The sequence below is a fragment of the Cherax quadricarinatus genome, unplaced genomic scaffold (assembly GCF_038502225.1).
Source record: "Cherax quadricarinatus isolate ZL_2023a unplaced genomic scaffold, ASM3850222v1 Contig23, whole genome shotgun sequence".
Classification (NCBI taxonomy): Eukaryota; Metazoa; Arthropoda; class Malacostraca; order Decapoda; family Parastacidae; genus Cherax; species Cherax quadricarinatus.
Genome location: NW_027195049.1, coordinates 195645 through 259266, shown reverse-complemented (window position 1 = coordinate 259266; position 63622 = coordinate 195645). Strand labels below are relative to the sequence as shown.

At 41.0% G+C, this 63622-nt stretch overlaps 1 protein-coding gene across 2 annotated transcripts; it reads right to left on the bottom strand.

Annotated features, from left to right (window-relative positions):
* Window positions 1–8539: 8539 nt before the first annotated feature.
* atms (RNA polymerase II-associated factor 1-like protein antimeros) lies at window positions 8540–53509 on the bottom strand. Of its 2 annotated transcripts, XM_053799669.2 has the most exons (11): window positions 53228–53509; window positions 48485–48517; window positions 46210–46302; window positions 44056–44233; window positions 32543–32692; window positions 30398–30645; window positions 28960–29202; window positions 23833–24044; window positions 16745–17249; window positions 15716–15847; window positions 8540–10517 (listed from the first exon to the last, which is right to left on the bottom strand). In XM_053799669.2, exons 1-11 carry the CDS (start codon window positions 53293–53295, stop codon window positions 10340–10342), a joined length of 2040 nt encoding a protein of 679 aa, XP_053655644.2. In that variant the 5' UTR covers window positions 53296–53509; the 3' UTR covers window positions 8540–10339. The 2 variants fall into 2 exon arrangements, with proteins under 2 accessions (XP_053655644.2, XP_053655645.2); XM_053799670.2 differs by lacking the exon at window positions 48485–48517 and having other exon boundaries at window positions 53228–53504.
* Window positions 53510–63622: the final 10113 nt, after the last annotated feature.

Genomic DNA, 63622 nt, shown 5'->3' with positions numbered 1-63622 from the left:
AACTGTTCTTGTTCAACACTGTTCTTGTTTAGTCCAGTAACTGTTCTTGTTTAGTCCAGTAACTGTTCTTGTTTAGTCCAGTAACTGTTGTTGTTTAGTCCAGTAACTGTTCTTGTTAAGTCCAGTAACTGTTCTTGTTAAGTCCAGTAACTGTTCTTGTTTAGTCCAGTAACTGTTGTTGTTTAGTCCAGTAACTGTTCTTGTTAAGTCCAGTAACTGTTCTTGTTAAGTCCAGTAACTGTTCTTGTTTAGTCCAGTAACTGTTGTTGTTTAGTCCAGTAACTGTTGTTGTTTAGTCCAGTAACTGTTCTTGTTAAGTCCAGTAACTGTTCTTGTTTAGTCCAGTAACTGTTGTTGTTTAGTCCAGTAACTGTTGTTGTTTAGTCCAGTATCTGTTCTTGTTTAGTCCATTAACTGTTCTTGTTTAGTCCAGTAACTGTTGTTGTTTAGTCCAGTAACTGTTGTTGTTTAGTCCAGTAACTGTTCTTGTTTAGTCCAGTAACTGTTGTTGTTTAGTCCAGTAACTGTTGTTGTTTAGTCCAGTAACTGTTCTTGTTAAGTCCAGTAACTGTTGTTGTTTAGTCCAGTAACTGTTGTTGTTTAGTCCAGTAACTGTTGTTGTTTAGTCCAGTAACTGTTCTTTAGTCCAGTAACTGTTGTTGTTTAGTCCAGTAACTGTTCTTGTTTAGTCCAGTAACTGTTCTTGTTTAGTCCAGTAACTGTTGTTGTTTAGTCCAGTAACTGTTCTTGTTTAGTTCAGTAACTGTTCTTGTTTAGTCCAGTAACTGTTCTTGTTCAACACTGTTCTTGTTTAGTCCAGTAACTGTTCTTGTTTAGTCCAGTAACTGTTCTTGTTTAGTCCAGTAACTGTTCTTGTTTAGTCCAGTAACTGTTCTTGTTCAACACTGTTCTTGTTTAGTCCAGTAACTGTTCTTGTTCAGTCCAGTAACTGTTCTTGTTCAACACTGTTCTTGTTTAGTCCAGTAACTGTTCTTGTTCAGTCCAGTAACTGTTCTTGTTCAACACTGTTTTTGTTTAGTCCAGTAACTGTTCTTGTTTAGTCCAGTAACTGTTCTTGTTTAGTCCAGTAACTGTTCTTGTTCAACACTGTTCTTGTAAAACAGTCCTGTAGAACACAATCCTTGTAGAACACAGTCCTTGTAGAACACAGTCCTGTAGAACACAATCCTTGTAGAACACAGTCCTGTAGAACATAATCCTCGGAGAACACAGTCCTGTAGAACACAGTCCTAGTAGAACACAGTCCTGTAGAACATAATCCTAGTAGAACACAGTCCTGTAGAACACAGTCTTTGTAGAACACAGTCCTTGTAGAACACAGTCCTTGTAGAACACAGTCCTAGTAGAACATAATCCTAGAACACAGCCCTGTAGAACACAGCCCTTGTAGAACACAGTCCTTATAGAACACAGTCCTGTAGAACACAATCCTTGTAGAACACAGTCCTTGTAGAAGTCATGTAGAACACAATCCTTGTAGAACACAGTCCTGTTAGAACATAATCCTTAGAGAACACAATCCTAGTAGTAGAACACAGTCCTTGTAGAACACAGTCATGTAGAACACAATCCTTGTAGAACACAGTCCTTGTAGAACACAGTCCTGTAGAACACAATCCTTGTAGAACACAGTCCTGTTAGAACATAATCCTTAGAGAACACAATCCTAGTAGTAGAACACAGTCCTAGTAGAACACAATCCTTGTAGAACACAGTCCTAGTAGAACACAATCCTTGTAGAACACAGTCCTAGTAGAACAGTCCTAGTAGAACATAATCCTAGAACACAGCCCTGTAGAACACAGTCCTGTAGAACACAATCCTTGTAGAACACAGTCCTTGTAGAACAGTCATGTAGAACACAATCCTTGTAGAACACAGTCCTTGTAGAACAGTCATGTAGAACACAATCCTTGTAGAACACAGTCCTGTTAGAACATAATCCTTAAAGAACACAATCCTAGTAGTAGAACACAGTCCTAGTAGAACACATTTCTGTAGAACACAGTCCTAGCAGAACACAATCCTAACAGTAGAGCACAAGGGTGTGGTTGAACAAGACACACTAGTGTTCAACACACCAGTATTCAACGCACTAGTGTTCAGCGCCAGCATTATCACACCAAGTGTGACGACACAGGTAAATCTGATTAATCCTGACTGACAGGGGATCTTCTTGTCACCTTATCTTAACCTAATTAATTCTGTCAGCCTGTGAGAGAGCTATCCATTGTTATATCCTTTGAAGTTAACAAGCCTGCTGGGCCCTGTAGACTGGCAGCACCTTATATACCAGGAAATATGCACTATATTTCAGCATTTTGCTATCAGCAAAGGGGTTTCTGACTAGTAAGGATTATTATAATTACTGGGGTGCCTTCAGGGACCTCGGAGATCTTTATAAATACCGAGATGCCTGTAGGGATCTGAGATTTATACTATAATGATTTTAGAATGCTTCTAAAGCCTGTGATATATATTAGAATGTTTTCAGAATGCTTATAGGGCCAGGATATACTAGAATGCTTCTAGGACCTGGGATGTGAACTAGAATGCTTGCAGAATGCTTCTAGGGCTTGTGATAGGAATTATGTGGTATGCTAAGAGTATATTACACTATATTCAGTGTATGTCACACTCTCATATAGGCTGCCTCCCAATCAGTGAGCCAGGTGCTAAGGATTTAACAATGTACAGAGGCCCTGTCGTTATATCAGTACCTCGGTTCATTGGCTAATCACAGAGTTGTTTGGAAAGTGACACAATTTGGAGAGTGATGTAGTGGAAGCAGGATCCATACATAGCTTTAAAAAGAGGTATGATAAAATTCATGGAGCAGGGAGAGAGTGGACCTAGTAGCCACCAGTGAAGAAGCGGGGCCAGGAGTTGTGACTCGGCCCCCGGCAACCACAAATGAGGACAAGCCCGCCAGAGCTGTGAAGCGATGTGGTTCTTGTGACACCAGGTTTGGCAGACTTGTCTGGGCTGCTGGTCTCTCACGGTGTTTCATCTGATCTTGTTGCTTATTTGGTGAAGGAAATACAAGTTATAAATCCTCTTGTCTTTTGCTTGCTCTAATTTTGGTCATCACAGGTACACTACACCTGTAATTGTAATTGACTGCCTCTAGAATGCTTCTAGGGTCTGGGATATTAGCTAGAATGCTTCTAGGGTCTGGGATATTAGCTAGAATGCTTCTAGGGTCTGGGATATTAGCTAGAATGCTTCTAGGGTCTGGGATATTAGCTAGAATGCTTCTAGGGTCTGGGATATTAGCTAGAATGCTTCTAGGGTCTGGGATATTAGCTAGAATGCTTCTAGGGTCTGGGATATTAGCTAGAATGCTTCTAGGGTCTGGGATATTAGCTAGAATGCTTCTAGAGTCTGGGATATTAGCTAGAATGCTTCTAGGGTCTGGGATATTAGCTAGAATGCTTCTAGAGTCTGGGATATTAGCTAGAATGCTTCTAGGGTCTGGGATATTAGCTAGAATGCTTCTAGAGTCTGGGATATTAGCTAGAATGCTTCTAGAGTCTGGGATATTAGCTAGAATGCTTCTAGGGTCTGGGATATTAGCTAGAATGCTTCTAAGGTCTACACTGTAGTGTAGTACACTACAACACTCAGATACACTGTACACAGTGCAGTACACTACAACACTCAGATACACTGTACACAGTGCAGTACACTACAACACTCAGATACACTGTACACAGTGCAGTACACTACAACACTCAGATACACTGTACACAGTGCAGTACACTACAACACTCAGATACACTGTACACAGTGCAGTACACTACAACACTCAGATACACTGTACACAGTGCAGTACACTACAACACTCAGATACACTGTACACAGTGCAGTACACTACAACACTCAGATACACTGTACACAGTGCAGTACACTACAACACTCAGATACACTGTACATAGTGCAGTACACTACAACACTCAGATACACTGTACATAGTGCAGTACACTACAACACTCAGATACACTGTACATAGTGCAGTATACTACAACACTCAGATACACTGTACATAGTGCAGTACACTACAACATTCAGATACACTGTACATAGTGCAGTACACTACAACACTCAGATACACTGTACATAGTGCAGTACACTACAACACTCAGATACACTGTACATAGTGCAGTACACTACAACACTCACAAATTTATTTTTCCAGTGGTGTCCTTTTTGTATTCACAGTGACACATCACACTTTCCAGTGGGACCATTATACAAAACAGTTGTGTTCATAAGACACAGTGCTAACCAGAGAAAAATACATTTTCTTTTTCCGCAGTAAACCGGTCATTACCACTAAGGACGGGGCAACTGAAAAAGAAAAACGAAAGTCTCCCTTTATATATTTAGTACAGCCTCTCCTCACTTAACGACGGAGTTGTTTCTGAGACCACATCGTTAAACAAATTCGTCACTAAGTGAGGATCATACCATAATGGTAGTGAGTTTGTTTCAACCATCTTTGATATTGTTTTACTGTCACTTTTGCATCATTTATAACATTTCTGGTATGGTGGAACCTCGGTTTATGTGAGTAATCCGTTCGAAAAAGTCTGACTATAAACTGAATTTTACGAAAACTGAAGCAATATTTCCCATAAGAAACAATGTAAATCCAATTAATCAATTCCAGACACCGAGGTTCCACTGTATAGAGGAAATCAGCTCTAACATAAATTATTTAGGTAAAAACATTCGTCAAAGAGCCCTTCGTAAGATTGAGGCATCAGTAAACGAGTACATCGCTAAATTAGGAGAGGCTGTAATGTATACCGTAGGGGGTTACTAGCCCCTTGCTTCTGGCATTTTCGTCGCCTCTCACAACATGCACGACTTACCGAGGAAGAATTCTGCTTCACACGCACACATGGAGAAGACCAAAATATAGATTTTATAGATGGCATTTCCAAAGGCTTAGAAATTCCTTGGGTATCTAGTTAACTGTACAGTGGACCCCTGGCATACGATGGCATCAGCATACATTAAATCCGGCATACGATACATTTTAACGCAAAAATTTTGCCTCGCCACACGCAATTCGTCCAGGACGCGTCCCACGTGTGTCCTCAGCTGCCCCGTGTGTGCCAGTGTTTACAAGCCAGCCAGTGCGGTCGCATCCACGTGTACAATTGGTACATTTCATATTATCACAGCGTTTTTAGTGATTGTACCTGCAAAATAAGTCACCATGGGCCCCAAGAAAGCTTCTAGTGCCAACCGTGCGGTAAAAAAGGTGAAAATTACTATGGAAATGAAGAAAGAGATAATTGCTAAGTACGAAAGTGGAGTGCGTGTCTCAGAGCTGGCCAGGTTGTATACCAAACCCCAATCAACCATCGCTACTATTGTGGCCAACAAAACGGCAAAAGGTGCAAGTTTGTTTTCGAAACAGAGATCGCAAGTACTCAATGTTGAGAGACTGTTATTAGTGTGGATAAATGAAAAACAGATAGCAGGAGATACCATCTCTTAAGCGATCACATGTAAAAAGGGTGGGAAATACGTACTATTGTACCACGGTCAGCTGTTGCTGCAACACGGTCAGCTGCTGCTGCACCACGGTCAGCTGTTGCTGCACCATGGTCAGTTGTTGCTGCACCACAGTCAGCTGCTGCTACACCACCGTCATCTGTTGCTGCACCACGGTCAGCTGTTGCCACACCACCGTCATCTGTTGCTGCACCACAGTCAGCTGCTGCTACACCACCGTCATCTGTTGCTGCACCACGGTCAGCTGCTGCTGCACCAAAGTCAGCTGTTGCTGCACCACAGTCAGCTGCTGCTGCACCAAAGCCAGCTGCTGCTGCACCAAAGTCAGCTGTTGCTGCACCATGGTCAGCTGTTGCTGCACCACAGTCAGCTGTTGCTGCACCATGGTCAGCTGTTGCTGCACCACGGTCAGCTGTTGCTGCACCACAGTCAGCTGCTGCTACACCACCGTCATCTGTTGCTGCACCACGGTCAGCTGCTGCTGCACCATGCTCAGCTGTTGCTGCACCACGGTCAGCTATTGCTGCACCACGGTCAGCTGCTGCTGCACCAAAGTCAGCTGTTGCTGCACCACGGTCAGCTGTTGCTGCACCATGGTCAGCTGTTGCTGCACCATGGTCAGCTGTTGCTGCACCATGGTCAGCTGCTGCTGCACCATGGTCAGCTCTTGCTGCACCATGGTCAGCTGTTGCTGCACCACAGTCAGCTTCTGCTACACCACCATCATCTGTTGCTGCACCAAAGTCAGCTGTTGCTGCACCACGGTCAGCTGCTGCTGCACCAAAGCCAGCTGTTGCTGCACCATGGTCAGCTGTTGCTGCACCACAGTCAGCTGTTGCTGCACCACGGTCAGCTGTTGCTGCACCATGGTCAGCTGTTGCTGCACCACGGTTAGCTGTTGCTGCACCACAGTCAGCTGCTGCTACACCACTGTCATCTGTTGCTGCACCACGGTCAGCTGTTGCTGCACCAAAGTCAGCTGTTGCTGCACCACGGTCAGCTGCTGCTGCACCAAAGTCAGCTGTTGCTGCACCATGGTCAGCTGTTGCTGCACCATGGTCAGCTGTTGCTGCACCACGGTCAGCTGCTGCTGCACCACGGTCAGCTGTTGCTGCACCATGGTCAGTTGTTGCTGCACCACAGTCAGCTGCTGCTACACCACCGTCATCTGTTGCTGCACCACGGTCAGCTGTTGCCGCACCATCGTCATCTGTTGCTGCACCACAGTCAGCTGCTGCTACACCACCATCATCTGTTGCTGCACCACGGTCAGCTGTTGCCGCACCATCGTCATCTGTTGCTGCACCACAGTCAGCTGCTGCTACACCACCGTCATCTGTTGCTGCACCATGGTCAGCTGTTGCCGCACCATCGTCATCTGTTGCTGCACCACAGTCAGCTGCTGCTACACCACCATCATCTGTTGCTGCACCACAGTCAGCTGTTGCCGCACCACCGTCATCTGTTGCTGCACCACAGTCAGCTGCTGCTACACCACCGTCATCTGTTGCTGCACCACGGTCAGCTGCTGCTGCACCAAAGTCAGCTGTTGCTGCACCACAGTCAGCGGCTGCTGCACCAAAGCCAGCTGCTGCTGCACCAAAGCCAGCTGTTGCTGCACCACGGTCAGCTGATGCTGCACCACAGTCAGCTGTTGCTGCACCACAGTCAGCTGTTGCTACACCACAGTCAGCTGCTGCTACACCACCATCATCTGTTGCTGCACCACGGTCAGCTGCTGCTGTACCATGGTCAGCTGTTGCTGCACCACAGTCAGCTGTTGCTGCACCATGGTCAGCTGCTGTTGCACCAAAGTCAGCTGTTGCTGCACCACGGTCAGCTGTTGCTGCACCATGGTCAGCTGTTGCTGCACCATGGTCAGCTGCTGCTGCACCATGGTCAGCTGTTGCTGCACCAAAGTCAGCTGTTGCTGCACCACGGTCAGCTGCTGCTGCACCAAAGCCAGCTGTTGCTGCACCACGGTCAGCTGTTACTGCACCACAGTCAGCTGTTGCTGCACCATGGTCAGCTGTTGCTGCACCATGGTCAGCTGTTGCTGCACCACAGTCAGCTGCTGATACACCACTGTCATCTGTTGCTGCACCATGGTCAGCTGCTGCTGCACCAAAGTCAGCTGTTGCTGCACCACGGTCAGCTGTTGCTGCACCACAGTCAGCTGTTGCTGCACCATGGTCAGCTGTTGCTGCACCATGGTCAGCTGTTGCTGCACCACAGTCAGCTGCTGCTACACCACCGTCATCTGTTGCTGCACCACGGTCAGCTGCTGCTGCGCCATGGTCAGCTGTTGCTGCACCACAGTCAGCTGCTGCTGCACCATGGTCAGCTGTTGCTGCACCACGGTCAGCTGTTGCTGCACCACGGTCAGCTGTTGCTGCACCACGGTCAGCTGTTGCTGCACCATGGTCAGCTGTTGCTGCACCACAGTCAGCTGCTGCTACACCACCATCAGCTGTTGCTGCACCATGGTCAGCTGCTGCTGCACCAAAGTCAGCTGTTGCTGCAACACGGTCAGCTGTTGCTGCACCATGGTCAGCTGGTCCTAGTGGCATTAAAAGAAGAAGGGGGAGTAACCCCGGAAAAGGACGTGCTACCTAAAGTCCTAATGGAAGGGGATTCCCCTTCTAAACTTTAACAACTTCCTCACTCTCCCCTCCTCCCATCCCATCAATCATCACCAGATCTTCAATAAAGGTAAGTGTCAGTTTGTGTGTATTAAAATTAATATTTCATGTGGTAAAAATTTTTTTTTTTTCATACTTTGTGGTGTCTTGCACAGATTAATTTGATTTCCATTATTTCTTAAGGGGAAAATTAATTCGCCTTACGATAATTTCGACATATGATGAGCTCTCAGGAACGGATTAATATTGTATGCCGGGGGTCCACTGTATTAGCATTTGGCATGATGCAAGTTTCCCAGCTTAGTTATGGTAACAGAGCCCCAGTGATATTTTCAAAAGGAAAAAGGTTAAAGAAATATTAAATTTATTTTTAAAAGGTTAACCACAATTAAAATTCAAACATTTACTTTGTGTAATTTCTTGGCAACAAATTTATCCAAAACATCAGTAAATTGTAAGTTGTTGGGAACATCTCTGTAGGACCTCCAGCTGGTGGAGGTCCTCCAGCTGGTGGAGGCCCTCCAGCTGGTGGAGGCCCTCCAGCTGGTGGAGGTCCTCCAGCTGGTGGAGGTCCTCCAGCTGGTGGAGGTCCTCCAGCTGGTGGAGGCCCTCCAGCTGGTGGAGGCCCTCCAGCTGGCAGAGGCCTCTGGGTTGCAGGACCTGGAAGTCCTGCAGCGGGCAGAGGACCCTGGGCTGCAGTCCACAAAGCCCACGCCTTAATCCGGCCCTGAACTTAGGTTCTAAGTTGGGGGACCCAAACAACACATACTACACAGTCTTTTAAAATACTGAACTGAAGTGTTAAGTTGAACAGTACACACAATACGTGATTTCTTAAAATTGGAAAAACAGTGTAACGGTGTAAAGGAACTTCGCTGAATATTTTCACCTATGAAGAAGGTTTGTATACACAAAAAAGCCGCATGTGGGAGAAAGTTTATGACAATGTTTTGGTCGAACCTGGACCATTAACTAGCCACCCAAACACATGAAGGAAAGGGAGCCCGTATATATATACATGAGAGGAAGGCAGGAATGGACAAGTATATTTATACAGGTATAGTCATGTGAGTGGCTTGGTTAGTGAGGTCACTGTCTGGGGTGAAGGATGAGATAAGGCACTGCAGGATGAATGGTGACCTCCTACAGTGCCTGTATCACTGCATTGCACTGCAGGAAGTCTACTGTTCCTTCAGATGACAGTGACCTCCTGCAGTGCCTCTAGCCTATGCTCACCCACACACAGCTTTAAAAAGAGGTACGATAAAGCTCAAGGAGCAGGAAGAGAGTGAACCTCGCAGCAACCAGCAAAGAGGCGGGGCCAGGAACAGCAACTCGACCCCTGTTACCACAAAACAGGCAAGTACAGTGACCTCACTAACCCAGTCACTCACACAACTACACTTGTATACACTCATGTACATCCCTGTGAACTGAATGAAGCATCTCCATAGATTAAATATAACAACAAAATTCCTCTATATAACTGTCTGTCCCACATCAACTGGTTTAAGGTCAATCGTGTCCGCCTCTCAAAATTCATATGAAACAAAACTTCAGGTCACCAGTTTCAGTCCTCCTTTCTGTTATCAGAAATTACAGTCTTCCTAGTTAATATTTCTGAAATAATCTATACAATAATGTTACTACTCTGTGTCCGACGCAAGACTTGAGATATTTAATAAGATTCGATCAAGACAGAACAAGTCACATTGAACTCAGAAGCTGGAAATGGAACTTTGAAATGATTCAATTCGTCCTAACTTGTTATCACTTCTCTTGTAACTTCAGAATGATTCAAGATGGATTGAATATTGTATGAAGTATTTTTTTTTTTTTTTATTATCACACTGGCCGATTCCCACCAAGGCAGGGTGGCCCGAAAAAGAAAAACTTTCACCATCATTCACTCCATCACTGTCTTGCCAGAAGGGTGCTTTACACTACAGTTTTTAAACTGCAACATTAACACCCCTCCTTCAGAGTGCAGGCACTGTACTTCCCATCTCCAGGGAAGTGTCCTAACTAAATTAAAAGTTTCATCCATGGTATTGTGGTAGCAGTACTAAGTGTACAAGACACTAGTATAAGTCACTGTGACTTATACTGTCTTCATATAGTGGTACTGAATGTACAAGACACTAAGGCTAGTCAGAACCGGAGCTGGAGTCTGACGAATCGGAATCGGAACCCGAGTCCGAGGCGGAAGCCTTGCTGCGTGTGGGTGAGCCGCGGCGGCCTGGTGAACTGTTGACAGCAGGCGACCCGCTCCTACTTCTACCACTTGACCGTGCTGATCTGCTGGAAGCCGCTGATTTTGCAGACCTATTAAAGAAAAGTGATATATTTAGATAAAGATAAGATAAAGACAGTTTATTTCAGCATGATACAATGTTTGTACAAAGGTGAATAACATTTGGGTGTTCATGCAGAAAGACCCTTAATATGGAGAGCATTTTGGTCAAACTTAAGACTAACTTAAGATTAATAAGGCAGTGACAAAAGGTTTTATATATATATATAATTGTGTGATGATACATTTGCATGGGAGAAAAACCTCTTCAAAAATATTAGGAGCCTTTTTCAGTATCAAATTCCCCCCCCCCAAAAAAAAAATAATAATACAGTTGTATTAGCTAAACCCTGAGCAGAGAATCTTAAAAATTTTCCTGTTTTTCAAAATTTTGTGTTGATGAAGGATCTTGAGCGAATGGAAAAAAAAAAATCCTCATTTTCCCCCATTTCTGGACACTTCCGATTTTCAAAAATTTTATAATACATATTAAAACGTTGCACGTGCTGGTAAACACTCAGATGAGTCACAGGGATGTTAGGAAGTATTTCTTCAGTCACAGAGTTGTCAGGAAATGGAATAGTCTGGGGAGTGATGTAGTCAAGGCAGGATCTATACATAGCTTTAAGAAGAGGTATGATAAAGCTTATGGAGCAGGGAGAGAGTGACCTAGTAGCACCAGTGAAGAGGAGGGGCCAGGAGCTGTGACTCGACCCCTGCAACCACAAATAAATAAGTAGGTTAGCATAGGCACCACTGTGACCACAAATGCAAGTTTTTACAGACGAATCTCACACTAGCGTGGCCGTGACGAACTCTAGCTCAAGTCCCCTCAAGGCTGTCATCATGACTCATGAAATCATTATGATTTCGTGAGTCATGATGACAGCTTTGAAGGGACTTGAGCTAGAGTCTGTCACGGCCACACTAGCAGGAGATTCGTCTGTAAAAACTTGCATAGGTGAATACACAGTCAACCTGCAGATCAAGTCACAGAACCTCCCTACACAGAGGAAGGCTGCCATGATCCTACTGAAGGGCTCTTGGTCCAGGGAACTGGATCAAACCACTCCCTCACTCCCCAGGCCCCACACGACCCCCTGAGTGTATTCAGACTGTAAAGCACTAAATCCTCAAGGGTCACACAGCGCCTGGAAAACTGGGACATGATTAGATTTGATCCAAAGGCACGTATAACTCCAACTCCCTGGCCCAAGAGCCTTACATTAGCATCCCCTTCTATGTGTAAAGACCAAATGAGGTGGTAAGTACAGTGCCTGTACTCAGCTGGAGGAGTTTGGGATATTTGCTGTTTAGAGGAAGATGTAAAGTGTTGTATATGTGCGTGACTGGCAAGACTGTATGAATGATGGTTAAGGTGTTTCTTGTAATAAAGTTGGTAGAATTACCGACAATATGTAAAGTAAAAGGGCACAAGTGCAACTAATGTGACATTTTTTTGTGGCAACGTTTCGCTCTCCAGGAGCTTTATCAAGCCATTATGACTTGATAAAGCTCCTGGAGAGCGAAACGTTGCCACAATAAAATGTCACATTAGTTGGACTTGTGTCCTTTTACTTTATAAGTCACCTGACTTGGTGGAAGACAGCCGGCATGTTGAAATACTGTTGGTGCAACATAAACAATAAGACAAAACAAAAACAACTAACAATTTCCTGGAATCCCAGAGCCTGTTAGAAACTACTTAAGCAGTTCAGAGTAGAGTGGCACCTTGGGTTACGAACTTAATTCCTTCCAGAAGGCTGTTCAAGTGCCGATACCGAACAAATTTGTTCCCGTTTCAGATCCCCAAAAATACACTTACAAAAGCACTTACAAAAATACACTTATGTAATTGTTCGAGTTGGGAGGTGTTCGTGTGCCGAGGTACCACTGTACGCATTAATACATGTACACTTAAATTTGTACTATTTCCCCCCTCTCTTTTTTGTAATAATTCATTCTTATAACTGTACCACTCAATACGTATATCTAGTCTTAAGTAGACCGTAGACTGTAGATTTAGTCTACCTGAAATACACATGGATGTTAGTGGGTTTTATACCTAACAATATTTTAACATGTGTAGATTACATTTTTATATTGTACAAGGAAATACAATACTTGTTTGACTTAGTGAGGGAACCTTGAGACGTTATTATCTCTCCTTGTTTGACTTAGTGAGAAACCTTGAGACAGTTATTGTCTCTCCTTGTTTGACTTAGTGAGGGAACCTTGAGACGTTATTGTCTCTCCTTGTTTGTCTTAGTGAGGGAACCTTGAGATGTTATTGTCTCTCCTTGTTTGTCTTAGTGAGGGAACCTTGAGATGTTATTGTCTCTCCTTGTTTGTCTTAGTGAGGGAACCTTGAGATGTTATTGTCTCTCCTTGTTTGTCTTAGTGAGGGAACCTTGAGACGTTATTGTCTCTCCTTGTTTGACTTAGTGAGAAACCTTGAGACGTTATTGTCTCTCCTTGTTTGACTTAGTGAGGGAACCTTGAGACGTTATTGTCTCTCCTTGTTTGTCTTAGTGAGGGAACCTTGAGATGTTATTGTCTCTCCTTGTTTGTCTTAGTGAGGAAACCTTGAGACAGTTATTGTCTCTCCTTGTTTGACTTAGGGAACCTTGAGACAATTATTGTCTCTCCTTGTTTGTCTTAGTGAGGGAACCTTGAGATGTTATTGTCTCTCCTTGTTTGTCTTAGTGAGGGAACCTTGAGATGTTATTGTCTCTCCTTGTTTGTCTTAGTGAGGGAACCTTGAGACATTATTGTCTCTCCTTGTTTGACTTAGTGAGGGAACCTTGAGACAGTTATTGTCTCTCCTTGTTTGACTTAGTGTGGGAACCTTGAGACATTATTGTCTCTCCTTGTTTGTCTTAGTGAGGGAACCTTGAGACAGTTATTGTCACTCCTTGTTTGACTTAGTGAGGGAACCTTGAGGCAGTTATTGTCTCTCCTTGCTTGACTTAGTGAGGGAACCTTGAGACGTTATTGTCTCTCCTTGTTTGTCTTAGTGAGGGAACCTTGAGACGTTACTGTCTCTCCTTATTTGACTTAGTGAGGGGACCTTGAGACGTTATTGTCTCTCCTTGTTTGTCTTAGTGAGGGAACCTTGAGACAGTTATTGTCTCTCCTTGTTTGACTTAGTGAGGGAACCTTGAGATGTTATTGTCTCTCCTTGTTTGACTTAGTGAGAAACCTTGAGACGTTATTGTCTCTCCTTGTTTGACTTAGTGAGGGAACCTTGAGACAGTTATTGTCTCTCCTTGTTTGACTTAGTGAGAAACCTTGAGATGTTATTGTCTCTCCTTGTTTGACTTAGTGAGGGAACCTTGAGACATTATTGTCTCTCCTTGTTTGTCTTAGTGAGGGAACCTTGAGACATTATTGTCTCTCCTTGTTTGACTTAGTGAGAAACCTTGAGACGTTATTATCTCTTCTTGTTTGACTTAGTGAGGGAACCTTGAGATGTTATTGTCTCTCCTTGTTTGACTTAGTGAGGGAACCTTGAGACGTTATTGTCTCTCCTTGTTTGACTTAGTGAGGGAACCTTGAGACGTTATTGTCTCTCCTTGTTTGACTTAGTGAGGGAACCTTGAGACGTTATTGTCTCTCCTTGTTTGTCTTAGTGAGGGAACCTTGAGAAATTATTGTCTCTCCTTGTTTGACTTAGTGAGAAACCTTGAGACATTACTGTCTCTCCTTGTTTGACTTAGTGAGGGAACCTTGAGACAGTTATTGTCTCTCCTTGTTTGACTTAGTGAGAAACCTTGAGACGTTATTGTCTCTCCTTGTTTGACTTAGTGAGGGAACCTTGAGACGTTATTGTCTCTCCTTGTCTGACTTAGTGAGGGAACCTTGAGACAGTTATTTTCTCTCCTTGTTTGACTTAGTGAGGGAACCTTGAGACAGTTATTGTCTCTCCTTGTTTGACTTAGTGAGAAACCTTGAGATGTTATTGTCTCTCCTTGTTTGACTTAGTGAGGGAACCTTGAGACAATGGTACAGTTTTAAGTATATATTAATACGTACTTCAAACCGATACAGTGATCATCGGTTAACCCTTTCAGGGTCGACAGGCCCTCTCAGAGACTTGTTCTCAGGGTCGGCCAAATTTAAAAAAAAAAAATTTTTTTTCTTATGAAAAGATAGAGAATCTTTTCCTGGTCATAATGACACCAAAAGTATGAAATTTGATTGAAATCTTACGGAATTATACATTCGTGAAATTAGCGGACTCGACGATGTTTATGCATTGGCGATTTTGCCCACTTTGAGCCCTATTTTCGGCCAATTCCAGTGTACTTGTCAACAAAAATCATAACTATTTTGCTAGAACTCCATTTTTTCTATCGAATGAGTACAAGAAACCACCCATTTACCGATTTCAACTATCCAATACAGTGGTCAGAATTTAGAAATTTTGCCAATTTCACACAAATTTCAAAAGATGCCAATTTCCGAATAGGGTCCAGAATAAACAAGAAAGACATTCCTGGCACTAAAATAACATTTCCTCTGTTCATTAGTCATGTCCCCAGGCCCCTCTTACATTTTTTTCCTTTCCACTTTGAATTTTTATTCTCACAAAAAAATAGAAGATTTACTGTTATGCAGACTACTGCATTGGTGTAGAAATGGTATAAATATTATCAGCGCACTTGTGAAAGAATATTAGACTCACCAGTTGACATGTATTGGACGCATAGCATGATTTGTTTACTTTTGAACTTTGGTAAAAATCAAACATTTCTGCTACTTTGAGTGCAATTTCAAGGCAGTTTTCTTTGTAAAACCAGCCAAAATCATCTCAATTTCTGTAATATGTCTTCCATTCTATACAATGAGACCAGGAAAACTAGAATACAACAATAAATACCATACGAAAATACAGTGCAAAGTCGCTGTTTTAATCCAAAAACACGGTCAAAGTTTTTTTTTTCTCATTATGCACTGTGTGCTGCAGGATTTTTTTTATACTGCGCACACTGACCACATAGACCCATTCTTTCATATGTAGGCCTACCAGCTTTCTCTCACTAGATTTGAGGGCGTTAGAATTTAGGCGTACTAGTACGTCAAAAACCCTGGTGCGTAAGCCGTACTAGTACGGCCAAAAGCCTGAAAGGGTTAAATGGGACCTCTTTATGTTATGGAAAGTGAAATGTTAAATGGTGAAAAATGTTGATATTTTAGGCTTTAGATACAAAATAAATGAGAGGCCTACCTTTCTGATGGTGCTGGGGAGACACTTCTGGACCTGCTGCCTGAAGGGGACCCAGAGCCAGATCTCGACTTGATGGGAGAACGTGATCGAGAACGTGACGCCCGGGACCCGGAGGCGGAGCGGGAACGTGACCTGGGACAACAGGAAGAAGTGTTGAAGTCATGAAACACTACTGGAGTGTTGAAGTCAAGAAACACTACTGGAGTGTTGAAGTCAAGAAACACTACTGGTGTTGAAATCAAGAAACACTACTGGAGTGTTGAAATCAAGAAACACTACTGGAGTGTTGAAGTCAAGAAACACTACTGGAGTGTTGAAGTCAAGAAACACTGCTGGAGTGTTGAAATCAAGAAACTCTACTGGAGTGTTGAAGTCAAGAAACTCTACTGGAGTGTTGAAATCAAAAAACACTACTGGAGTGAGTGTTGAAGTCTTTAAGAGGAAATTGGAACACTGTCTCTGGCAAGTGGCAGATCAACCAGGCTGTGATGACTGTGGGCTAGCAACAGCCTAGTGGAAAAAAAGAATCAGTGTAGACATCTGGCCCCTGGCTGGGAACCAATAGTAGAAATAACATACAAACCAGTCATTGATATGTCATAACTATGGTGGTGGTAGTGGGTGATGGTGGTGGTGATGGTGGTGGTGATGGTGGTGGTGATGGTGGTGGTGATGGTGGTAGAGGGTGATGCCAGTGGTGATGGTGTTGGTGATGGTGGTAGGTAGTGGTGGTGGGTGATGATGGTACACAGTGGTGAGGCAAGTTAATACACAACCATTATTATTAAAACTACAATGAAAGTACATTCATTATAGACTAATATGGCAGTGTGTTTACCTTACATAAATAACCTGCACATAAGAGAGAGAAAAACTTATGATATTTCAGACCACATTAGATCATATACAAGTCACACGTGTAAATGGTCCAAGTTGGGCAGAAATGTCGTCGCAAGCTCCTCTCTCAGTGCGTGCTATTTGTGTATTGTTCCAGTCACGGTATTGTGACTTTTTCCTCGTTATATTTACCTTGACTTTGACCTGCTTTGAGACTTGTTGTGGGACTTGTTGCGAGATTTGCTTCTTGACTTGCTACGGGACTTGCTTCGCGACTTACTTCGCGACTTGCTTCGCGACTTGCTTCGCGACTTGCTTCGTGAATTGTTGCGGGACTTGCTACGCGACTTGCTGTGAGACCTGCTTCGTGACCTGCTTTGGGACCTGCTACGGGATTTGCTGCGGGACTTGCTGCGTGACCTGCTGTGGGACTTGCTGTGAGACCTGCTGCGAGACTTGCTGCGGGACCTGCTGTGGGACCTGTTGTGTGACCTGCTGCGTGACCTGCTGTGTGACCTGCTGCGGGACCTGCTGCGTGAGCCACTGTGAGAACGACTCCTTGATCGTGACCCCGACCTGCTGCGTGATCTGGAGCCTGACCTGCTCCGAGCACGGTCTTTACTTGCAGACCTGGACCTGGACCTGGACCTGGACCTGGACCTGTCACTACCCTCGTCATCTGAACCTTTAACACTCCCTGCAACAAAAAATTAAACATCTGTCAACAATAAGTTTAAATAATCGTTACCTGACTAAAAATAAAATGCAAAATTAAAAAATACAAAAACTTTTGTTTGTCCAAGAATTTTGTTGTATTTGGGCCAATTTCAGAAATTTGTCAATCATAACCAAGAATTCTTTCTCCAAAAACATTCCTTAAATGATAACAATGAACTCTTGATCCAGGGAACCGGAGCTAGCCTTCCCTACTTTCCATGAAATCTAATTACCATGCACTCAAACGGCAGTATGTGACCTTGGCAGTTTGAACACTGCCAAATGAGAGTAATAATAATAATAATAAAAATAATAATAATAATAGGTATAGGTAGTAGGTTGGTAGACAGCAACCACCCAGGGAAGTACTACCGTCCTGCCAGATGACTGTGAAACAAAAACCTGTAACTGTTTTGCATGATGGTAGGATTGCTGGTTTCTTTTTCTGTCTCATAAACATGCTAGATAACAGGGATATCTTGCTACTCCTACTTACACTTTGGTCACACTTCACAGACACGCACATGCATATATATATATACATACATCTAGGTTTTTCTCCTTTTTCTAAATAGCTCTTGTTCTTTTTTATTTCTTCTATTGTCCATGGGGAAGTGGAAAAGAATCTTTCCTCCGTAAGCCATGCGTGTCGTATGAGGCGACTAAAATGCCGGGAGCAATGGGCTAGTAACCCCTTCTCCTGTATACATTTACTAAAAAAGAGAAGAAGAAAAACTTTATAAAACTGGGGTGCTTAAATGTGCGTGGATGTAGTGCGGATGACAAGAAACAGATGATTGCTGATGTTATGAATGAAAAGAAGTTGGATGTCCTGGCTCTAAGCAAAACAAAGCTGAAGGGGGTAGGAGAGTTTCAGTGGGGGGAAATAAATGGGATTAAATCTGGAGTATCTGAGAGAGTTAGAGCAAAGGAAGGGGTAGCAGTAATGTTAAATGATCAGTTATGGAAGGAGAAAAGAGAATATGAATGTGTAAATTCAAGAATTATGTGGATTAAAGTAAAGGTTGGATGCGAGAAGTGGGTCATAATAAGCGTGTATGCACCTGGAGAAGAGAGGAATGCAGAGGAGAGAGAGAGATTTTGGGAGATGTTAAGTGAATGTATAGGAGCCTTTGAACCAAGTGAGAGAGTAATTGTGGTAGGGGACCTGAATGCTAAAGTAGGAGAAACTTTTAGAGAGGGTGTGGTAGGTAAGTTTGGGGTGCCAGGTGTAAATGATAATGGGAGCCCTTTGATTGAACTTTGTATAGAAAGGGGTTTAGTTATAGGTAATACATATTTTAAGAAAAAGAGGATAAATAAGTATACACGATATGATGTAGGGCGAAATGACAGCAGTTTGTTGGATTATGTATTGGTAGATAAAAGACTGTTGAGTAGACTTCAGGATGTACATGTTTATAGAGGGGCCACAGATATATCAGATCACTTTCTAGTTGTAGCTACACTGAGAGTAAAAGGTAGATGGGATACAAGGAGAATAGAAGCATCAGGGAAGAGAGAGGTGAAGGTTTATAAACTAAAAGAGGAGGCAGTTAGGGTAAGATATAAACAGCTATTGGAGGATAGATGGGCTAATGAGAGCATAGGCAATGGGGTCGAAGAGGTATGGGGTAGGTTTAAAAATGTAGTGTTAGAGTGTTCAGCAGAAGTGTGTGGTTACAGGAAAGTGGGTGCAGGAGGGAAGAGGAGCGATTGGTGGAATGATGATGTAAAGAGAGTAGTAAGGGAGAAAAAGTTAGCATATGAGAAGTTTTTACAAAGTAGAAGTGATGCAAGGAGGGAAGAGTATATGGAGAAAAAGAGAGAGGTTAAGAGAGTGGTGAAGCAATGTAAAAAGAGAGCAAATGAGAGAGTGGGTGAGATGTTATCAACAAATTTTGTTGAAAATAAGAAAAAGTTTTGGAGTGAGATTAACAAGTTAAGAAAGCCTAGAGAACAAATGGATTTGTCAGTTAAAAATAGGAGAGGAGAGTTATTAAATGGAGAGTTAGAGGTATTGGGAAGATGGAGGGAATATTTTGAGGAATTGTTAAATGTTGATGAAGATAGGGAAGCTGTGATTTCGTGTATAGGGCAAGGAGGAATAACATCTTGTAGGAGTGAGGAAGAGCCAGTTGTGAGTGTGGGGGAAGTTCGTGAGGCAGTAGGTAAAATGAAAGGGGGTAAGGCAGCCGGGATTGATGGGATAAAGATAGAAATGTTAAAAGCAGGTGGGGATATAGTTTTGGAGGGGTTGGTGCAATTATTTAATAAATGTATGGAAGAGGGTAAGGTACCTAGGGATTGGCAGAGAGCATGCATAGTTCCTTTGTATAAAGGCAAAGGGGATAAAAGAGAGTGCAAAAATTATAGGGGGATAAGTCTGTTGAGTGTACCTGGTAAAGTGTATGGTAGAGTTATAATTGAAAGAATTAAGAGTAAGACAGAGAATAGGATAGCAGATGAACAAGGAGGCTTTAGGAAAGGTAGGGGGTGTGTGGACCAGGTGTTTACAGTGAAACATATAAGTGAACAGTATTTAGATAAGGCTAAAGAGGTCTTTGTGGCATTTATGGATTTGGAAAAGGCGTATGACAGGGTGGATAGGGGGCAATGTGGCAGATGTTGCAAGTGTATGGTGTAGGAGGTAGGTTACTGAAAGCAGTGAAGAGTTTTTACGAGGACAGTGAGGCTCAAGTTAGAGTATGTAGGAAAGAGGGAAATTTTTTCCCAGTAAAAGTAGGCCTTAGACAAGGATGTGTGATGTCACCGTGGTTGTTTAATATATTTATAGATGGGGTTGTAAGAGAAGTAAATGCGAGGGTCTTGGCAAGAGGCGTGGAGTTAAAAGATAAAGAATCACACACAAAGTGGGAGTTGTCACAGCTGCTCTTTGCTGATGACACTGTGCTCTTGGGTGATTCTGAAGAGAAGCTGCAGAGATTGGTGGATGAATTTGGTAGGGTGTGCAAAAGAAGAAAATTAAAGGTGAATACAGGAAAGAGTAAGGTTATGAGGATAACAAAAAGATTAGGTGATGAAAGATTGAATATCAGATTGGAGGGAGAGAGTATGGAGGAGGTGAACGTATTCAGATATTTGGGAGTGGACGTGTCAGCGGATGGGTCTATGAAAGATGAGGTGAATCATAGAATTGATGAGGGAAAAAGAGTGAGTGGTGCACTTAGGAGTCTGTGGAGACAAAGAACTTTGTCCTTGGAGGCAAAGAGGGGAATGTATGAGAGTATAGTTTTACCAACGCTCTTATATGGGTGTGAAGCGTGGGTGATGAATGTTGCAGCGAGGAGAAGGCTGGAGGCAGTGGAGATGTCATGTCTGAGGGCAATGTGTGGTGTGAATATAATGCAGAGAATTCGTAGTTTGGAAGTTAGGAGGAGGTGCGGGATTACCAAAACTGTTGTCCAGAGGGCTGAGGAAGGGTTGTTGAGGTGGTTCGGACATGTAGAGAGAATGGAGCGAAACAGAATGACTTCAAGAGTGTATCAGTCTGTAGTGGAAGGAAGGCGGGGTAGGGGTCGGCCTAGGAAGGGTTGGAGGGAGGGGGTAAAGGAGGTTTTGTGTGCGAGGGGCTTGGACTTCCAGCAGGCATGCGTGAGCGTGTTTGATAGGAGTGAATGGAGACAAATGGTTTTTAATACTTGACGTGCTGTTGGAGTGTGAGCAAAGTAACATTTATGAAGGGATTCAGGGAAACCGGCAGGCCGGACTTGAGTCCTGGAGATGGGAAGTACAGTGCCTGCACTCTGAAGGAGGGGTGTTAATGTTGCAGTTTAAAAACTGTAGTGTAAAGCACCCTTCTGGCAAGACAGTGATGGAGTGAATGATGGTGAAAGTTTTTCTTTTTCGGGCCACCCTGCCTTGGTGGGAATCGGCCAGTGTGATAATAAAAAAAATAATAATAATAATAATTAAAATAATAATAATAATAATAATAATAATAATAATAATAACAATAATGATAATTTGAGGATTTGATATATTAGAGTGTGACAAGTTACTGTTCTTTTGGAATTTTAAATTGCTTTGCACTACAGTGTCTGCACTCTGTATGAAAGGTAGTGGTGGATAGTACGGTGCCTGCACTCTGTAGTAGTGGTGGATAGTACGGTGCCTACACTCTGTAGGAGTAGTGGTGGATAGTATGGTGCCTACACTCTGTAGGAGTAGTGGTGGATAGTACGGTGCCTACAATCTGTAGGAGTAGTGGTGGATAGTACAGTGCCTACACTCTGTGGGAGTAGTGGTGGATAGTATGGTGCCTGCACTCTGTAGGAGTAGTGGTGGATAGTATGGTGCCTACACTCTGTAGGAGTAGTGGTGGATAGTGCGGTGCCTACACTCTGTAAGAGTAGTGGTGGATAGCACGGTGCCTACACTCTGTAGTAGTGGTGGATAGTACGGTGCCTGCACTCTGTAGGAGTAGTGGTGGATAGTACGGTGCCTACACTCTGTAGGAGGGGTAGTGGTGGGAAGTACAGTACCTGCACTGTGAAGGAAGGGTGGTGGTGGATAGTACAGTACCTGCACTGTGAAGGAAGGGTGGTGGTGGTGGACAGTACAGTACCTGCACTGTGAAGGAAGGGTGGTGGTGGACAGTACAGTACCTGCACTGTGAAGGAAGGGAAGTGGTGGGAAGTACAGTACCTGCACTGTGAAGGAAGGGTGGTGGTGGATAGTACAGTACCTGCACTGTGAAGGAAGGGTGGTGGTGGACAGTACAGTACCTGCACTGTGAAGGAAGGGTAGTGGTGGGAAGTACAGTACCTGCACTGTGAAGGGTGGTGGTGGACAGTACAGTACCTGCACTATGAAGGAAGGGTAGTGGTGGTGGATAGTACAGTACCTGCACTGTGAAGGAAGGGTAGTGGTGGTGGGTAGTACAGTACCTGCACTATGAAGGAAGGGTGGTGGTGGTGGATAGTACAGTACCTGCACTGTGAAGGAAGGGTAGTGGTGGTGGGTAGTACAGTACCTGCACTGTGAAGGAAGGGTGGTGGTGGTGGATAGTACAGTACCTGCACTGTAAAGGAAGGGTAGTGGTGGTGGACAGTACAGTACCTGCACTGTGAAGGAAGGGTGGTGGTGGATAGTACAGTACCTGCACTGTGAAGGAAGGGTAGTGGTGGTGGACAGTACTGTACCTGCACTGTGAAGGAAGGGTAGTGGTGGTGGACAGTACTGTACCTGCACTGTGAAGGAAGGGTTGTGGTGGACAGTACAGTACCTGCACTGTGAAGGAAGGGTAGTGGTGGTAGACAGTACTGTACCTGCACTGTGAAGGAAGGGTAGTGGTGGACAGTACAGTACCTGCACTGTGAAGGAAGGGTAGTGGTGGTGGACAGTACTGTACCTGCACTGTGAAGGAAGGGTAGTGGTGGTGGACAGTACAGTACCTGCACTGTGAAGGAAGGGAAGTGGTGGGAAGTACAGTACCTGCACTGTGAAGGAAGGGAAGTGGTGGGAAGTACAGTACCTGCACTGTGAAGGAAGGGTGGTGGTGGATAGTACAGTACCTGCACTGTGAAGGAAGGGTGGTGGTGGACAGTACAGTACCTGCACTGTGAAGGAAGGGTAGTGGTGGGAAGTACAGTACCTGCACTGTGAAGGGTGGTGGTGGACAGTACAGTACCTGCACTATGAAGGAAGGGTAGTGGTGGTGGATAGTACAGTACCTGCACTGTGAAGGAAGGGTAGTGGTGGTGGACAGTACAGTACCTGCACTGTGAAGGAAGGGTGGTGGTGGTGGGTAGTACAGTACCTGCACTGTGAAGGAAGGGTAGTGGTGGTGGACAGTACAGTACCTGCACTGTGAAGGAAGGGTGGTGGTGGACAGTACAGTACCTGCACTGTGAAGGAAGGGTAGTGGTGGTGGACAGTACTGTACCTGCACTGTGAAGGAAGGGTTGTGGTGGACAGTACAGTACCTGCACTGTGAAGGAAGGGTGGTGGTGGTGGACAGTACTGTACCTGCACTGTGAAGGAAGGGTTGTGGTGGACAGTACAGTACCTGCACTGTGAAGGAAGGGTAGTGGTGGTGGACAGTACTGTACCTGCACTGTGAAGGAAGGGTAGTGGTGGACAGTACAGTACCTGCACTGTGAAGGAAGGGTAGTGGTGGACAGTACAGTACCTGCACTGTGAAGGAAGGGTAGTGGTGGTGGACAGTACTGTACCTGCACTGTGAAGGAAGGGAAGTGGTGGTGGAAAGTACAGTACCTGCACTCTGAAGGCAGGTCCAAGTCATACACACTTAAGGAGCACTGCTGCAGGCCTACTGGCCCAAGCTAAGCAGGTCCAACTCACACCCACCTACACCCACTCATTTACTTGTCTAACCTATTTTTTAAACTACAAAACATTTCAATCATGCACAGACAAGACATTAATGTAGATTTTCATTAAATCTGAGTGTCACTTGCTCCACCTTCAGCAGTTCTGCTGAAAGGGCCTCAGACAGACCCTCAAAAATAAATTTCATCCTCATTTCCCATTCACTCCCATCAGCCAAACGACAAACTGATGCGAGCAAATTTACAAACCTTTATCATTCTGTTCAACTTCCATCTCCTCCTCCTCTTCTTCTTCCTCCTCCTCTTCCTCCTCCTCTTCGTCTTCTCCTGGAGGCTCCATCATGCGCTCTCGGAAGCGTTGGGTCTTGTGCTCCTGGGCTATCAGAGGTCGATGACGGACGACCAGTCGCGAGTTGTTGGGTTGTTGACCTTGTTTGAGACGACGCTTGCTCAGCCGCACTCTGCCGGAAATGTCATTATTACAAGCGATGTCACATGCTATATTCCCCAAGTGATATCACATGTTATATTCCCGAAGTGATATCACATGTTATATTCCCCAAGTGATATCACATGTTATATTCCCCAAGTAATACATTCTTTTTTTTTTTTTTCAACAAGTCGGCCGTCTCCCACCGAGGCATATAAATATATATATATATAGATATATATATATATATATATATATATATATATATATATATATATATATATATATATATTATTTTTTTATTATTATCACACTGGCCGATTCCCACCAAGGCAGGGTGGCCCGAAAAAGAAAAACTTTCACCATCATTCACTCCATCACTGTCTTGCCAGAAGGGTGCTTTACACTACAGTTTTTAAACTGCAACATTAACACCCCTCCTTCAGAGTGCAGGCACTGTACTTCCCATCTCCAGGACTCAAGTCCGGCCTGCCGGTTTCCCTGAATCCCTTCATAAATGTTACTTTGCTCACACTCCAACAGCACGTCAAGTATTAAAAACCATTTGTCTCCATTCACTATCAAACACGCTCATGCATGCCTGCTGGAAGTCCAAGCCCCTCGCACACAAAACCTCCTTTACCCCCTCCCTCCAACCTTTCCTAGGCCGACCCCTACCCCGCCTTCCTTCCACTACAGACTGATACACTCTTGAAGTCATTCTGTTTCGCTCCATTCTCTCTACATGTCCGAACCACCTCAACAACCCTTCCTCAGCCCTCTGGACAACAGTTTTGGTAATCCCGCACCTCCTCCTAACTTCCAAACTACGAATTCTCTGCATTATATTCACACCACACATTGCCCTCAGACATGACATCTCCACTGCCTCCAGCCTTCTCCTCGCTGCAACATTCATCACCCACGCTTCACACCCATATAAGAGCGTTGGTAAAACTATACTCTCATACATTCCCCTCTTTGCCTCCAAGGACAAAGTTCTTTGTCTCCACAGACTCCTAAGTGCACCACTCACTCTTTTTCCCTCATCAATTCTATGATTCACCTCATCTTTCATAGACCCATCCGCTGACACATCCACTCCCAAATATCTGAATACGTTCACCTCCTCCATACTCTCTCCCTCCAATCTGATATTCAATCTTTCATCACCTAATCTTTTTGTTATCCTCATAACCTTACTCTTTCCTGTATTCACCTTTAATTTTCTTCTTTTGCACACCCTACCAAATTCATCCACCAATCTCTGCAACTTCTCTTCAGAATCTCCCAAGAGCACAGTGTCATCAGCAAAGAGCAGCTGTGACAACTCCCACTTTATGTGTGATTCTTTATCTTTTAACTCCACGCCTCTTGCCAAGACCCTCGCATTTACTTCTCTTACAACCCCATCTATAAATATATTAAACAACCACGGTGACATCACACATCCTTGTCTAAGGCCTACTTTTACTGGGAAAAAATTTCCCTCTTTCCTACATACTCTAACTTGAGCCTCACTATCCTCGTAAAAACTCTTCACTGCTTTCAGTAACCTACCTCCTACACCATACACTTGCAACATCTGCCACATTGCCCCCCTATCCACCCTGTCATACGCCTTTTCCAAATCCATAAATGCCACAAAGACCTCTTTAGCCTTATCTAAATACTGTTCACTTATATGTTTAACTGTAAACACCTGGTCCACACACCCCCTACCTTTCCTAAAGCCTCCTTGTTCATCTGCTATCCTATTCTCCGTCTTACTCTTAATTCTTTCAATTATAACTCTACCATACACTTTACCAGGTACACTCAACAGACTTATCCCCCTATAATTTTTGCACTCTCTTTTATCCCCTTTGCCTTTATACAAAGGAACTATGCATGCTCTCTGCCAATCCCTAGGTACCTTACCCTCTTCCATACATTTATTAACCCTTTCAGGGTCCGTCCCGTAGATCTACGGCTTTATGGTGAGTGTCCAAACCGTAGATCTACGCCATGAGCTCAGCTCACTCTGATAAACTGTGAGTGGTACATTTGGGCCTAGATATGAGAGAATACATCTATGTGGTATGTGTGCACCACATAAAACAGATCCTGCAGCACACTGTGTATAATGAGAGAAAAAAACTGAAATCATGATTTTTTGATTAAAACAGCAACTTTGCAGTGTTTTTTCGTATGTTTTTTATAGTTGTATTTGCGATTTCTTGGTCTCATTTGATAGAATGGAAGAAATATTACAGAAATAGAGATGATTTTGATTGGTTTTAGCACTGGAAATGGCTTGAAACTGAGCTCAAAGTAGCGGAAATGTTAAATTTTTGCCGATATTCAAGAGTAAACAAACGACCTCACACGTCTAATACACGTCAGCTGGTGGGTCTAATATACATTCACAAATATGGTGATGATATTTATACAATTATTACAGTATTGCATAGCAGTAAATCTTCTATTTTTTGGTGTGAATAAAAATTCATTATGTGAATAAAAAATCAAAATGGAATTTATTTGTAAAGCCTCAAAACATGACTAATGAACAGAGGAAATGTTAGTTTAGTGCCAGGAATGCCTACATTGTTTATTCTGGACCCTATTTTGAAATTGGAATATTTTGAACTTTGTGTTAAATTGGCCAAATTAACAATTTCCGATCACTTTATTTTGTAGTTGAAACAGTTGACTTGGCGATTTCTTGTGCTCAATCGATAGAATAGAAGTAATACTAGTGAAATAGCTAAGAATTTGGTTGATTGGAATAATGTAATTGGCCTAAAATGGGAGTCAAAGTCGGCAAAATCGCCGATTCGTAAATATCGCTGACACATCAAAATTCGCGAGAGCATAATTTTGTCAATTTTCCACCAAATTTCGTATTTTTTGTTTTATTACCTTCACAAAAAGATTCTCTACGATTTCATAAGAAAAAATAACAAATTTTTTTTTTGAAAATTCTTGGACACTGGTGCGTGACTCCAGATTTGGGCCTTGGACCCTGAAAGGGTTAAATAATTGCACCAACCACTCCAAAACTATATCCCCACCTGCTTTTAACATTTCTATCTTTATCCCATCAATCCCGGCTGCCTTACCCCCTTTCATTTTACCTACTGCCTCACGAACTTCCCCCACACTCACAACTGGCTCTTCCTCACTCCTACAAGATGTTATTCCTCCTTGCCCTATACACGAAATCACAGCTTCCCTATCTTCATCAACATTTAACAATTCCTCAAAATATTCCCTCCATCTTCCCAATACCTCTAACTCTCCATTTAATAACTCTCCTCTCCTATTTTTAACTGACAAATCCATTTGTTCTCTAGGCTTTCTTAACTTGTTAATCTCACTCCAAAACTTTTTCTTATTTTCAACAAAATTTGTTGATAACATCTCACCCACTCTCTCATTTGCTCTCTTTTTACAATGCTTCACCACTCTCTTAACCTCTCTCTTTTTCTCCATATACTCTTCCCTCCTTACATCACTTCTACTTTGTAAAAACTTCTCATATGCTAACTTTTTCTCCCTTACTACTCTCTTTACATCATCATTCCACCAATCGCTCCTCTTCCCTCCTGCACCCACTTTCCTGTAACCACAAACTTCTGCTGAACACTCTAACACTACATTTTTAATCCTACCCCATACCTCTTCGACCCCATTGCCTATGCTCTCATTAGCCCATCTATCCTCCAATAGCTGTTTATATCTTACCCTAACTGCCTCCTCTTTTAGTTTATAAACCTTCACCTCTCTCTTCCCTGATGCTTCTATTCTCCTTGTATCCCATCTACCTTTTACTCTCAGTGTAGCTACAACTAGAAAGTGATCTGATATATCTGTGGCCCCTCTATAAACATGTACATCCTGAAGTCTACTCAACAGTCTTTTATCTACCAATACATAATCCAACAAACTACTGTCATTTCGCCCTACATCATATCTTGTATACTTATTTATCCTCTTTTTCTTAAAATATGTATTACCTATAACTAAACCCCTTCTATACAAAGTTCAATCAAAGGGCTCCCATTATCATTTACACCTGGCACCCCAAACTTACCTACCACACCCTCTCTAAAAGTTTCTCCTACTTTAGCATTCAGGTCCCCTACCACAAATTGTTATTAATTTTATTATTTATTAGCAGTGTATTAATAGTATTAGTTGGGTAGTAGTACTAATACTAGTAGTATTTCTAGTACTAGTAGTAGTATCAGTAGTATTAATAGTAGTAGTATATCACTGGGAACAATAAACCTGTAGGGAGGTCATATAATGTCTTGGGAGTGGATGGTAATCAGGTACACACTAAGGTAGGGGTAGGCAGCTCTGATTCATTTGATCAAGAGCTCTTCCCCAGAACAATATTTCAGTAATAAAAAATAAATCTGGCTTTCCGAGTATTAGAGGCGTTTCATAAGCCAGTGGCTTCATCAGTCCAATACAGAGGAGAACAGTGGTTATAGAGGAAGAGCTTGAGGTAATCAGTCCCACAGCCTGGAACTGATGTGTTCAGTCCATCAATCTTGAAGACTGGTGGACTGAACACATCGTTTCCAGGATGAGGGACTGATTACCTCAAATTTCTCCTCTACTTCCACCATTCTTCTCTGTAATGGACTGAGAAGCCACTGGTTGCTGAAACATTTCCAGAATAAAGATTCAAAAAAGTTGCACAAGTACAGTGGACCCCCGGTTAACAATATTTTTTCATTCCAGAAGTATGTTCAGGTGCCAGTACTGACCGAATTTGTTCCCATAAGGAATATTGTGAAGTAGATTAGTCCATTTCAGACCCCCAAACATACACGTACAAACACACTTACATAATTGGTCGCATTGGGAAGTGATCGTTAAGCGGGGGTCCACTGTATCTTGTTCTCAATGTGTGGGTTTTATAAACCATTTATCACAAGAGAGGCACTGACCTGGTCTCCAGTTCGTTATAATACACGCCATCGTTGCGTAGCACCACGAAGTAGTTCTCCTCGTAGCCCTTGGACGCCTTGTTCTTCACGTTCCAGTTGTACTCACGCGCCATAATGTAGTCGTATTCATCGTCTTCCATGTAGTCCATGTTTGCCTCGATGTCTCGCTTCCGTTTCCTAAGCGTCTCCTCCGTGGGTAAAAAGTATGCCACAAATTGTTCGCCCGATTCATCCATCACACCCCTGTAAGTAAGCAAAAATGGTCAGAGATTTAATACAGTAGAGCGCCTGTATCCACAGATTTGATATCCACAGTTTCAGTTATCCACGGTTAACTCTAGCCCAAAAATAGGCCTTAATTTTGCTTAATAATGACCCCAAAGTGCAAAAGTAGAGAAGCCGTGAAGTGCTTCCCATCAATGAAAAAGTGTTAATTCTAGACTTATTTTACATAATTTATCAATTAAAGTTTATCACAGGTATGTATGTAAATGAAAAACGACTTACATATAGGAGTCCCTACTATCCACAGTTCCGGGTATCCATGGTAGGTCCTGGAAGGAATCCCCCGTGGATACAAGGGAGCTACTATGCATACAATACTTACCTTAAAATATGGTGCCAGTTGCCACTGCCTTATGCAACTGTTGTGCAAAAATGCAGAAACCAGTAAAAGCACCAAACATAGTGAACAGTGACTCAATTGAAAACCAACAAAAATGTGGGACACCAAAATGATGTGGCATATATGCAGCGCCTTCCTGTACACAGTTAAGACTCAAACCATACCACAGGCGGGGACTGAACTTGTGGCGAATGAGTTGTAAAACTCCAGGCCAGCACGTAAGCCACTGGTATGGTTTCTTTGCAATTGTGTCATTACAATTTCGTGATTCAGTTCAGACTCAATTTAACGGAGGAGCATGAGAGAGTGGCTGGTAATGGTGACTGTGGTAGACAGAGGTGAGATTGCTTTTATCTTGAATGGAACAATAATGGGTAATTCTGGAACTAATAATTTTGTTGGTTACACATCAACTGAACCAGTGGGTTTTACCCTGTATTTCTGGAGTCCATTAAACTGAGATCCATTAAACCGACGTTCTTTAAACTGAGGTCCATTAAACCAAGGTCCATTACACTGAGGTCCATTAAACTGAGGTCCATTAAACTGAGGTCCATTAAACCAAGGTCCATTAAACTGAGGTCCATTAAACTGATAGCCTAATACATTGTAAATTCAAAAGCAAAGAAAAAAATCACATAAACACAGACAGACAGATAAACAGACAAACACACCCCTAGTAGCAACCAGTGAAGAGATAGACTCAGGAGCTGTGACTCAACCCCTGCAACCACAATTAGGCGAGTACAAAAAAAAAATACCTTTGAGAGTTAATAAACCTAAGAGAGAGTGTGCAATAGAGGAGGTGCTTACCTAATCATAGCCTGGGACATTTCTTCCAGTTGTGCAGGCATGGGTCTCCCCACCGGCGCAGGATCTGAGTCGAAGATGACCTGGGCACAAGGGTACTTCCAGAGAGAGAAGTCTGGGTAGATCGGCAGTTCTTCCACAGCTGTGACCCCAGGCTTGCTGTAGTGGTTCTCAAGGGGACATTTAACATCCTGGAAGGTCTTCTCTATGGCTTCGAGTTGACTTTCACGATCAATGTAGACGTTTTCATCCTGAAATGCCAAGAATTAGTCTTTTAAGTTCTTATTTTTTTAACACCGAGGCAGGGTGACCTGAAAAAGAAGCATTCCCACCATCATTCACACCATCACTGTCTTGCCAGAGGCGTACAGACACGACAGTTTAAATGTCCCTCCAAATAGCAAATACCCCAACCCCTTCCTTTAACCCTTAAATGGTCCAAACGTATACAGTGGACTCCCGCTTAACGATCACCTCCGAATGCGACCAATTATGTAAGTGTATTTATGTAAGTGCGTTTGTACGTGTATGTTTGGGGGTCTGAAATGGACTAATCTACTTCACAATATTCCTTATGGGAACAAATTCGGTCAGTACTGGCACCTGAACATACTTCTGGAGTGAAAAAATATCGTTAACCGGGGGTCCACTGTATATACGTTTTTTTCAACATCTGAAAGCATGTAAAAAAATGTAGATCTTCTTTTTTGTTTTACATCTGAAAACGTGTAAAAAAACTTTTATCTACATTTTCTTTTTGTTATATTTGAAAATATGTAAAAAAAAGTAGATGTACTTTTGTAGCTCTACGAATTTGAACGTTGATCTGTTTGGACCGTTTACGGGTTAAATACAGTGGACCCCCGGTTAACGAACTTTTTTCATTCCAGTAGTATGTTCAGGTGCCAGTACTGACCGAATTTTTTCCCATAAGGAATATTGTGAAGTAGATTAGTCCATTTCAGACCCCCAAACATACAGGTACAAACGCACTTACATAAATACACTTACATAATTGGTCGCATTCGGAGGTGATCGTTAAGCGGGGGTCCACTGTATTAATATTACAGAAAGGATACAGGAAAGCACTTAGTAACTTACACAGTTGCAGATGTTTGGAACATACTAACCAGTAGTGACCCTTAAATGAGTACCTGGGTAGCTTGAAAGTAACACTATACACACACAAATGCCAGAAAAACTGAGTGTGAGTATAATCTGCCTACTGCGGGCCTACTGTGGAACTTCTCTATTCTTAAGTTTTTACATTATTTTGAAGAACAAATCTTTAAGCCTCATGCCTGACATCTATATAAAAACGTCGGTAACATTGTATTCTCTAGCTCAGTCCTTCTTCTGCCGCCACAGATAAATTGTTGTCTTCAAAATTAAAAATCAAAATTCAAATTATTAGTTCTTTTTATGCAGTAGAAAGATAATGTAGCTTCACTTGTAATAAAATACTGTTAGGTACAAAATAAAGTCAGTAATATGCAGCACATTTTAGCCAAATTAAGACTACTTAAGAATTAGACATAGTGTAGTGTACTATACAGTACTATACTGTACTCTACTATACAGTACTGTACTCTACTATACAGTACTGTACTCTACTATACAGTACTGTACTCTACTATACAGTACTGTACTCTACTATACAGTACTGTACTCTACTATACAGTACTGTACTCTACTATACAGTACTGTACTCTACTATACAGTACTGTACTCTACTATACAGTACTGTACTCTACTATACAGTACTGTACTGTACTCTACAGTACTGTACTCTACTATACAGTACTGTACTCTACTATACAGTACTGTACTCTACTATACAGTACTGTACTCTACTATACAGTATTTTATGATAGTGATATTTCCAAAATTAAACACATAAGCAGTATAATGAGATCCTTTATTTATACTCTCGTACTATTCACCCAGGTAGATCTGTTTGTGACTTGATAAAGTCCACTGTGTGGGTGAAACATTGTGAATAAAGGGTCACATTATACTGCTTCTGTGTTTATTTTTCCATTGTGTCGGTATTTTATACCATTTATTTCCACAGTGATATTTCCACTTAACATTGGTGCAAAATATCATAAGTGGAAGCACAGTAAAGCGAGGATCACCAGTACTCACCGAAGCATTCTTCCTGCGTGTGGCAAAACCAACCGTGGCTTCAATCTTCTCATTAGTCTGTGGTTGGAAGCGTGTCGGCTCTGTCGAGATGTACTCAGTCCGCCGCAACCATGACACATTGACATGGTGATGTCTGGAGCGTTTTGCATCCTGGAGAACGGTAAATGCATCTGGGTGAGATGTACAGTAAGTCTTCAACTTACGGACACACTGGAAACCTTCTGTACTGTGTATAATAATGATATGATACATAGTAATGATTTTTTTTTTTGCAATAAGTTGGCCGTCTCCTACCTAGGCAGGGCGATCCAAAAAGAAAGAAAATCCCCAAAGAAAATACTTTCATCATCATTCAACACTTTCACCTCACTCATACATAATCACTGTCTTTGCAAAGGTGCTCAATATGACAGTACAGAAGTCCCTCCAAACTGTCAATAGATGAATTCTACAATCCTGTCAGACACTGCAACTTCTTGGGATCTTAATACTTGGGAATTCTTCGCTTGCCTAACCCTTGGGCACGACCTACTTCCACAGTGAACAAATGTGACACCACCTACGTCTGCTGCACCTCTCCTGCCTACGGTATAAGAACATAAGAAAGAAGGAACACTGCAACAGGCCTACTGACCCATGTGGAGCAGGTCCATGTGACCCCCTCGGATTAGCCCAATGACCCACCCTCCCCAGATTAGCCCAATGACCCACCAAGTCTGGTCACCTCCACTCAAGGATGGAGCACTGCACCAGACCCAGCAGCACAAACTAGTCAGGTCCAACTCACACCCACCCACACCCACTCATATTTTTTTTATTTTTTTTTATTATCACACCGGCCGATTCCCACCAAGGCAGGGTGGCCCGAAAAAGAAAAACTTTCACCATCATTCACTCCATCACTGTCTTGCCAGAAGGGTGCTTTACACTACAGTTTTTAAACTGCAACATTAACACCCCTCCTTCAGAGTGCAGGCACTGTACTTCCCATCTCCAGGACTCAAGTCCGGCCTGCCGGTTTCCCTGAATCCCTTCATAAATGTTACTTTGCTCACACTCCAACAGCACGTCAAGTATTAAAAACCATTTGTCTCCATTCACTCCTATCAAACACGCTCACGCATGCCTGCTGGAAGTCCAAGCCCCTCGCACACAAAACCTCCTTTACCCCCTCCCTCCAACCCTTCCTAGGCCGACCCATACCCCGCCTTCCTTCCACTACAGACTGATACACTCTTGAAGTCATTCTGTTTCGCTCCATTCTCTCTACATGTCCGAACCACCTCAACAACCCTTCCTCAGCCCTCTGGACAACAGTTTTGGTAATCCCGCACCTCCTCCTAACTTCCAAACTACGAATTCTCTGCATTATATTCACACCACACATTGCCCTCAGACATGACATCTCCACTGCCTCCAGCCTTCTCCTCGCTGCAACATTCATCACCCACGCTTCACACCCATATAAGAGCGTTGGTAAAACTATACTCTCATACATTCCCCTCTTTGCCTCCAAGGACAAAGTTCTTTGTCTCCACAGACTCCTAAGTGCACCACTCACTCTTTTTCCCTCATCAATTCTATGATTCACCTCATCTTTCATAGACCCATCCGCTGACACGTCCACTCCCAAATATCTGAATACGTTCACCTCCTCCATACTCTCTCCCTCCAATCTGATATTCAATCTTTCATCACCTAATCTTTTTGTTATCCTCATAACCTTACTCTTTCCTGTATTCACCTTTAATTTTCTTCTTTTGCACACCCTACCAAATTCATCCACCAATCTCTGCAACTTCTCTTCAGAATCTCCCAAGAGCACAGTGTCATCAGCAAAGAGCAGCTGTGACAACTCCCACTTTGTGTGTGATTCTTTATCTTTTAACTCCACGCCTCTTGCCAAGACCCTCGCATTTACTTCTCTTACAACCCCATCTATAAATATATTAAACAACCACGGTGACATCACACATCCTTGTCTAAGGCCTACTTTTACTGGGAAAAAATTCCCCTCTTTCCTACATACTCTAACTTGAGCCTCACTATCCTCGTAAAAACTCTTCACTGCTTTCAGTAACCTACCTCCTACACCATACACTTGCAACATCTGCCACATTGCCCCCCTATCCACCCTGTCATACGCCTTTTCCAAATCCATAAATGCCACAAAGACCTCTTTAGCCTTATCTAAATACTGTTCACTTATATGTTTCACTGTAAACACCTGGTCCACACACCCCCTACCTTTCCTAAAGCCTCCTTGTTCATCTGCTATCCTATTCTCCGTCTTACTCTTAATTCTTTCAATTATAACTCTACCATACACTTTACCAGGTACACTCAACAGACTTATCCCCCTATAATTTTTGCACTCTCTTTTATCCCCTTTGCCTTTATACAAAGGAACTATGCATGCTCTCTGCCAATCCCTAGGTACCTTACCCTCTTCCATACATTTATTAAATAATTGCACCAACCACTCCAAAACTATATCCCCACCTGCTTTTAACATTTCTATCTTTATCCCATCAATCCCGGCTGCCTTACCCCCTTTCATTTTACCTACTGCCTCACGAACTTCCCCCACACTCACAACTGACTCTTCCTCACTCCTACAAGATGTTATTCCTCCTTGCCCTATACACGAAATCACAGCTTCCCTATCTTCATCAACATTTAACAATTCCTCAAAATATTCCTTCCATCTTCCCAATACCTCTAACTCTCCATTTAATAACTCTCCTCTCCTATTTTTAACTGACAAATCCATTTGTTCTCTAGGCTTTCTTAACTTGTTAATCTCACTCCAAAACTTTTTCTTATTTTCAACAAAATTTGTTGATAACATCTCACCCACTCTCTCATTTGCTCTCTTTTTACATTGCTTCACCACTCTCTTAACTTCTCTCTTTTTCTCCATATACTCTTCCCTCCTTGCATCACTTCTACTTTGTAAAAACTTCTCATATGCTAACTTTTTCTCCCTTACTACTCTCTTTACATCATCATTCCACCAATCGCTCCTCTTCCCTCCTGCACCCACTTTCCTGTAACCACAAACTTCTGCTGAACACTCTAACACTACATTTTTAAACCTACCCCATACCTCTTCGACCCCATTGCCTATGCTCTCATTAGCCCATCTATCCTCCAATAGCTGTTTATATCTTACCCTAACTGCCTCCTCTTTTAGTTTATAAACCTTTACCTCTCTCTTCCCTGATGCTTCTATTCTCCTTGTATCCCATCTACCTTTTACTCTCAGTGTAGCTACAACTAGAAAGTGATCTGATATATCTGTGGCCCCTCTATAAACATGTACATCCTGAAGTCTACTCAACAGTCTTTTATCTACCAATACATAATCCAACAAACTACTGTCATTTCGCCCTACATCATATCGTGTATACTTATTTATCCTCTTTTTCTTAAAATATGTATTACCTATAACTAAACCCCTTTCTATACAAAGTTCAATCAAAGGGCTCCCATTATCATTTACACCTGGCACCCCAAACTTACCTACCACACCCTCTCTAAAAGTTTCTCCTACTTTAGCATTCAAGTCCCCTACCACAATTACTCTCTCACTTGGTTCAAAGGCTCCTATACATTCACTTAACATCTCCCAAAATCTCTCTCTCTCCTCTGCATTCCTCTCTTCTCCAGGTGCATACACGCTTATTATGACCCACTTCTCGCATCCAACCTTTACTTTAATCCACATAATTCTTGAATTTACACATTCATATTCTCTTTTCTCCTTCCATAACTGATCATTTAACATTACTGCTACCCCTTCCTTTGCTCTAACTCTCTCAGATACTCCAGATTTAATCCCATTTATTTCCCCCCACTGAAACTCTCCTACCCCCTTCAGCTTTGTTTCGCTTAGGGCCAGGACATCCAACTTCTTTTCATTCATAACATCAGCAATCATCTGTTTCTTGTCATCCGCACTACATCCACGCACATTTAAGCAACCCAGTTTTATAAAGTTTTTCTTCTTCTCTTTTTTAGTAATTGTATACAGGAGAAGGGGTTACTAGCCCATTGCTCCCGGCATTTTAGTCGCCTCATACGACACGCATGGCTTACGGAGGAAAGATTCTTTTCCACTTCCCCATGGACAATAGAAGAAATAAAAAGAACAAGAGCTATTTAGAAAAAGGAGAAAAACCTAGATGTATGTATATATATATATATGCATGTGCGTGTCTATGAAGTGTGACCAAAGTGTAAGTAGGAGTAGCAAGATATCCCTGTTATCTTAGCGTGTTTATGAGACAGAAAAAGAAACCAGCAATCCTACCATCATGCAAAACAGTTACAGGTTTTTGTTTCACATTTTTATCATATTTATCATATTTTTATCTAACCTATTTTTAAAACTACACAACGCTTTAGCCTGAATAACTGTACTCGGCAGTTTGTTCCACTCGTCCACAACTCTATTACTAAACCAGTGCTTTCCTATATCCTTCCTGAATCTGAATTTTTCCAACTTGAAACCATTGCTGCGAGTCCTTTCTTGGCTGGAAATTTTCAGCACACTATTTACATCCCCTTTATTTATTCCTGTTTTCTATTTATACACCTTGATCATATCCCCCCTAATTCTATGCCTTTCGAGAGAGTGCAGATTCAGGGTCCTCAGTCTATCCTCATATGGAAGATTTCTGATACATGGGATCATCTTTGTCATCCTCCTCTGTACGTTTTCCAGAGCATTTATATCCATCCTGTAATACGGTGACCAGAACTGAGCAGCATAGTCTAAATGAGGCCTAACCAAGGATATATAGAGTTGAAGAACAACCTGAGGACTTCTATTATTTATACTTCTAGATATGAAGCCAAGAATTCTGTTAGCTTTATTGCAAACACTAATGCACTGTTGTCTTGGTTTTAAATAACTGCTAACCAGAACTCCTAAATCCTTTTTGCAATCAGTAGTATTAAGATCTACATTATTTAGTTTATATGTGGCATGGTTATTTAACTGTCCAACATTTAGAACTTTGCATTTGTCAATATTGAACTGCATCTGCCACTTCTCCGACCATTGCATCAGTCTATTCAAATCATCCTGGAGTGCTCTAGTGTCCTTATTAGAATGAATTGGACGGCCTATTTTGGCGTCATCAGCAAATTTGCTTATGTCGCTATTTATTCCCTCATCTATGTTGTTTATGTAAATTGTGAACAACAACGGGCCCAACACTGACCCCTGAGGAACACCGCTTGTGATGTGCCCTCATTCTGATTTCTCCTCATTTATGCAAACTCTCTGTCAGCCATGCCTCTATCCAAGAAAATATTTCTCCTATTCCGTGTGCCTTAAGTTTCCTCAATAGCCTCTGATGTGGAACTCTATCGAAACCTTACTGAAGTCCATATACACAATATCATATTCATTACCATGATCTACCTCCTCAAACACCTTAGTGAAAAAAGTTAGTAAATTCTTAAGACAGGAACGCCCCTTTGTAAAACCGTGTTGAGATTCATTAATCAATCTGTGCCTATCAAGATGGCTACGAATTGCTTCGCTAATTATTGATTCCATAAATTTTCCCACTATGGAGGTAAGGCTTATTGGTCTATAGTTCGAAGCCAAGGACCTGTCACCTGCCTTGTAAATAGGTATTACATTTGCCATTTTCCACTTATCAGGCACTATACCAGTTTGTAGTGACATGTTAAAAAGATTAGCCAAAGGTATGCTAAGTTCCTCTTTACATTCCTTTAACACCCTTGCAAACAGTTCATCAGGACCTGGGGATTTGCTAGGTTTTAGTTTCTCTTTTTGTCTGAGGATCATGTCACTAGTTACCGCAATCGTACACAGTTTATTATCATCCTGTTCTACATAATCTATAATTTCAGGAATATTGCTAGTATTTTCCTGGGTGAAAACTGAGAGGAAGTAGGTATTGAGAATTTCACACATATCCTTATCACTGTCAGCGATCTGACCAGAGTTACTTTTAAGTGGGTCAATCTTGTCCCTAATCTTACTTCTGTATACCTGAAAGAACCCTTTTGGGTTAGTCTTTGAATCCCTTGCGACCTTAGCCTCGTAATCCCTTTTTGCTTTTTTTATTCCTTTCTTTATTTCTCTCTTTAATTGAATATATTGATTTCTTAACTGCCCATCCCCTCTTTTGATATGCCTATATATGCCTCTCTTTTGACCAATGAGATGTTTTAATCTATTGTTCATCCATTTGGGATCATTTTTGTTAGATCTAATTTCCCTACTTGGAACAAAAGTTGTCTGGGCAGCTAGAACTATGCTCTGAAAAACGTCATATTGGCAACCAAGATCACCTACCTGACCCATAGTCAGGACATCCCAATTTAGCCCGCCCAGGTAATTTTTCAGTCCCATGAAGTCGGCTAAGCGAAAATCTGGGACAGAGATTTCATTGCAGTTATCTGTATAATTCCATGAACTATTGAAACTAAGTGATTTTTGATCACTTTCCCCAAGCTCATCATTAACCTCAGGATTATTAATTAGTGAATCTTTGATGGCAAGAACCAAGTCAAGCACATTGTTTCCTCTAGTTGGTTCTGTCACAACCTGTTCTAAAAAGCAATCCTGAACCATATCAAGAAAGTCACTAGACTCAAGATTTCCTGTCACATTGTTCCAATCAATTTGTCTAAAGTTAAAATCTCCCATTATCACAACATTTTCATATCTAGACGCCTTATGAATTTTGGCCCATAACAGCTTACTGCACCCCATATCAAGGTTTGGGGGCCTATAAATCACACCCAAAATTAATTTGTCACGTCCCTTGAGAAACTGTAGCCAAACAGATTCTGTGTTCAATGTTTCTAATCTTATATCATGTCTAAGACAGCAATTTAAATTTTCTCTGACTTACATCGCCACTCCACCACCCTTCCTGTTGACCCTATGCATTCAGAAGTCATTTCTCTATCTTTCAGGTTGAACCAGGTCTCTGTTATACTAATAATATCTATATTACCTGCACTTGCAAGTAATCTTAGCTCATCTATCTTATTTCTTAGACTCCTATTTGTATAGTAAACCTTAAGCGAGCTAGTCACTCATTGCCCTCTACTATCTTTCTTTGTTTGTTGATCAATATAAGCTACTCCTCCGCAGATATGCTGCATTCTATTCAAGATTGATGGACTGACCACATCGACTCAAGGTTGAGAGACTGATTACCTCATTCTTCTCCTGTTCTTCACGATTCTCCTTTGTATGGACTGATGAAGTCACTGTGTGGCGAAACATTTCCTCAATAAAGATACCCAAGAGTTGCACATGTGTCTAATTTATCAACTGTCAACATCCCAAACCTTCCTTTAAAGTGCAGGCATTGTACTTCCCATTTCCAGGACTCAAGCCCAGCTAACTGGTTTCCCTAAATCCCTTCACTAAATATTACCCTGCTCACACTCCAACAGCTCGTCAGGTCCCAAAAACCATTCGTCTCCATTCACTCCTATCTAACACTCTCACACACACTTGCTGGAAGTCCAAGCCCCTCGCCCACAATAATGATATAATAATGATACTATACACGATACAGAAGATTCTCAATGTGTTTTTAAGTCAAGGACTTAATGTACTGCAAAAATATTGATCAATGTGAAACAGGCCTTGTACATTGCGTGTTTACTGTATCTCTTGACGGTATCACTCCCCTTGTGTTGGATTTAATCTTGTGTTGTTTTGTTCATCAAGGCCCCTAATGTTTGAAGCCTAGGTTCAATAGGCTATACCATATAGCTTAGGTGTGTAGAAGGCTATACCATATAGCCTAGCTGTGTAGTAGGCTATACCATATAGACTAGGTGTGTACTAGGCTATACCATCTAGTTTTGTCTAAGTACAGCAGGGCCCCGCTTTACAGCGTTCCACTAATATGGACATTTCAAATTATGACCAAAACTCGCTATACGGCTCCCCCCACCTGTCTTTCTAATACGGTCACAGCGGCCCACCGTGTTTGTTTACATTCTCCCTGAGCACATCTCCTTATTATATCTGGAAACTTTCCAAAATTTCAAGTGTTTTAAAGTTATTGTATATTTTATATGTATTGTACTTGATAATTAAACTTGTGTACACCTGTACCTAAATAAACTTACACACTGTGCTGGCATGTAGGTACACATTAAAATCACTAAGAGTCTCTCTACTCTTGATGCAATAATAATAATAATAATAATAATAATAATAATAATAATAATAATAATAATAATAATAGTAATAATAATCTCTTGGGCGCATTAATGTCGCATATTACGTTAATATAGACATTTCCCTTAATCTATCTATGATATTTTTTTCAAAATTATATAAGACACACATTATGTAACACACAAACATGATACATGCACCCACAGTATAAAAATTTATACAAATATATATGAGATGTTTACCAAACGGTTTGTAGAAGTGTCGGAAGAATTACGTTTTCTCTAGCCCGTCACCTGTTACTAGGGATAACTGTAGAAAAATATTCCTTTCGTATGCCTTCACTTTATAGCTATAATTCTGTACTAACTTGTACACAGTGTAAGAGTATTTGTTTCGTGATTTAATTATTATAATAATAATAAAAATATTATAAGGTAAAAGTTTCACAAACTCTTACAAATGTACATGAATGAACTAAAACTGGACACGTATTAATACCGTCTATTTTGCCTGACTGAGTGATCGTCCACAACCTGTTCAGTTTGTTTGTTTACGCTGTCTGAGCTCGGTGTATCATTAAATGTTGTATATTATGTTAATATACACATTTTCATTAATCCATCCGTGATATTTTTTTCAAAATTATATAATAAACACGATACATAACATAAATACATAACAACATATGTGTAGAGAACCTAGGATAACCCAAAAAAGTCAGAGTGACTTATTTCCATTGCCTTCACTCAGAGCATCATTTCTTCTCAAAATGATGTTACATGAGAATGGGAGTGTTCTTCTTTATTTATTCTACCGTATCAATGTAGAGACAACCTGTACACAATGTAACTTGTACACAAACCAGACGTGTACACTGTTTACAAAACTTACCTTCACCTGGTTTGTTTACATAACTCTGCGCCTGTCCTCTCTCATGCACTCATTCTTTCTCTCTGGTATGGTAGCCTGGCTGACTACCATACATACCACACTTGATTTTTTACAATAAATACTACTCATCTCACCCTATATTTTAAGGTAAGTAATGAGTGAACTGTATATACATTTTATCACTCTGGGATGCTTAAATATCATAGAATAGTATGTGTGGGTGGGTTGGCCTGGTATGGTAGCCCGGCTGACTACCATACATACCACACTTGATTTTTTACAATAAATACTACTCATCTCACCCTATATTTTAAGGTAAGTAATGAGTGAACTGTATATACATTTTATCGCTCTGGGATGCTTAAATATCATAGAATAGTATGTGTGGGTGGGTTGGCCTGGTATGGTAGCCTGGCTGACTACCATACATACCACACTTGATTTCTTACAATAAATACTACTTGTCTCACCCTAGATTAAGACTATAAATATTTTAAGGTAAGTAATGAGTGCACTATGTGTGTATTGTACTTTTTTATTGTTTTTTGATGCCTGGTTCTATTGCTAACATAATATATGTTAGTGTAAACTTGTTATCTAGTGTTTGTATGCATTTGTAAGTGGAAAAAAAGGGTGTTCCACTTTACGGTGGTTTCCGCTTTACGGCGGTAGCCTGGAACCTAACCCGCCATATAAGTGGGGCCCTCCTGTACACTCTATGGCATTCACACAACAACAACGCACTTCTCAGAACGTATCCCCGACATTAAGTGATGCATGATCGCACTGTCGTTGTCTACAAACAAGTACGTATTTGTAAGCTGAAATGTAGTAGAAACCATTTATAAAATAGAGATCTCTTACAGGACCCCAATGGAAATAAGTCCCTTTATCTGACTTTTTTTGGGTTACCCCGGAGGGTAATTTACATATGCTACCACATGCAAAATAACCAGAGTAAAGACTACTGAAATTCCAAGCGATTTCATAATTTCTCACATTATCAAGAATTTCTCACGTTATCAAGGATTTCTCACATTATCAAGGATTTCTCACATTATCAAGGACTTCTCACATTATCCTTGATAATGTGAGAAACCACAATAATAATAATAATAATAATAAATAATAATAATAATAATAATAATAATAATAATAATATCTTTTTTTCTACAAGTATATGTACAAGGTAAACAGACATAGTTGAAATCAATGACATACTACTACATAGAAAGCCACTTGTTATGCAGAGCATTTTGGGCAAATTTGGTCAATTTTGTGACAGGATGCAACCCACACCAGTCCACTAATATCCAGGTATCCATTTTACTGATAGGGAACACAGACAACCAGTGTCAGGAAGCACGCTCAATGTTTCTATCCTCACAAAAACACTTGGAATTTCACTATTTTTTCACAGTGGTTATTATGAATACTGTGATATCACTTTTTTACCGTGACCTTAGCGCATATGTTACTATATATGATAATGGGAGATGGGAGATGGGAAGTACAGTGCCTGCACTCTGAAGGAGGGGTGTTAATGTTGCAGTTTAAAAACTGTAGTGTAAAGCACCCTTCTGGCAAGACAGTGATGGAGTAAATGATGGTGAAAGTTTTTCTTTTTCGGGCCACCCTGCCTTGGTGGGAATGAGCCAGTGTGATAATAAAAATAAAATATGATAATTGTACTTATGTGTACCTGTACTTAAATAAGCTCACATATATTCATGAAGAGGTCAACATGTAAGGGTCATGAATACACTGAATGTTGAAGGCTTGATCCTCCATCCACTAAATGCCAGACACACAACCTAACCATACTCGCCTATAGTTTTCCTATCCAGAGGTAGTTTTTTCACTGAGATTTGGTTATCAACCCTCCAAAAAACAAAGAAAGACATTCGCCATCATTCATTCAATGTCTGTCTAGGCAAAAGTGTGTTGGCATCACACTATATATGACCCTCTGTCAAAGTTTTCTAACCTGTCTGTACTTACAATTCAAATGGCATTCACAACCACATCTGCACCCATCATCATCATCATTATTATTATTATTTTAATATCAGGCTGTCTCCCACCCAGGCAGGGTGACCCAAAAACGAAGAAACAAAAGTTTATCTTCTTTTTACAGCAGCACTGTATGACCCTAGTGCTTGGTTTTGATTAGAATAATAATAATAATAATCTTCCTTTACAATGAATAATGTATACAGAAGGGGTTACTAGCCCCTTGCTCCTGGCATTTTAGTCACCTCTTACAACATGATTTATGGACGAAGAATTCTCTCCACTTCCCCATAATAAAAACAATAAATTTATTTCTAGTCTGCAGTATACTGGTAATACAGTTTACATGAAATAACATATTGTTATTATTATTATTATTATTACTTAAAACAAGACTGATGACATCGTGGCACACCTGTGGAGTGAGTATGTCATCTTCAAGCAATCGTTCATCAGTGGGGTGGAGCTGCGTCCCGGGTATTGGAGTATAGGCCTCTGGATTGATGAGATCAATGGTCACGCCTAGGTCGTGCTCAGTCAGAACCTCATATCGGTAGTTCTTCTCCAGGGAAGTCTGCTTGTACCGCACATACCTGAGTTGTAGATCAACCTTCATCGTAAAGGATCACTCAAGACTCAACACACATAGGCAATAAGAACACAAGATAATGCTGTTTTCAAACACAGTCAGTGCTCTCATAAAACTAATCTACATAATACAATAAGTCCTTGAATTACAAACGCATTAGGGACCTCCTGAATTGTGTATAATAATGATATTACACACAATACAGAAGATTTCCAACATGTTTGTGAGTCGAGGGGAGTTACTGTAAATTCTTTGGTAAATATGACTGGGAAAAGTATATCGATTACCACGCTAATTGAAAACGGCAATTTTTCAGATTGTTTCCTGCCTATCACCAAAATTTAAATTTTTTGACAAAATATCCATTATTTTGCAGTCAGTGGTCATCAAACCTTGATAGGATAAACTTGTATTCATTTTCAGTAGACCCTCATATTACATGGTAGTTATGCCCATGAAAATGCCTTGTTAGATAAATCTGTGTTATATAAACTGAAGAACTTAGGGAAAAAATAGGGTTATGTTCCTGGAACCCCCTCAAAAAGCCAAGTAATTTTTTTTTTAGACATCCAAATCTTACAAAAATAAAAATGAAAATGATAATGTTGTTTTTGTTGCTTAAGACTACAAATACAACAAAAATAATATTATTTATCTCAAATTGTGGTTGCTGGTGCATGTCAGTGATTGTGAAGAGTGTAGAGATGCATGGTGTGGCCCTTCTGAGCTGAGGTGGATAGTTGTTGGTTGTCAGCAGAAGTGGATGGTTGAGGTTCTGGTACTAAAGTCGATGGTTGCATAGGAGTGTGCATAAATTCTGTAATGGATCACTGGCTTCTTTTACCCTGCAGTACATTATGCATTATTCCAGAAGCTTAGTACTGCCAGGTTGGAGTCAGAGTCCACTGATACAACTAGTTTTTCATCACTTTTCTTGTGTAGTTACACTTGAATGACCTTATAACTCCCTGATCCAGTGGCTGTATTAAAGATGTTGTATTTGGAGGTAAAAATACAACTTTTACATGTGGTGTCACATCCAGCAAAGTGTTTGGATGAGTACAGGAATTATCAAGAATGAAGAGAGCCTTGAATGCAAGGTTCTCGCTCTGCAGGTAAAACTTGATTTCAGGAATAAAGTGATGCTTAAACCAGTCAACAAATATTTCCTCTTTCATTCATGCTGACTGGTTTGACCTCCAAATTACTGGTAAGGTGTTTTTATCTACACCTTTCAAAGCACGAGGATTCTTAGAGCAGTAAATATCCATAGGCTTACAATTTAAATCACCTGATGTATTAAAGCAAGGAAGCAAGGTGAAGTAATCCTTTGCTGCCTTGAAGCCCTGTGCAGCCCCACGGAGACAGTGGTCTCACCCACAGCCAGGCGGCGGCCTCAGCTAGGGAAATTATCCATGGGTGACGCTTCAGATTTTTTCCCCTCCCGCAAACCAAATCATGTTAAGTTAATTTTACAAAGTGTTGTATAAAATTATGCTACAATTTTTCAATAGTGCAATGACCATAAAGTGCCAAATAAATCCGTGTAATATGAGGGTCTACTGTATTTATTTTTCAATGCTGGTATTTAGTTACAGTAATTATTTATCTACTTATTCAGTGACAACAGTTATTTATTTACTTATTTATTTAGCATATCATATTAATATTCGACTTGTGACATTTTTGACTTACAATGGATTAATTAGAACATAACCCCATAGTAGGTCAAGGACCACCTGTATAATATTATGCTTATGAGGTACATTTCGTATACCTTTAGTGAGTTTCAAGAGTTTTGCCACTCCTGCAGCCTGGCTCTGAGCACTAAACCTGTAAGTATTACAGTATAGGGAGCACAAGGTAATCAGAGTTGATCAACAAGAGAGGGGCAGCTCAAATTCATCTGATCAAAAGCCCTTCATCAGAATCAAGGCTCCTCCCTTGATGGGCATGGAATAAGAGAGAAAAAACACTTACCTATTGGAATCAAAAGGGTAGTTGATAAACTTGGGGTCGAATGGGATGTCCGGAAGTGTGTTGCAGTACTTGACGCGACTCACTAAGTCGGACCTGGAGGGCAGAAGTTAATAATAATAATAATGTTTATTTCTATAAGTACATGATACAACTTACACAGACCATAGCTGACATCAATGACATACTATATAGAAAGTCTCTAGTTATGAAGAGGATTTCCCTCAACTTAGGTTAATTTTGTCCCCAGGATGTGACCCATATCAATCACCTAACACCCAGGTACTTACTTGCTGCTAGGTGAACAGTGACAGCAGGTGTTTTAACACCTGCTGTCACATCTCAGAGTTTCCACCCATACCGGGGATCAAACCATGAACCTCTATGTGTGAGCTGAGTGTGCTACCAGCCCAGCTATGTTAATGCACTGAATTCTAAACTGTGTGTACAGATAAATGCTCCTTATATTGGATCTCTGGTTATTTTGCATAAAGCTGGACTTGAGTCCTCAAGGTGGGAAGAACAGTGCCAGCACTCTGATGGATGGGTGAACTGTGGTAGTCAATGTGCTTCTGACAAAACGAGGATTGAATGAATGACAGTGAATGTGGTTTCTCAGCCTATGTTGGTGGGAGACAGGCAGTGTGTTAATAAAAATGTTAAACCCTTTGATATACCTTCAATATACTTTTGATATCCCTTTGATATACCACCTTCAATGAGTAGTGAGTTTTTCTATTCCTGGAGCCCGTCCATGGGCCAGGCTCGTCTGGTTAGTTATTCAACTCTTGGATTGGTGCGGTGGAGGGTTGATCCTCCATTCAGCTAAGTGTGTTTCAGACACTAATGACTTATATTCATGTCTGACAGTCTGAACTTAAAATTAAATATTATGAGTGGATCAGGCCCTGATTTACCGGGAGGCCTGGTCAAGGACTAGGTTATGGGGGCGCTGGCTCATGGAACAATCTCCAGGTAGCCCTTAGTACACCAACTTTGTGCTGTTGTTGTGGTAATAGTCTCAACCAGGCTGACAGCCACATTCCCACAATATACACAAAGTACCAAAAACCAGCACTCTGGAGTCCAAACTTGTGATGATTGTTCAGTGCATCCTGGATTACTGTCAAGTCCCAACTATTGTGACTTTACAATAGTCCTGGATAAACCACAGAATGGGTGGAGTTTGAACCCATGGTAACTAAATCCTTAAACTCCAAGCCAGTGTGCTAACTAGGCCAACTGTTGCACACGTGTCTTAATCTTCAAGATTCATATAACTAGGTACTATATTACTATACACCACAGGCAGGTTAGCATGGGCCACCACTGTGACCACCAATCTGGCTGTGGCAAACTCTAGCTCAAGTTGTGAAATTGTTGAAAATTTCTTCATTCAGAGATGATAACCCTTATCTGCAGCTTTACAAAATTTATGCATTTTTTAATTATTTCATCCCTATGTTATTCCTCATTACACATCCTCATAGCTAAGTGGTAGAGCAATCAGCATACAACCATAAGGACCCAGGTTCAATTCCTGGAATGATGAGATGTATGGACAAGGCTGATAATACCTAATGTTTCCTGTGTAGATAAAGACGCTATCTACAGGTCACGATATTTACTTAGCTAACATTTCACCCTGATAGGCTTATTCAGTCCCAACACAAAGACATTACATCAAGCATGTACAGATGGTCCTCGACTAACAATGGGGGTTACGTTCCGGTGAATTCATCATAATTTGAAAATATCGTAAGTCGAATATATGATAAATAAATTAATAAATAACTACTGTCACTGGGTAAGTGGATGACAAAATAATTACTGTAGCTAAATACCAGTATTGAAAAGTCAATAAATGAATACATGTTATGGACTTGCCACCTTCATGCTGGGTAATTATCTTAAGTTTCATCTCCAAAGTACAGTGGACCCCCGGTTAACGAACTTTTTTCACTCCAGTAGTATGTTCAGGTGCCAGTACTGACCGAATTTTTTCCCATAAGGAATATTGTGAAGTACGTTAGTCCATTTCAGACCCCCAAACATACACGTACAAACACACTTACATAAATACACTTACATAATTGGTCGCATTTGGAGGTGATCGTTAAGCGGGGGTCCACTGTAATTGCTTTTGTACCAAGAAAGTCAAAATATTGTAAGTTGAACCATTCTAAGTCAAGGAACATCTGTACAGTTTTCTCTGTATTTCTGAAAATACAACAGTGTATAATACAGCTTCATATTAAAATACAATTGTTGTACTTGCCTTCTGATATGTATTTGCTCCTGTAGTGGAAGACTTGCAATAAAAAAATGCGTACATCAAAAATCATCATTAAACAATAACATTTACAAAATATTACAATTAAATAACAAAATCACGAGCAATTATTCCTTCAGGGTTTAGTGCTTCCTCATGACTATAATAACGATAAACCATAACATCACAAATTTACGAAGTACTATATACTAAATGGTTTACAAAAGTCGACGAGATAAACAAGACATTTGTGCAACATTTGGGAATCTTTATTCTGGAAATGTAATGCCAGCCAATGGCTTCGTCAGTCTAATGCAGAGAAAGGTGGAAGATGAGGAGCAGTTTGGGGTAATCAGTCCCTCAGCATGGAGTTGATGTATACCTGGAGGGTGTTCCAGGGGTTAATGCCCCTGTGGTCCAGTCCATGACCAAGCCTGGTGGTGGATCAGGACCTGATCAACCAGGTTGTTACTGCTGGCCGTGTGTAAACCAACATAAGAACCACAGCCTGGCTGGTCAGGTACTGACTTTATGTGTCTGTCCAGCTCCCTCTTGAAGACAGCCAGGGGTCTTGAAGACAGCCAGGGGTCTTGAAGACAGCCAGGGGTCTTGAAGACAGCCAGGGGTCTTGAAGACAGCCAGGGGGTCTTGAAGACAGCCAGGGGGTCTTAAAGACAGCCAGGGGTCTTGAAGACAGCCAGGAGTCTTGAAGACAGCCAGGGGGTCTTGAAGACAGCCAGGGGTCTTGAAGACAACCAGGGATCTTGAAGACAGCCAGGGGTCTTGCAGACAACCAGGGGTCTTGAAGACAACCAGGGATCTTGAAGACAGCCAGGGGTCTTAAAGACAACCAGGGGTCTTGAAGACAACCAGGGATCTTGAAGACAGCCAGGGGTCTTGAAGACAACCAGGGGTCTTGAAGACAACCAGGGGTCTTGAAAACAGGACAACAGATTTCATGTTCATCAGGATAGACCTGACATTGGTGGGAAAAAAGGATGAGCTTCATTGCAAGTAAGACAAGTAGGGGGCACACTGCAAGATGCATCGGCATGATCTGCGGCACCGCAGACCAGGAACTATAACGGAGACCTGCAGTATTTAGCAGGATGTTTGAAGGGACCACTTTACGGACCCGTAGGCAATGTCCCACAATATAAACGAAGGACAGGAGTTCATGACAGTCAAAGAATAAGCGGGCAATGTTACCGGGAAAGCACCTCTGCCCGCGAGCGGGCAGGACATAAAGGTCCTGAAGGACTAATTGCTCTAAAATATCGTCATCGCAAGACAAAAAAATCATACTGTACAATGGTACGCGGTAAGACCACCATACCACTACAAGAACTGAGAGTATCATGCTTGCGAACTGTGACAGGAACATTATCAATGGAAGTAAGATTGGAAAGATCATGAGCTTGGTCTGCATTTTGAACTGTAATGATGCGCGCACCATTCCAAAGAGCGTAAAAGGATATATTTTGGTCAGTATGTCATAAAAGAGCTTTACCAATACTGTGGTCTTAAAGATAATCAGTTGGAGATGTTGGTTGTAAGGAAAAGAATTTGGTCCACTGTGTATCTGTAAACTTGGTGCATAAAGGAAGTGGGTGTTGTGTAGGTCATTTCTGGGTGAAATGAGCAGAAATCAAAGAACTGTCATCAGCAAATGGTCTGGAACATTCAGGCATAGGACTGCAGGCGGCCCGACCTGAGGCAGGTGGGTAATCCGAAAACCATCACTCTGTATTTGGGGAAGCTGGATGCATAGTTAAAAGCGTGCAAGAGGCAGTGGCACTAAACGAAATTGGCGGAGCCTTGGCACCTGGAGCAGGTGACGAAGAGTCACCAGCAGGAGGTACAGGGGCATGGGGAAAAATCTAGAGAATGGTCCAATAATGAAGCCAGGTCAGAACAGGATGCGGTAACAAAAAGGGGCCTGGGAGGAGGGGGGTCACAGAACGAAGACTCCATAATGGTGGCACTTCTTTCTTATTATTATTTTAAGAAAAAAGAAGGAAATAAAAAAAAGGAAGAGGGACAGTGGAGGGACAGTCACTAGAAGGCATGAAAGGGCCATAAGTTTCCCCTCTCATCCAAGAGGACCTCGATACCACCAGCTGTGCAGATGCAGTGTGGAACCCGTGCCATACCCTACCCTTCATGCCAGTAAACCAGCGCTCCAGGATAGCAACCTCACACCCACCAAGCCACTTCAGCGGACAAAAGAGAGAGTGGTTGGATACCCGCCACAAGGCATACCTCCTTCGGCTGCCACTTCCCAGAACTGACAGGCAGCCTCTGGAGATACACCCATCACCTGCAGGACACCCCGCCCCACCTCCTGGAAATCCGGGAAGGAAGCAGGGCACCTCCAGATGATCCAGATTCCACAGCAAACTACACCACTCCTGACGAACCCCATGGAGCGGGATGAACCCCGGCGCACTTCCCCCTACCTAGAAACCGTAATGCCAGAGGGGATGACCCTAGAGGCTACAAATGGGATGAGGAAAAGGGAGGGATGGGAGGGGGGGGAGGAAAGAAGAGAAAAAAGGGAGGATGGGATAGGGAAGGGGGAATTGGGGAGTAATTAGGTTCGGTCTGAGGAAGAAGACCATAAGGTCCAATTCCTCAGACCGATAGCCTCTTTACCATGACAAGGAGCCCCTTGGAAGGGGAATTATTTTATAATTATGATAATTACTTTATAGATTATTATAATTATTTTATAGAACAAGTCATTATTTAAAATTATCCATCCCATTCTATGTCTCCTTTCATTCATCTGTTATTATTATTATTATTACTATTATTATTATATTACTATTATTATATTATTATTATTATTACAATTGCATTCACGAGGAAGCACTAACCCCGTAAGGGTTAAAACACCCCCCCTCAGGGAGGGGGGATCAATCCAGGGAGGGAGGGGGGAGAGGGATCAACTCCAAATCCTTGGAATGAGAGCTTCAGGGGGGCATGGCAGTACTTCTGGGGGGTTATCTCATGTTATCTTAGGTTATCTCTGGTTGATTATAGTCAAAACTATGCGCTAAACCCACAAGGGTCATACAGCACTGTATCTCTGGTTATCTTACATTATCTCAGGGTGAATTAACATACATTACCTTAGGTTATCAATGGTTATCTTACTTTATCTATGGTTATCTTACATTATCTTAGGCTATCTCTGGTTATCTTACATTATCTTAAGTTATCTCTGGTCGTGATATCTTACATTATCTTGTGTAAACTTACATTATCTTATGTTATCTTACATTATCTTAGGTTACCTTACATTATTTTAGGTTATCTCTGGTTGTGATATCTTACATTATCTTATGTTATTATACATTATCTTAGGTTATCTTACATTATTTTATGCTATCTTACATTATCTCTGGTCATGATACCTTACATTATCTTAGGTTATCTTGCAATATCTTAGGTTATCTCACATTATCTTAGGTTACCTCTGGCCATGACATCTCACATTATCTTAGGTTATCTTACATTATCTAAGGTTATCTTATGTTATCTTACATTATCTAATGTAAACTTACATTATCTTAGGTTATCTTACATTATCTAAGGTTATCTTATGTTATCTTACATTATCTAATGTAAACTTACATTATCTTAGGTTATCTTAGATTATCTTAGGTTACCTAACATTATCTTAGGTTACCTCTGGTCATGATATCTCACATTATCTTACGTTATCTTACATTATCTTAGGTTATCTCACATTATCTTAGGTTATCTCACATTATCTTAGGTTATCTTACATTATCTTAGGTTATCTTACATTATCTTAGGTTACCTAACATTATCTTAGGTTATCTCACATTATCTTAGGTTATCTTAGATTATCTTAGGTTATCTTAGATTATCTTAGGTTATCTTACATTATCTTAGGTTACCTAACATTATCTTAGGTTACCTCTAGTCGTGATATCTCACATTATCTTAGGTTATCTTACATTATCTTAGGTTACCTCTGGTTGTGATATCTCACATTATCTTAGGTTATCTTACATCATCTTAGGTTACCTCTAGTCGTGATATCTCATATTATCTTAGGTTATCTTAGATTATCTTAGGTTATCTTAGATTATCTTACATTATCTTAGGTTACCTAACATTATCTTAGGTTACCTCTAGTCGTGATATCTCACATTATCTTAGGTTATCTCGCATTATCTTAGGTTATCTTACATTATCTTAGGTTACCTCTAGTCGTGATATCTCACATTATCTTAGGTTATCTTACATTATCTTAGGTTACCTCTAGTCGTGATATCTCACATTATCTTAGGTTATCTTACATTATCTTAGGTTACCTCTAGTCGTGATATCTCACATTATCTTAGGTTATCTTACATTATCTTAGGTTACCTCTAGTCGTGATATCTCACATTATCTTAGGTTATCTTACATTATCTTAGGTTACCTCTGGTTGTGATATCTCACATTATCTTAGGTTATCTTACATTATCTTAGGTTACCTCTAGTCGTGATATCTCACATTATCTTAGGTTATCTTACATTATCTTAGGTTATCTTACATTATCTTAGGTTACCTCTAGTCGTGATATCTCACATTATCTAAGGTTATCTTACATTATCTTAGGTTACCTCTAGTCGTGATATCTCACATTATCTTAGGTTATCTTACATTATCTTAGGTTACCTCTAGTCGTGATATCTCACATTATCTTAGGTTATCTTAGATTATCTTACTTTCTGTCTCCAGTTCTTGGTCGCTTCTCACGGTCAACAGGGTGAGTCTGGTTGACGGTGGGCGGCATATTTAACCCTCTTCTCCTCTTCCCCTTCTTCTCCCGCTGCTCCTCCCTCTTCCCTCTTCCTCTCTGACTCTTCCTCTTTCTCTTCCACCAAGAAAAACACCGATAATCCTCCTCTTTCTCGTCCTTTTTTCTTCTTTATCTTCTCTCTTTTTCTTCTTTCTCCACAACAATAACAACAACTGTTGCCAGATCAATGCCAAAATCTTTGGGGAATTATTATTTTGTTTATTTGGAAAGCGCTGTACCCGTATGGGTCGTCCCCCTAGTGAAGAATGATATCATAAGTTTTTTGGGGTAGCCGAATGGGAAATTTGCTCCATTTCCAGGGATTTAGAGCCTTTAAGTGAATTATTATTATTATAATCAAAAAGAAGCGCTAAGCCACAAGGACTATACAGACCTTTAAGTGAAGTATGTCATGACTCGAGGTTTGGCAATACTTTTAAAGGATAAAACAGGATTATATAATCGAGAAACTGACTATAATTATCTATAATAATAATTATCATTTAAAATAAACATCTTGCTGCTACTATAATATAATTTCATGATAAATTTATTATTATAATCAAGGGGGAAGCGCTAAACCCATAGGATTATACAGCGCCCAGGGGAGGGGGGGATGTGGAAGGCATTCAGGCTTAATTCGGGGAACTGGAGCACAGATCCAATTCCCTAAATCAAGAGCCCCTCACCAACATCAAGGAACCTTCCATGAGGGGTTTTCATGATAAAGTAATGCATTTAGCTCCCTTTATTAACTAAAAAAAAAAAAAAAAAAAAAAAAAAAAAAAAAAAAAAAAAAATTATTACTAAATATCTATAATTATTCTAAATTCTCGTTTATATAATTTATGGTATTAAGGGGCAGACTAATTTTTTTATGGAGGAATTATTATTAGTATTAAAATCAAGAGGGAAGCGCTAAACCCGGAGGATTATACAGCGCCTGGGGGGGGGGGTGGAAGGCATTCAGGCTTAATTCGGGGAACTGGAGCACAGATCCAATTCCCTAAATCAAGAGCCCCTCACCAACATCAAGGAACCTTCCTTGAGTAGTTTTATGGAGGAAGCGCTAAATTCGTGGGGGTCACAAGCGGCTGGTGCATTGCGAGTCAATTATATTCTGATGATCCAAGGAGACACACGAGCAGCTCTAGCTTCTAGGATCAAGAGCTCTACCAGTATCATAGATCCCCCTTTGAGGGTCAATTATAACAATTATAATCATAACCAAGCGCTAAACCCATAAGGGTCATACAGCTATTGTCATTCATAAATGATAGTGTTCATGTAGCAGTAAATAGGTACCTGGGTGTTAGTTAACTTATGGGTGGCATCCTGGGGGAGGACCTAAGGACTACAATTTAAGTGATTTACACTTCAGCGGAAGCGTCAACAACTGTGACACTTCAGCGGAAGTGTCAACCATTGTCTGGGTAATTGCGAGGGTTCAAGAAAACTCAATAAACCTCTTTTTTTCTTTATTTCATTACACAAGATATTATACGAGAGTATTTTTCATTATACAAAATATCTTCCAAATTAAGACCATTCAAAACAATGTCATGCATGCAACATCTATACACAACTCAATTGACAAATAATACTCCTGGTGCCAGCGGCGTCCGACGGCAGATCGACTCTTGAAAGATGTGTGCAGTGCTTCCGACCTCTCGCTGTCGACGAGTGGAAAGTGGCAAGTGACGGCAGTGACCGAGTGTAAAGCAGTGGCTGTCAGCTTTGGCAGATTTCCTTAAATTACTTTTACAGGATGTAATTCATTTTCTCCACTGATTTTTTTTTTTGCATCACCAACAGCCTGGCCGATCAGAGACCAGGGCAGGTTTACTGGACGGAGGATGGAGCCTCCACCGTTCTTTTGTGCTCCTCGGCACACACAGACCTAAATACAGAATTGAGCCTTATGGCCCCCTTGCACTTAGTGACCCACATGGGTTTAACACTCCATGGAACAATGCACTGCGTCTCCTCACATGTTGTTACCAACCTTTCCACTGGAATGGGACGCGTAAGGTGTTCAACACCTTCGTTTCCGATAATTTTACTTAAGAGTCTTTGAGAAGCCTCGCCAGATGGCGGGGCTGACGCGGCCATTATGGGAAGACAATGAAAGTATGGCGTCTAGAAAAGTTTGCCAGATGTTTGATCCAAATGGCATACTATTGGTAGTGGCGAAGGAAATATACGTGTCATGGAGCCCACACACGTAGAGATGCTTCACTCTGCGTGGAACTCCATCTGGTCGTGACTTAATAGAGCTCTACACAGAGGCAAGCAACAACAGCTTGCTCTGCAACACACACATTTCCTACACCTTGCCAGACGTGCTGAGTGTGTTTGTGCAATTATAAAACCCTTTCCTGTTTTATTAATTAAATTCAGGTCACTATCTAATCACAGAATTTGTTATATGAAATTAACACCCTGGATGTGTGTACAGTTCTCTGCAAACAAATTTATAAAACTGATATAGTGGCCAACTGGATGGAATTTTAAATTGAAAGAAATTATAAAAGATAAAATGAAGACAGTGCACTGATATGAATGTTGTTATAGTGGTTAGAGATGCTAGTGACACTTAAGTTACTCTGATCCTGGTGATGGAACTTTACTCCCCTTCCCTAGATCAGGATCACCCCGCACATTCCCTAAGCACTGTATGATCCCTACAGATCTAGCACTTCCCCAGTATTACTGTATGGCCGTGACTGGCCACCTCAAAACTACGTCTTCAAGGGTGATGGACTGATTACATCAACTTTACATCTCTACTATTTCTGCTGCCTTCTCTGTACTCAACTGAAGAAGCCTACTGCGTAGGCGAAACATTTTGGAATAAAGATACCCAAACTCTTGCACATGTGTCTTATCAGTGCAGATGACCCCTAGCACCACTAACCACAATAATCAGTCTTGACCAGGTCTTAAGCCTTCACAAGAGCCACTGAAACACTAACACCATTAACATTTGTTATACTTCAGAAAGAAAATGAAACAGTTTTAAAAAACTTAGTATCTGAAAATTTCAACATAAATTCAATTTTAAAAGCTCTGCATCGGTTTATATAAACACAGTCCATTATAAAACCGGTATCTGTACATTTCAACATAGTCTACAATAAAACCGGTATCTGTAAATGTTGACACAATTTTAAAAACCTCGCTCTGAATATTTCAACATAGTTTTAAAAACCTATTTTTGTGAAAACATCAACAATTTTAAAACTACAATATCTGTACCTCTCAATATACAGTGCAAAAGTACAGCACAAAACAAAATCCCGTGACTGTTTAAAATACAACACAAGGCTTACAGCTTATAAAAAAATATATACAAAAAAAAAGCACTCCATTTAGGTGCTAAGAATAATACTAATTACACTGAAAACAGTATATATCGGTTATCACTTAGATCTTCATTCTTAACCTAGAGTAGTGAGATCAGACAGGATTACACGTATAGTGAATATAGACACACGCACATGCACCGAGAGGTGTATGTCTGTCAGTGTATATACACTGAGAGTTTGCTTTAGTCCCTATTTTAGGGATCGGACTATTCTTGGCTGATACTCTCCAAAGACCAGTGCTAGTGACCTCTAGTAGTCAAGCCGCCTAAAGTAGAAAGATGAAGAGGAGGAGGTTACGCTCTTCTTGACGACATTTTGAGCTTGACGGCACCAACCCCCTTCATACACTACCCGTGAACATCACAACACTGGAGCTATGGTGGAAACTATGGTATAGCAGTGGTTGTGGCCATATTGAGCAGCAACAATGTGTCTATATGAATAGGAGGCAGGAGAATGGCATCAGTGCTGGCTGTGAGCAACTTCCATGCACTTGTGTTCACCCAGCTGAAGTGCCGTCGTTCAAAAGAGGGTATGGTATATACATAGAGAGGTATGCATCTCTCAGTGTACATATGCTGAGACTTTAACCTAATCTCCATTTTAGGTGTTGAAGTGTCCTCAACTGGTGGTGTACAGGCGACTTGTAGCCTTAATGACTCTGGTGTAGTCGACAGGCTTTAAGCCCAATAAAGCAGCCATCATCCAGAACAATAAATTCTTTAATAATTAATACACAAATGCCCACACATATAAGAGAGAAACTTATGACGATGTTTTGGTCCAACCTGGACCATTTACAAAGTCACACTAACACAAAAGAGTGAGTGAGCCACTATATGTATATACGTGAGGAGGACAGGGACGGGACCAAGAGAGGAAGAAAAAGAAGTGGTGGTAGTGGTAAGGGTGGTAGTGGAAGTAGTACAGAAGTAGAAGCAGTAGTTGTGATAGCGTGATCTTGTAAATGGTCCAAGTTGGACTGAAATATTGTGGTAAGCTTCTCTCTCCTATGTGCAGGTTATTTGTGTATTGTTACAGTCACGGTATTGTGCCTTCTTGTTCTTGAATAAGTGAGGCTGGGTGTCAGTTTGAGGGACAGGGTTTCCTTACAGCTTTATGGACATTAAAATGAACACCACAATAATCCTCATATCCCAGGCTACAATCACACTAAAATAACGATAAAAATATAGTTATCTTTACACTGTGTGATTGTCGAGACTTAAAACGAATATTAACCACATTAAAAAAAAATGTGTTTTGTGTTTACAAAAAAAAAAGTACTAATTGATTATATCCAACATTTAAAGCATACCATATCTAACGTGACAAATGCAGGTGAGGCGGTCAACATTCAACACATAAAAGCAACAACTTCTCGTCTACACGAGAGGTAATTTAATCATTCCCTGTCTAAACAAGAGGTAATTTAACGATTTCCCATCTACACGAGAGGCAATTTAACTTTATTACCCAGAAATAATTTTTAAAAGAATAAGCCTCATCTACAATCTGTCACTGTATAATATAAACAAAGACTCTGTGCTACAGCGGCAACAGATAGACGCCATCTACACTGAGATCACATGAACTATGCTAGTAAGGGTATTCTCACTGTGCCATACGGCACACCTCCGATACATTGTCATGTTAATGACAGATTTGTTGTCTCACATTTTAAACATACGATGTTATGAATGGTTTAGAAAACCCACGAGTTGAAAAAATGAGACACTTGTTCAGCATTTGGAAATGTTTATTGTGGAAATACTTTGCCAACCAGTGACTTCTTTAGTCCAGCACAGAGAAGAACAATGGGAGATCAGAAGGAATTTGTGGTAATCAGTCCTTCAGCCTGGAGGCGATGTGTTTAGTCCATCAATCGTGCTGTTCCCAAGGCTGATGGACTCAACACAACTCCAGGTTCAGGAACTGATAACCTCAAACTCCTTCTGATCTTTAACCATTCTTCTTTGTATTGGACTGAAGAAGCCACTTTTTGGCAAAATGTTTCCTTGATAAAGATTCCCGAACATTGCACAAATACGTATAGGAATTTCAATTTCTGACAATTGGTTAACATGTTAATTATTTACAAGTTCATATTGACTGTGTTAATGCAGGAGGGGCGCTGTACTACCCTGTACCAAACCTCGTACGCCAGTTGTTGAGAATACCATTGCCACTTTCCAATAAAGCAAAATTAACTTGTTTTTGAAACAATTAGCTGATTCACAAAATCGTTATGACACAATTGCAAACAAAGAATGGCACAGGTGGGGATTGAATTCGCAGAGAGTGAGTTTTACGACTCGCTTGCCACTAGTTCAATTCCCATCCGTGCTGTGGTTTGTCAATTAACTGATGGACGAAATGCCTTCGAAAAATGGAATTTCAGCCAATGAAAGAATTTAAACAAAAAGTGAGTGAGAGAAAGATAGAGAGAAAAAGATAGAGACAGATAGAGATAGAGAGAGACACAGGGGTTAGTGATACAAATTTGGCTTCGCTCTCCTAATCTTCCTGATGAGTTTGAGGACAGATGAAAGACATTGTACAACTGCATCTACTGAGATCACCTCAGAGCTGGCAGGATAATAATGTACTCAAGCTCTTTAAGCTTAATATTATCTAACAAACTACAATTTGCTGTCTTATAAAGCTCCTCTAGTGTGTATTGTTCAGTCCCCGCTACAGGTTCGCCTAGCAGCAAGTAGGTACCTGGGTGCTAGTCTACTAACACTTGCTGTTATTGTTCACCTAGCAGTAAGTAGGTACCTGGGTGCTAGTCTACTAACACCTGCTGTTACTGTTCACCTAGCAGTAAGTAGGTACCTGGGTGTTAGTCTACTAACACCTGCTGTTACTGTTCACTAGCAGTAAGCAGGTAACCTGGTTGTTAGTCTACTAACACCTGCTGTCACTGTTCACCTAGAAGCAAGTAGGTAACCTGGGCGTTAGGTGACCAGTGTGGGTGGCATCCTGGGGGATAAGACTAACCTAAGTTGTGGGAAATGCTCTGCATAACCAGGGACTTTACAGTATATCAATGCTGTTAGCTATGCTCTGTATAATTTGTATCACATACATGTAGAAATAAAGATTATTATTACTGATAAGTGCAATTGCAATAAGTAATTCAGAAGTAAATAATGCCTTTAAACACCTTTACAGTACACACTATTCAATTCTGAATGAACTCTTTCAACAGCATTTGCAAAAAAATATAACGAATAGAAAAGTCTTATAAGACAACTTAGTCCTACTTTCTGAGCAACTTTATACATCTTAACCTATCACTTAAAATTTGCTTCCAATAAAAAACATACAATTCTCTCTATATATTCGCTACAATATGTAACATCAATAAATTTTAGCAAGAGACCTTGTCTATAACAATAGTAATTTACACTTAACATAGTTGCAGGAAAGAGGGGAAAGTAAGGACGGGGAGAAGAGTAAAAAAAATAGGCATCCATAGTGAACCCTCAATATAACGCACTATTAGGGAAGGACTTACCCAGTGTCTATTAATTGATGTTTAAAAAATCACAAAAAGATCACTAGGATTTTCTAAGTGTCCATTAAAATACATTTAAAAAACTCACAAAAAAAATTGCTAGGATTTTTCAAGTGTCCATTAAAACACATTTAAAAATAATCACAGAAAAAATCACTAGGATTTTCTCTGTGTTCATTAAAAGCGCTTAAAAAAATTATAGAAAAAAATCGCTAAAGTATTTTACTGTATATATAATACTTCATGGAAATTTACAACTAATAAACACAAAATACAGTCAACACTATTTAAAACGCTCCTCTATATAATGCATTTTTTTTTGGAAATGCGACTGAAGAAGTACATCCAAAATTAAACTGCATGAAAGGCCTTCACAGTCCGTGATATTAAATTTTTGATGCAGTTTTTAAATCATATTTACAAAAAAATCACATTACGTATATTGAGGAGTTATATAAGAGCCGACTGTCTGTGAATTAAAAGTAAGATTTAACCAGTGGATTTTGTCAGCTATATGGAGGGTTTACTGTATTTCAGTGGAGTGGGGTTCAAATCCCCAGTCTGGTTGTCGTGTGGGTTGTGCTTATCTCCCGGGCTAGAAGCAAGGTGGTAAACCCACGACTGCCAGTTTGATGTGCTTAACCCCTGGTCAAGAGACAGGGATGGTAAACCCAGGACTGCCAGACCACGGGTTCAAATACCCATTGCTCCACTGTATTCTTTTCATTTGTTCATGACATTTCAACACATTTTCAATCTATTTTCAGGCTACGAACAAAAACTATTTTGTTCCAAAACACGTTTCTCATGTTTGTGAAAGACGTATGCCACACGAGCACAAGGCAGCAGGTAAGGAATTGCCACATGAAGTCAATTATAGGCCTATGGTACTCCCCGCTTCTCCACACCGAGCCTACAGTACAGGTACTCCTCACTGAACATGGTTCAACTTGCAATGTTTCCACTCTGCGATGATGTGGTTCAACTTACAATATTTTCACCTTACAATGGTGTGGTTTGACTTGCATTTCAACTTTATGATGGCGCAGTTTGACTTACAACATTTTCAACTTGCAATATTTTCAACTTACGATAATTTTAACTCGCAATGAGTTCATTAAAACACAACCCCATTGTAGTCAAGGAGCACCTGTACTTGCTGGGTACTAAACCATAGTTTTGTAACAAAATGTTTGTACAGGTCACTGATTATCTAATTGTTCCAGCCATGTTATTATGACTTGTGAATTGTTCCAGTCATGGTATTACGACTTTCTTAGTCATGAATTGTTCCAGTTATGGTATTATGACTTAGTTGTAAATTGTTCCAGTTATGGTAATGAGATTTTTGTTCTCAGTCATGAACTGTTCCAGTCACAGTACTGTGACTTCTATTTTTCTAACATGCAAAGTTTACCTCATTCAGTGACCCGGCCACAAACTTATTTAAAAACTGTACATTTGACAGTTACTACACATGCAAACATCTAAACGAGAGATGCTCGTCACTAAATTCTCATCTCTAGATCTCCATTTGATTTTTGACAGATTTCTACTGTCATTAAACCTCAACCATGAATGGGTGGAGTTCGAACCCAAGGAATTAAACCCCACTCATTCCATGGCTTGTTTACAATCGTATTATTACAATTTTGCGAGTCTTAACTCTTAATGCCGAAAAAATTATTCACGTTGTTGTGGCGGTTAATAACCACAGATCCAATGTCGTGACTATTTTTCTTTACTGCCCAACTTTTCTGTTATATATTTAAAGTATTAAGCCATAATAATGTGAGTCAAGTCAGTTGACTAGCTCCCATTGCACAAATAACCAGCACTTACAACACCAAAACTTACAAAGGCTTTTTGGTCAAACTAGGATCATTAATAAGCCATAATTAAGTTCCAGTAAGACTGGTTAATGGTCCAACATGAACCATTAACCAGTGGGACTGATTAATGGTCCAACATGAACCATTAACCAGTGGGACTGATTAATGGTCCAACATGGACCATTAACCAGTGGGACTGATTAATGGTCCAACATGAACCATTAACCAGTGGGACTGATTAATGGCCCAACATGGACCAAAACATCATTACAACTTTTCTTCTCAATACAGCATTTTGACTGTTTAGTCCACCTCTTACACTTCTGTGAAGTTTTTCACAGAATAAAGAAAAATCCATAATTATCAAAAATTCAAATCAATCCTAATTTTATGTAATGCAAACATTACTGTTTTTAATTGTTTTCACATAAATGGCAAATAATAAATGCTACTATGGATTTAAAACACATGTAAAAATTTACATTACATGTAGAGACAAACGATGCACTCAGACAATTTGAATATATAATTTTCTGGGTGTTTGGAGAATTAAAGGCTCTGGGCTTATTAACCCTTTCTCTTGCCGGAGTCGTGGAATTAAAGTGCTCAGTGTCGGGATTTTTAAAACAAAAACAATTTCCTCTGCAGAAATTGTAAAAAAATCTTTTAACCCCTAAACGGTCCAAACGAATACAGTGGACCCCCGCATAACGATTACCTCCGAATGCGACCAATTATGTAAGTGTATTTAAGTAAGTGCGTTTGTACGTGTATGTTTGGGGGTCTGAAATGGACTAATCTACTTCACAATATTTCTTATGGGAACAAATTCGGTCAGTACTGGCACCTAAACATACTTCTGGAGTGAAAAAATATCGTTAACCAGGGGTCCACTGTATATACGTTCACTCGTGTAGCGCCCCAAATTTTGAGATTTTTTTTTTTTTTTAATACGAAAAGAGAATATGATACCCAGGCATCCCCAATTATTTTAATATGGTGCACAGTGAGTGCGCACACCCATTCTCTCATGTCTAGGTGACTCAGGCTTATCGTGGCAGTGTTGAATGAATGACAAAGAAAACGTATACAGTATATACGTTTGGGGCGCTACGCACGTGAACGTATATATACGTTTGGACCGTTTAAGGGTTAAGTAATGGCACCAAAAAATAAGAAATTTGATGGAAAACTTACGGAATTACACAAGTATGAAGTTTGTAGCTTGGGCGATTCTGCCCACTCTGAGTCTTATTTTAAGCCAATTCCATTTCTCAATTCAGCTAAATTTTTCACTACTTCTGTTATACTGAGCACAAGAATCTGCCCATTTGACTATCAGAACTGCTTTATAAAGTGCACTGGGATCGGTTTCTTCTTTTTCGGGTCACCGTGCCTCGGTGGGAGACAGCCGGCGTGTTAATAATTATAAATTAAAAAGTGGAGGCGGGAAATTTAGCCAAATATACATAATATTCAAGAATATACACAATGATCAAAGCTGTATGAACACCACGTGAGGGTTGATGATGAACCGATTATACGGGTTTAATACTGATGAAGTTGAAAACAGCAGCTAAGTGTTGCACTGGAGATGG

What these genes read in the sequence shown, in the direction of transcription:
- atms (XM_053799669.2), bottom strand. Translation starts at nt 53,295, where the DNA reads ATGCCGCCCACCGTCAACCAGACTCACCCTGTTGACCGTGAGAAGCGA. An exon ending in AGTTGAACAGAATGATAAAG is followed by an intron (nt 17,250 to 23,832) that starts GTTTGTAAATTT and finishes TTTTTGTTGCAG; the next exon opens with GGAGTGTTAAAGGTTCAGAT. An exon ending in TCCCCAGCACCATCAGAAAG is followed by an intron (nt 10,518 to 15,715) that starts GTAGGCCTCTCA and finishes TTTCTTTAATAG; the next exon opens with GTCTGCAAAATCAGCGGCTT.